Source organism: Rutilus rutilus (genome assembly GCF_951802725.1).
Source record: "Rutilus rutilus genome assembly, chromosome: 13".
In the NCBI taxonomy this organism is placed as follows: domain Eukaryota; kingdom Metazoa; phylum Chordata; class Actinopteri; order Cypriniformes; family Leuciscidae; genus Rutilus; species Rutilus rutilus.
The window spans coordinates 9,652,211-9,724,299 of NC_140218.1; the positions used below are offsets into that span (position 1 = coordinate 9,652,211).

At 37.0% G+C, this 72,089-nt stretch overlaps 2 protein-coding genes across 3 annotated transcripts; both read right to left on the reverse strand.

Moving 5' to 3' along the window:
* Positions 1-7,265: 7,265 nt before the first annotated feature.
* On the reverse strand, positions 7,266-16,122 carry tgm2a (transglutaminase 2, C polypeptide A). 2 transcript variants are annotated; one of them, XR_014629508.1, is made up of 14 exons: positions 16,049-16,122; positions 15,220-15,399; positions 14,040-14,267; positions 13,159-13,277; positions 12,887-13,015; positions 12,451-12,628; positions 11,922-12,051; positions 11,441-11,544; positions 11,113-11,355; positions 9,701-9,976; positions 9,449-9,609; positions 8,694-8,830; positions 7,435-8,078; positions 7,296-7,348 (listed from the first exon to the last, which is right to left on the reverse strand). XR_014629508.1 is itself a non-coding variant. In XM_084427125.1 (13 exons), exons 1-13 carry the CDS (start codon positions 16,056-16,058, stop codon positions 7,931-7,933), a joined length of 2,043 nt encoding a protein of 680 aa, XP_084283251.1. In that variant the 5' UTR covers positions 16,059-16,122; the 3' UTR covers positions 7,266-7,930. The 2 variants fall into 2 exon arrangements, 1 of the variants encoding a protein (XP_084283251.1); XM_084427125.1 differs by having other exon boundaries at positions 7,266-8,078.
* A 1,070-nt stretch (positions 16,123-17,192) lies between these two features.
* On the reverse strand, positions 17,193-44,688 carry quoa (quattro a). Its single transcript, XM_084428195.1, has 25 exons — positions 44,613-44,688; positions 41,109-41,306; positions 38,076-39,207; positions 37,727-37,894; positions 36,948-37,071; positions 34,845-34,938; positions 34,669-34,755; positions 34,441-34,557; positions 33,542-33,640; positions 33,233-33,384; positions 32,061-32,199; positions 31,081-31,203; positions 29,684-29,875; positions 27,258-27,549; positions 25,934-26,402; positions 24,544-24,793; positions 24,376-24,459; positions 23,511-23,735; positions 21,919-22,089; positions 21,139-21,316; positions 20,912-21,028; positions 19,950-20,126; positions 19,636-19,835; positions 18,098-18,156; positions 17,193-17,883 (listed from the first exon to the last, which is right to left on the reverse strand). Exons 1-24 carry the CDS (start codon positions 44,613-44,615, stop codon positions 18,109-18,111), a joined length of 4,839 nt encoding a protein of 1,612 aa, XP_084284321.1. The 5' UTR covers positions 44,616-44,688; the 3' UTR covers positions 17,193-17,883; positions 18,098-18,108.
* Between the last annotated feature and the right edge of the window lie 27,401 nt (positions 44,689-72,089).

Genomic DNA, 72,089 nt, shown 5'->3' on the forward strand with positions numbered 1-72,089 from the left:
CTGTATCATGATTAGTCAGGTCCATGCAATGCGACGGCCTTCTCTGACTGCGAAAGTCGAGGTGCACGCACCCGAGTGAATTCTCAATATTATACTTAATTAACGATTAATAAAATATAGTATTTGTTAGATACAGGGGCCCCCTCTGGCAAGGCGGGGCCCTAGGCGACCGCCTATGTCGCCTAATGGACGGGCCGGCTCTGCATGATGGACATTGATTTGTCTTGAACTCTATATACATTTTTGTGTGTTGTGGTTTGGGGCGAATAATTTAAATGTAAGGTTGAACTGAATTGATGTGCTATGCTTTATTTTTCTAAATATAGACTACTGAGATTTTGCATTAAATTAAAGTCTTTGGTTTGTGTTTATGCTTGGTTTTGGGTTTAGTTCAATCTAAAACAGTTATAAGGCAATAAAAGCGAAAAAGGCGACAGTGGCAAGGAACTAAAATTCCCATCAGGTGGCAGAATGCAGAAAAAAACCTTGGGAGAAACCAGGCTCAGTAAAGGGGGCAGTTCTCCTCTGGCCAACGAACGAACAGTGTATGATTATGATCCAGGCAGCATTATAGGTCAGAAGTCAGATTGAATTGGAACAATAAGAATATTTCCAGTTCCATCTGGTTGAAGATCGGAGACATCACACTGGTATAGAGACGGGTTTGTTGAGGATCAGTGCCGATGGCTGTCATGTCGATGAGGCCTTCACAGGGGAGAGTCTAGTTGACACAATCTCTGATGACACTTCAGGGATGCGTTGTGGTTGTGTCTAGGTGCAGGTCCTCAATCTAATACGGCCCGGATCCGGCTGACTACATCATCCGTTGTGGTCATGCCTAGGCGCAGGTCCACCATCTGATCTGGATACGGCCTGGATCCAGCTGATTACATTAAACTTCGGAATAAGCAGAAAGACTAACATTAGCGTAGATGCCATTCTTCTTGTGATATAATGAGTACATCGGGTGTTATAGGAAGTGTTCCCCGTTCCGGCTGACCTAATTTATGCAGCCTAATAATCATTTAACTGATTTGAATTATAGTAATGTATAATTTTCTACGTGTATGCCAGGTTAACCCTCTGGGGTCGACCAACGCGCCCGCGCGTTTTGCTGGATTTTCTTCACATTGTAGCAAACTTAAATTACTCCGTCATTTATGGTCATAAAGAAAAAAGAAATATAAAAAATAATCTGTGATATTTCTACTTTTGTATGTGTCCACTTACAATCAAATCAAAACATTGTGCTTTTGTAAAATAAAGAAAATAAACAGGGTGTGCTTTCTGCCTCTCTGTCGCGGTGAACTTTTTTTTCTTGAGCACGTCTATAAACTCATTTCATTTCATTTCATAACACTTTATTTGTCCCCAAGGGGCAATTATTGAGGCCATGTAGAGTACGTAAACGATATACATAAAAAACATCACACATTAAATAAATAATAACAGTGTGCACTGTGCACAGAGTACATATTAATAAAAATCCACTTCAAGTGGATACCTAAAAACACAACTAGTCCATACCATATATAAGAATAAATAAATATGTAAATATATATACGGAGTACAAAAATATATATATATATAATAATAATAATAAATAAATAAATAAATAAATAAATAAAAATTCACAAAAATCACAACTTGGTAACCCAAGGGGTTGTTGAGATGGTTGAGAATTTAAAAGCTGCACTGATTTTGGAACAAAGGTTGCCTTCCTCCTTTGAGTCCTACAACATGGACAACGAAGCCGTCGCCCTGAAGGAAGCCACTCAAAAACAGAGAACATGACATGTGAAGTGTCTTGTAAAATGCTTCCAGCCAATCTCAATGTTTGCTGATCACTTATAGTAGAAAGAGCCCTAATAGGGAGTCCAATTATTTTTGAGCAGACTTTAACCGTGCGCTCCAGACTATTTCTATTATGAAGGCTAATAGAATGAAACCAGCAGACAATGGAAAATGTAGTGACACTTTCAATGTAGGAGTTGTAGAACATGATAAGAATGTTCTTACTAACTCCAAAGGAATTGAGCTTCCTTAAAAGGTACTGCCGCTGCTGGTATTTCCATGAATTGAAGTTCATGTACAGAGTGTTAAACTGAAACAAAACTCAGCGAATACTTGTCACACATTTATGAGCCATATACCTTTATAAACATTTAAGTGTGTACTTTTAAATGATCGGATTCAAACTGAAAACAAATATTCTCTGTTTAAGTAATTTGTATAAAACCAACAAGATGTCCAGCTTCTCACTCGCTTGCTAATTATTTTTAATTTGACCACGCCCACGCGCGCAAAAGAGATTCACATGCAAATCTCCACATGGAACGCGAACGCGCTCATTAGCCTACCTCAAAAACAAAGCACCAAAAAACTTCACAAGTCTCTGCTTTTCGTCGAGTTTGAAAGATGTGCTGTGAGCTTACATTGGCTTTACCTCAGAAGAAGAAGAACGCGATTTGAAGACAAGAAAGATGTAAGGTAAGAAATTCTTATTTATTAGTTTATGTTATTGTTGCATAAACTTCACATTGCAGTCGAACTGTTGCTAGATATATGGTGAATATTATAATATTTAGACCCTTGTTTAATGTTACTGTGTTTGTGGATATCTGCTCAAACGTAGATATGTATAATATGGTAACCATAATGTTTCATATTTTGGAGCGCATCGTGCGTTTGAATGTATCATATTTTGGATCGCGTTTGAAAAGCAAAACGCACCAAACATTAGGCTTCATGTTTTTACTATTATCTCATTTCATATCATCATAATGAATGGAAACATTTGAAGTAACATATGATAATCAATATATTTTTCTCGTAGTTGTTACTGAAATCTTTTGGAAGATTTATAGGCTGCTATAGGTTATTGTTATTATTATTTTATGCAGCACTGCGCATAGCCTCTATGCCTACAAGGCACAACAAACCTGGTGTTCATTATATTATATATTGTTGGAAACATTTGTGTGTGTGTGTGTGTGTGTGTGTTCTGTGAATTTTAAAAAGCAAATTTAACTAGAAAATACTGATATCAGTATGTTCACTTTTTTTTTTTTCAGGGCCCAGATGCTGCACTGAGTCCTGCTGACTTCAACATTCACACAAGTCTCTGTACATGGACATGGTAAAGTGAAAATCAAACACCTTGGAAATTAAAGGTGTGTACAATGTTTTTAGGAATGGCACAAAGGTCTCTGTCTTTGGATTATTGTTTTCAATAATGTGCTTTTTTGTCATTTGTTGTGTTGTAAATAAATCCAAACAGTCAAAAAGCCATTCTTTTTTTAATCTCCTCATTCTTTGTGCAAGGTTGCTCAGAATGACAGGGCCTGATCACTCCTAATAGGGCCATTAGGGAGGGTCTTTGTCTTTCTCAGGTGTGAAAAGCCTTACATATTAATGAGGTGATCCACCCCTTCGCATAAAGCTTTCTCACAGAAAACACGTCTTAAAGTTTTTAAATCAATATATTGTCTTCTCTGAATGAGCAGTCAGGGTGATTTTCACATAGTTTTGGAGCAAATATTCTAGGCTACGTGATACAATTTTCAAAAGTCTTGTGATGAAATAATCAGTATGGGTTTCATGGCCTTATTTCAGTGACACTTGTTTTTTGTATTTTCACAAACCACGCATAAACGTCATTATCTCAAAACTACAAACTTTTACACACATGCTGCTGACATATTATAGCAGAGTTTGTGCTTAATACAGTGTAATTAGACTTTAGCCATGGAAATGTCACAAGTAACAGAAATAAGCACAAATGTCAGAGCATGTCAGAACACCTGCAGGCCCAGAAAACAGCTCAGACGCCAGAGGGTTAAAGAGATGTTTTTAGTCTAGATTTAAACTGACAGAGTGTGTCTACTTCCTGGACAATGTTAGGGAGACTGTTCCAGAATTTAGGTGCTAAATAGGAAAAGGATCTACCGCCAACAGTCGATTTTGATATTCTAGGTATTATCAACTGGCCAGAATTTTGAGATCGCAATACACGTGAAGGACTATAATGCGTTGAGAGCTCTCTCAAGTACTGGGGAGCTAAACCATTTAATACTTTGAAAGTAATCAGCATTATTTAAAAATGTATACAATGTTTAATAGGGAGCCAATGCAGTGTTGACAGAACTGGGCTAATATGGTCATACTTCCTGGTTCTAGTAAGAACTCGAGCTGCTGCGTTTTGGACCAGCTGTAGTTTGTAGTTGTATTATGCGTGCAGGGCAACCCATTAGAGCATTACAATAATCTAGCCTTGAGGTCATGAACTAACTTTTCCACATTTTTCATTGAAAGGATATGTCGTAATTTAGGTATATTTTTAAGATGAAAGAATGTGGTTTTACAGATGCTAGAATTGGTATCAAAGAGCACACCCAGGTTCCTAACCAACGACGAAGACTTGACAGAGCAGCCATCAAGTGTTAGACAGTATACTCTAAGTATAAGTATGTTAGACAGTATAAGTGTTAGACAGTTCTCCCTAATATTATCAATCTTGTAAGTAAAGAAGTTCATAAAAAAAAAGCTTATCAACTAAACAGTTTATTATAGGCTATTATATTTCTCTGCATATATATATTTTTTTAAGTAATTTAACTCGCCGTTTCACTATTAACCTAATAGAGAGATGCTGCACATAGGTAATTCACACATCCACGATCACTGCCTGTGAGATGAATGGGAGGGTTTTGCTTATTTGCTTATTTATTTACTCATTCATTATTATTTATCCAAAGTCTGTGGTGCCCGCATGCTGTATGCCTGAAGCATGTCATGTTTATACAAGAATATTTGTTTACACACTGATTGATTTAAACAACAATAATTGCATAACGTTAAAAGTATACATGAAGAGTGTAGCTTAAATTATTAAATAAATAAACAGGAAGTCATTACAGGGGGAATAGGGGAAATTACAGATTAATAGACACCACTAAAAAAAATATCACCAGAATTCGAGAAATATTGGGGTTGAATTGCTTGATATTGTTCCAAACAAAACCACCATTGTACATCTTTGAGCAACAACAGTGTTTTGATTTTGAATGAATCAGTGGTTTGGAACAGATCATTTGAATGAATCTATGATGACTTCTTCATTAAGGCTATTGGTGGTTTTAGTTTCATATTTCAGTATCAATTAATTTCTCACGGTCACAATATCTATAGTTGGTAGCCTATTGAGTTTCCTCCTTCTGTGTGTGTCTTCAGAACATGGGCAGAGAAAGGTCTTGGTATAATAAATAATGTATTAAAGAGAACAGAACAATCATTTTCACAACTCCAAGAACAATTTAAGATTCCTTCTAAAGATAGATATTTTAACCTCAAATTAGACATTTTATCATTAACCCATAAAGAAAAATCGCAAGAATCAAATAAATTGAATACTTTATTAATGTCTCTGAAAATGTTATAAAAGAAATAGACAAGATTGGTTGATGTGCTTTTTGGCAGAAGTACCCAAAGACATGTATAATGAAGTTTAGATAATGTCATGGATAGCTAAGAAAACGAACTGCGCATTGAATAAGGAAAAAACAACCATATTGCACTCTAAATAGATATCTCATGTAGGTTCAGATATCTCAAGGTTCATGTAGTAGCGGTTTTATTTAAAACCTGAAATGGTTCTTTGTGTTTGGGTTTAGGGTTCTTTATTCCCACCTTTTTGTTTTTTTAAATCTGTAACTGCCAAAGCCTCATTATTCATTTACTGGAGCACAACCATCAACTGCACAGACTGTCAACAGGTAAATGATTTCTTTCTTAAAATGTCTATACATTTCACTTTCAAATTGCAACTGGTTTCCTAATGATGTCATTTTCTCTTTTTAGTTGATCAGATCCAGCTCTGTTCAGTTGAGGATACTTCTCTACGTTTCTCTACTCAGTAACAAATATTTTAAATTGAATCCATATTCTTAGATATTTTTTTTAAACATTAAAAAAATGAATAATTATTATATTTTAACATAGCCTAATTACTTTTACATAAACAAATGGAAGAGACACATTGTAACTCTAAACTCAAATGTCTATTTCAGATGCTGTTATCTGGCAGAATCTCATCATCTGCAGAGAGAAACTGACACTCAATTACACCAAAATATATACAATGATGGACTTAAATGCATCATATAGGATTGTGAAGATATTTCACTGTTTCTTTTTTTTTTATTTTTTTTATTGAATTGCAAGATGACAGATATATTTACAAATAATGTCAAGAGGGATTGATAGACACATCACAATTATAAAGCTATACCGGCTTGAGCCATAGTGAAAAAGGCATCATTTGTCAGCAGTTTTTTTTTTTAAATGTATGGAATTAAGCCTATTAGTATATAGTTTTGATTAACAGAAATTAGATAAAATACCACAAAATAACTATATAATGATAGCCTATATATCGTTATCGTGAAATAAGAATTTGTTCATATCACCCACCCCTATGTGAATTGCCTCTAGCAAAATGGCAGTTTTCCAACTCTTTTGAGATAGAGGAAAGGCTGCACAAACCCTGACATGATCCCAATGCATGAGGCCCCAGACCAGGACAAAAGAAACGTCTTTAAATCCATAATGTAATAAAACACAAGAGAGATAATCATCGGACCATACATAAGCACTGCAGACGCCAGCACGATCCGAATGATGCGAAAAGCCTTGTGTTTGTCTTGATTCCCTCCATCTTTCCTCTTGAAGTCGTCACTAGGTCCAGGATGCTTAAGAGCCTTCAGGACCATCAAGCAGCTGAACGCTTTGATACTGAAAAAAACAAGGAGCTCTGGCAAGACTAAGCTATGAAGTTCAATGATGTTCACTGAAACTATTGAGCTTGAGCTAATGATCAGAATCCATCCAATGACAGATATGGCAATCCTGTACTTCATGGGTTTGAGCTTCAGGAAGGTCACAGGATGGAGAACCCCTATGTAACGCTCCACACAGATGCAACTCTGAAACAGAGGACGGCCGACCAACAACACCAGTGTAGGAAGGTATACGCCAAACTTACAATCAGCACAATTAAAGAAATACTGCTTTATGACAAAAACATAGGAAGAGCAGAAGAAAACCTCAACAAGTGCTGTATTAAAGACAAAGATTTCCGTGGACTGTCCTTGAATCATCTCCTTCACGCTCAGCCATAGTATGTAACAGTTTGCTGGAAGACCAAGAACCAGGTTGATGCTGAGAGAGACAGCGATAAAATAGGAGGCTGTAAAGAAGCACGAGCTGGAGTTCCCTGAGAACAACGATTGTATGCATGTTGAAGTGTTGGTTGCATCCCAAGTCACCATTTTTGTATTTTCTTTGTAATCTATAAGAAAGCAAAGGAAAAAGTGGAGAGATAAATTGAAAACAATATGTAAGCATTTAGAAAAAGTATAAATAATGTTTCCTCACAAGAAGCTCTTGATACGGTAGATGTTAGTTTGACTCCAGACGATTGAAGGTGGGACTGAGTGTGGTTTGTTTTAAATGCTGAAGAACTGGATTACAGTGACTTATTGGAAAGTTTGAGACTTTTTTTTGAGCAGGTTTGCATTGATGCAATATTCAAATAATTTTTTTCTAACATGAGAAATGCACATCAGACATGCAAACGAGAGGCAATTTATTCCAACCACACATCTATTTGTAAAGTGGAATATTTTTTTCTGTGTTCACAGTAATTATAATAAATCAACAGTATAGTTGCGACAGTGCAAAATATTCAGAAGCAATTTGTGCACTAAAAGTGGCATTTGGGAAGTTCAAGTCATGTTTCTGAAAATTCAAAAGTGCCAGTGTCAAAATTATGTCTGGCCCTAAACATGGCCTCTGCACACCGGCCCAAGTTAAAAAAGCTAGATACCATTAACAGAATAAGATATCACAAGTGTAAGTAAAAACAGCTCATTTATTCATAGATGACTAGATTCTCGTATGTCTCAATGTTGTGAAGTTTATCACTGGTAAAATCTATCAGTATTTTTCTTTGTCCTGGCAGCTTTGGTGTGAACTCCACTTTGGCGGTTGCAAACTCTTTAGCACCAACTGTTCCAACCCTGCGGGAAAAAATAACAACTGTTACAATAATGCGTTTATTTTATTTTATATTTTGTATTAAAAACAGTGACAAATATCTTGAGAGTCTCGCACATCGTGAAAAACGGCTGTAGTCAGAAAACAGTGTGACTATTTAAGATGTTTAGGGTTTTAATGAGCAACTCAAATTCATTTATATCTTTAATATATTAAACATCAAAAATAAGTCAACTGAAAATTAAAAACCTACAACAGGACTAAATGTAGCGATGATGCCGTTTATTTTTTTATTAGGATGGGTCTATGTGATTGCTATGATGTTCTAAATGGTTGCTAGATGGACGGATAGATAGATATACAGATAGATATAGATGTAGGACAATTTAATTTCAACATTCCTGGTTGGTCATGCATAGTTTCATAACTGTAACTATTTACAATACAATTTCAAAGTAACTTTCCCAACACTGTGTTCCTTATATTTATATGTTGTACTAATGCATTACCACTGAAGAAATGCTGCATTTGTCTCCCAAACTGGTCAAGTGATGAGTTAAAATGATACCAGGTATGTCTGCTGGCAGAGCGAGGGAATGTAGTTTCACACCCCAGTCCTAAGTGATCAGATGACTTACTCATGAGTGATGGGTTTCCCGTCAGTCAGGTTGGCACCATGTATAGTGAACACACAGTTCTCCAGAGGCTCCGGCAGTGGATTCTGCAGCGCTAAATCTGCCACCAGGATCTGGCCCACTTTCGGCACGCCCAGAATCTACGGGAGAACCAATCACACCTTATTAAATCTGTGAGTCATGCATACGTTATTCAGATTAAATATGTACTGGCTGTCTCAATTCAGCGAGCAACTTGAGACTCTCCTGATTCAGTCCAGCTCTAATTAGGCCAAATCATTTAAATGAGCATAATCTAATTAGCCCCTGAATGTTTGTGAAGTCCAAAATGTGAACCAAAAGTCATTTCACACTGTGCTTTTTCATAAAAGATTGAGGGTTTTTGCTTTAACCACTGAGACATTAACATTATTTTGTAGTTGTTTAATTAACTTAATAGAAAAAGTTGTTAGATGGACATTTCAATTCAGATTTGGGGATGTTTGATCCACTATGCAAGTCCATAAATCTAATAAAAATAAAAAAAGATTTTGAAAGTGGGATTAAAACAGGCAGTAGGTCTGTGTCATGTTTGGTGGATCTTGCTTGAGTTGAATACTGTACAGCATTTTGGTGTTTATTTGGGATTTTGATAATTGATAATTGAAAAAAAAAAGAAGAAAACCTTCTGCCCAATAATATGCTAATTTTGTAAACCCCACATACTGTAAATGTAAATTGTTAAGATCGGTATAATGAAACCAAAAGATTAGATTTACATTGACAATTATTTCAGGGCTGTCCAGCATGATGGTCTTCTTTGCTCTGTAGAAATCCCGTGTCTCTGCGTCGATGAGTAAAGCCATCAGTTTGATCATCCTGTCATGAGTAATGGCTTTACTGTACTCCGCGTACTCCAGTCGAAGAGTTACCTTGCCCCCTGAAACATAAAACAAGGTGAGACGCGATTACCTTTTTGAATACATATGAATACACAAAGTACAAGTTACAACTTAATGAACCAGTCTTACCCTCAGTAGAAGCTAAATTCATCTCTGTAAACTCGCCCAGTCCACAGGTTTCTCCAAGTTTGCCGTTGTAGGACACCGCCTGGGCGTAAAACATGACCCGACAGCACTTTGTGACCATAGTGTTGTTTTTGAGCTCTGCGTAAACGTCAAAGTCAGAGCCGATCTGCATATCTGGGGTCACTCTGATCTTGATGTGTAAACCTGGTTCCTCTCCGGCCTGTGCCAGTCTGTTGTGATGATTCGCTTTCTCAAAAACCTTTCTCTCCTCTTCAGAACCTGAACAGAATACAGTCTTTATCATGACGAGGGCAAGGAAAATTTGTTAACGTCACAATTTATTGGTACCAGACAATGCTCAGACTTACTGCTCAGCAAATTCAGTTTGTATGCTGGTGTCTCTACCAGGCTTTTAACCTAGCCTCACCAAAGCCGATTTTTCCCTGGAACCCTTTCCCCCTCAAACCTGTTGCTGTCTGTGTTTCGATCGCGGTCTAAAGTACTGTGAAAATTATGCAAATTAGTCCCGTGATTGTGCGCGACTTCCCAGTTCCAGCTGGATTTCGTTCTCTGTATATAAGCTTAATAAAGCCTAAACCTCGTCGTCGGTCCACCAGCTGTCCTATTTTTTTAAACTCCATTGTTGATTCGAATAGCAAACAACTCACTGCAAACACCGCAACAGACCTTTAAAAATAGTGGTTGAAATAAAATGCTGTGTGAACTCAACCAATCAGCATGTTCAGTGCCCAAGTCCCACCCCCGAAAGTACTACCTCGCGAGCAGGGACTTTCTGAGGGAAATTTTTTTACCCGGAACTTCATTTAGATCCTGGTCCCTGTGGTTGAAACACACCGAGTACCACCCCAAAGTCTCTAGTTCCTGGGGAAAGTTCCTGCGGTGGAAACGTGGCTCAAGTCTACCATTCCTAACACACCAGCTAGACCAGTGCCAAACTACAACCAACTAACATACAGTAGCTTGGACCAGCATTGAAACTCAATTGAAGCTGTTATTTACTTTATTAGAATTCAATTCACAAGCTTTTGATTAGATTCTATTCAGTTCTGTTTCAATTAGACTCTGATCAGTAGTTACAATGCCTGTTTTGTTTGCATACTTCTGAGCTACTGCTGTAAAGGTTTAATAACATTTTTTAAATAAGAAAAGGATTCGTCAGACTGATTCAAATGCAATCAAAAGATGTTTTTTTGGGGGATTTATTTTTTTGCATTCAGCCCTGTTTTTTCCCCCCAGCAGAACAGATGCACCCATTCTAACCAAGTGGCTTTTTCAATGGTACAATGCTGATAGTTTATGGATTCCCTTTTGGAAATTGAACCTGTTGAATCCTGTTGCTTACCAATCTAAATCCTTAACAATGAATGAATGAAGAACCCAGAATGTCTCCCTACCCTCTGGATACTTGTAGTTGTGTGTAATGTCCTCTCTCTCATCTCTGCCCACTGCTTTAGTGCTGATGGATTTCCCAACCTCCGAAGTAGATCCTCCTATCTTAAAGACTCTTCCATCTCTCAGTTTGATGTACTCCACCACGTCTGCGTTTACCTCAGCGTACAAGAACGGGGTGTCGTATTGGAAAGTGAGCTCGCCCTCTTTGATTGCTCTGACGGAGGACGGACCACAACAGGGGACGCCTGACAGAAAGAGGACAAAAGAATTGAAGTCCTTCTTCATTGAGACTGCTTTTTCTCTTCTATCAGTCATTGATTATTGGCTCACCATCACTCATATGCTGGGGTGTTGGGTCGCTCGCTTGCCAACCTTCATACCCGAGTGCCAGGTCTGAACGTGTCATCCAGTTCTCCACCCAAACGTGGAAGTTCCTGAGCAAGGACAAGGTACCTTTTTCAGATTTGTTTACACTCTTTAAAATAAAGGTCCCAAAATGGGGTTTTCACAGTGATACCATAAAATAAAAAGTTTTGGTTCTTAAAAGAACATTTTAATATTCTAAAGAACCATTTTCTACTACCTTTTGTGCAATGGAAAGTTTCCATTAATGTTAAAGGTTCTATATGAAACCATACTAATAAAGAACCTTTATTTTTTTAAGAGTGATACTCAAGTTTAATATCTAAAGAACCTTTTGTGGAATGCTATGGATGTTAAATGGAACAATAGATGGCAATAAAGAACCTTTATTTTTTAAGAATGTACCACTTAACTTTATCTGGATTCATTTTGACTTCACTATACATACCATATGGAGTCGTCAGAAATGTTCTCGTCAAATTCGTTGTAGAAACGCTCCATTATTAGGTCACCATTGCTGTCATGTGCTGATCCAAAGTTAGTGACGACTCTGCATGGGATTCCCAGAGCTCTGGACACTGGGACACAAATAAAGCATAAAACGAGGATCAGAATCTGTCATAACTGAGATTTTTAATAATTGTTGGTACCTAACAGGTAGGAACAGTTTGAATAATTGGGACAGGCATAGGCCTTTAAAAAGTACACATGATTACTGAAAAGTGGAGGTTATGAACCAGGATTATTAAAAACATTTGAATGGTGCAAACATAACACTTATGAATCTAGAAATGCCCCCAACCATAATTATAATTATTCCTTGTGTTACATATTCAGTACTACACATACAAATTAAATGAACACAAACCTCCGCCATCTACTGTTGAAAAATACAGTACAATGATGCATCTGCTTGCTATTTGGTTAAATGATTGTTAATAGACTTGTGATAATTTTTGCAGAAGTTAATGAAGCACCTGTGCAGGCAACAGCTGCGAACACCCAGCACTGTCCGTAACGCACCGCTTCGCAGCCGTTGTTACTCCACTGCCGGAGGATGGAGCAACTGTCCTTCCAGACGGTGGGCTTTACCCCATCCTCATAGTCACCTGACCAGTTACCCACCAGAACTCCTTTATCTCCTCGACTGTTGATCTGAACAATACAAGACACCTTTAACATTTTCTTCAATGCTTGCAAGAATAAAATTATTATACACTACTAGACTAGATTATGTTGTTTAAGTCTTAAAGGAAGCAGAATTTGAATGTTTTGCTTAATGGAAATTTAGATTAGAATCTAAACGTCAAGTTTTAGATTGTAACTGAATAGCGGTTAAGCTGGTGATAATCAAGCAGAACACCTTTATAGTTATTATAGTAACGTCAGTAATGTTTGAGGGCCGAAACTAACCATGGCACTGAGGACTCGAGTCACGTACACAGGGTTCCTTCTCTCAGAACAATCCAGAGCTGCATCACTAATGTATTTTGGACTTTCATTCAAAACCTGCAGACAGATGTCCAGTATGCCAGACTCGAACTGTAGAAACAGAAGCCAAACATGTCAGTGAACTGTAAATGCTTTGTGCACTAATACCATCTCAGTGCTTTATTGGCTGCTTCTGCCACTAAAAATGATTGTATTAAAGGAAGTTGTCATAGAGATATTGAGAAAAGCAGAACCTGTCCAAAAAACCACGGTAGGGCTGTGATACGCTTGGGTATCCCACGGTAGATCAGCCCGTCCTGAGAGAGGACGTATTCCTCCCTCTCTGCTTCACTCGCCAGATACACTGAGTCCTCTGAAACGGCCAACACAGATTGAGAATATTAATCTGAACTTGTTTATTGTCAGATTTTATCCAAAGTGACTTACAACTAATGTAAAAGTGTCTTGACATTTGCGATTTGACTCAAAAAAAATAATAATTTGGATTTGCCTAATTTAAGGAACACTGTAAAAAATTTGTAACACTCCCCAATCAAAAATTTCAATTGACCGATAACATCTAAATTTTTCAATTGGCCCAAGTGAAAATCTGTACATTTAATTTTAGAATTTACAGAATTTCACCTGGGCCAATTGAAAAATTTAGATGTTATCGGTCAATTGAAATTTTTGATTGGGCAGTGTTACAAATTTTTGAAAATATAATTGAAAGATAATTGAAAATATCAATTAATTATTTACATCAAGTACGTTTTTTTTTTTTTTTTTTTACAAAATAAGAATGGAGATTTTTTAAATTATATATATGTATTCGCTTTAATACACGTATCAAAATAAAAGCAGTCAAATGTCAAAAGTTATTTACCTTATAATCTGTAAAACAGTAGAAAAAAGAGGAAATCAGGATTTGCCATAAAATAATGTCTTCATGATCATTCATAAATGTGAAAATGGGCTGAGAATTGAACAAATAGCTGTAATCCGGCTCACAGGAAGAAAGGAATCATGTCTTTATAGCAGTTTTCTGACCTCTTCACCTCATTTTCATTGTGTGCCCCTGCTTAATTACTGTATGTGCTCATCAGTATTGATCACTCATTATAAAACAGCTTACTTTTGCACCAGGGGTTAAAGAGCAGGACAAAATCTCCCAGGCCAACTCCTTCTCCCTGATCCAGGATCAGCTTATAGACTCCAACAGGGGCGTTTGGGTGTGAGCACACGGTCAGAGAGACTGTGCTGTCGGACGCTGTCTCTGCAGTGGCACTCCAGCATGATCTGGAGAAGAATTTACCGAGGCTGAATTTGGCTTTGGTTTGTGCTTCCACTGAAGGTATCGGACCTGAAATCAAACAGAAAGACATGAATGGATAAACACAAGAACTCTTTAAATGTGACATGCATGTTTTGAAGCCTTACATCATGTTTCTAATTATATACTAGCGTATGATCTGATGACTGTGTGTGCAGCATAACTGCCATGCCTTTCAGCACTGTAAATCCTCTAAATACAGGAGTAAACTTCACTGTCATGGGACGCCCTGTAATAAAACCAGCCCTGATTTATTGTAAAGTGTTTTAAAGTCATTAGCATAAAAAGTGAACATGCGCTTTCCTGTTTTAATTGTAAATGATTTATAAGTGCGTGTTATTGTATGGGCGGAACAATAAATTTTTTTGATATCATTCAAATCCGATGTCTCCAAGCTAGCCCTCACAGGTGGATGCCTATTGTGATGATCTATCTAGGAGTGATTTTCTTTTCTTTTCTTTTTTTTTGACAGCATTTTAATTGTGTTTGGTCACCAAGTAATTGTTGCTAGTAGTTGTTAGACTATGAATGGATCAAAGTTTGCTCTTAGATGTCTTTTTTTTTTTTCATTGATAGCCTTTCAAAAATATGTGAATTTTGAATTATGTGAGCGTCATTTAAAATAAAATATATATATTTATATGTGTATATGTGGGTATATATACATGTATGTGTACGTATGTTATATTGTGTGTGTGTGTGTGTGTGTGTGTGTTTATATATTTAATTACAGCATCTGCCAATTAAATTCTGACCCTTGTTAACTGCAGTTTCCAGGCTTCACTTTCACTTGAGCTTCACTTTCTGCACTGCCATTGTTTGCTGCTGCACTCAAATTTAAAGTCTGCTCAACTTTGTTGCATTGGCAGTGGTTGGTTTCACTCATATCACCAACTCATGATGTTAGGTTGCTTTGGTGCCTAATGGTTCAGGTATGTATGTTTGTTGTAAAGTCTGAATAGGATGGAAGTGATCGAGGAACCTGTTTTGGCGATGAAATTGATATCGGCCCCATTCTGAAAGTGAGTTCCCGGTGTCAGGTGTAGAGTAATGGTGAACGGCTGTCCTCTCCTCACGATCAGTCTCTCCACACCGTTCAGAAGCGTGTGGTGATCCGTGTTGTTCTCCTCACACGCCAGATCAATGCGTTCAATCTCCACGACTGTGAAGGGAAGAAATAGAAAATATGCAGTCATTGAATCTTTAAAAAATGCCTTTGTGCATTGTGCAAATATGAATAATATTCATTTGCACTTGTCATTTTCAGTGACGAAGCACATGCACAACATGCTGCCATTTAAGCATTTCTATTTTTAGCACATGACCCATAGATTCTTGACTAACATTTGAGGAATCAGAATAAATGGGTTTGCATGTTTTGCAATGGACAGGAACGTCATGCACAGCTAGAAACTGATGCAAAAGCATCGTGATGCTTTAGCACTCTGACCCATGAAGATATGTAGGTATTTTAAACAGATAAACACCTCAGTCATGAGTGAAATCACAAGGTCACTAATACTGACTGTTGTAGAAGAAAAGTGTTGAGGATTAAGTATTTCAACCTGAGACAAACGTTTTTTAAGGTATTGCAATGCAATTATCTGTTTGATTGAAGTGAAGTGAATAAATCTTCAGGTAATAGCTGTGAATGATCTTTACATCACAACCACATGCACATTGACCATGCTTTCGCAGTTCCCGTAAAGACACCGTGGCAAATTATTTCTCATGCATTTTCCCAATAAGTATCCAAATTTACCACAAAAACGTGCTATTTGCTCCAAATGCTACCATGAAGTTGATCCTACCTTTGTCCATGGTCCCAGCGGTAATGCTTGGCCTGCGTGCGGCGTGTGACTCCGTGTTGGGTGACTTCAGCTGGTGTTGGGGTCACTGGAGAGATATTTCGGGCGTTGTGTCCTAATGTTACGGTGGTGTCAGAAGACGTAGACATTGAACCCCGGCTCTTATTTATGACAGTTCCTGTCTTCTACAAAATACTGATGCCATTAAATCACATTACAGCATGTCATGTTACATGAGTCTATTTCTGACGAACAGTCTCTGTGGGGTCATAGAAGCACATTAATTATGATCTATATATGTGCACCCCTAGACATGTCTGCTTACAACTGTAAAGCTGTAAATCAGAGAGTCACTTTCATTCATTTGAGGATGTAGTCTGTTTTAGCTCTGACAGAAGTTTCCCTCAAGGTGTTTCTTGCTATGTTGTGTCTGTTATAGTAGGTGTATTAAAGAGGACGTATTATGCCCTTTTACAAAGTCTTGTTGTTTTTGGGCTCTACTAGAACAGGTTTTCCTGCTTGAATGTTGATTATTTTCTCCATATTCTCCATTGTTGCAGCTCCTCTCTTCCCAGTCTGTCAGTAACGCTCTGTTTAGTTCCGGTCTTTATGAAGCCCCTCCTTCTGAAAAGCGCACACTGTGCTCTGATTGGTCGGCTGGACCGGTGTGTTGTGATTGGTCAAGCACTTCGGGCATGTTTGGGAAATGTCCCGCCCCTTACCATAACCGCCAGTTTAACACACTACTAACTAACTCAACCAGGCCCCGCCCCTTTATTCTTTATATTAATTATTTAAATGAGGAATATTGTGACGTGTTTGTTCAGGCAGTAAAAATCTGCATCAGATCTGCATTAGGTTGATTATAGTTCATATTATTTGTCTTACAATTATTTTCATTATGTAAGAGGCTGCTTGGATAAGTGGATGTTTACTAAAACTTTATTTAAATATATTAATTTATTCATTCACTAGATTGTGTTTAAAGCAAACCGTTTAGTGCTGGAAGTCACTGGAAATAACATTTTATGGCTTCTGTCTGTTTATCTGACTGTCTATCGAAAGCAAGACACAATACAGCAAATTATAATTACCTTCTTTTATTTATTATAAATCTTTTAAATAATAAAATACAGTTTTCTCTCTCCAGTGAGGTACTGACATCCTGCATATTACAGTATACACAAAATGAACATAAAACCCTTAGACAGTCCAAATGAATTTTCAAGCAATTGTTTTCATTATGTATGTATTTTCAAAATTCCCTGAACCCCACAAACTATACTGGGGTTTTTGAGCTGGTTAAATGTACAAAGCACAGCATTTCAGTGGTATAGCAGGACGTTTGATAATCATGACACATAAAATATTTGACTATTAATTCAAATTCTGGTTAATGTAATATTAAACATTGCATTTTCTTGTGTAATATGATTTTTAAATACATTTTTATTTACAGTTCATCAAGAAATTGTCTCATGCAAAACAGTGGCCAAGCTTAAACAGAATGTTTCTGTTCTTTTTCCAGAACTGCAATGGGAAAATGTCCATGTAGTTCCTCAAATGTGCCTTTTCTGATGATGATGATGATGATGATGATGATGATGATGATGATGATGATGATGATGATGATGATGATGAAGTAAACAACTGGTCCACCAAAAAGGTCTGGTCACTCTCATCTTGCTTTTTCTTCTTTCTTATTGCAATTCTTTCAAAATATGAACTGATATCTTTCTGGTCTGTTCTGCATCAGGAGTTTCCAAACTGTAACATCTGACTTGTTGACTTCACTGGTTAGAGGTCACATGACCTGATCTGACATCAGTGAACTGCCTCTGAAGAGATACAAGCAGAAATTTTGCATCATTAGTGTGTGTATATATATGTGTGTGTGTGTGTGTATGTGTATGTATGTATGTATGTCACATTAAACAGATTAGAGCTGTGCGATAATATAGTTTACATTTTGCAATGATACAAGATTTGAAATTTGAAATATATCGCTTTATCCAAGTACGTTTTATTATTTGTACCTGTATTAAAACTTACCTCTATCACAGCTAAACTTCTGTTGATGCTTTGGATCGAATCGGCTCTTGAAACTGACACTGAGGTAAGCACAGAATAACATCATTAACATAAAATAAGAACTTATTTTCCTCTTGAAATATCAGTGTTAAACTCTACCAAATCCTAGTTTTTGCTGTATATGATCTAATCACCACCCTAATCAAAATAAAACCATGTGACTCTCTACAAAGGCAGCAAATGAGCGCTCACAATTAATTGTAACATTTACATTTATGCATTTGGCTGACACTTTTATCCAAAGGTACTTACATTGCATTAAAGGTACGCATTTTATTGCTTCATGCACTCTCTGGGAATCAAACCCTTGACTTTGGTGTTGCAAGCACTATGCAGTACTGTTTCAGCCATAGCAAAGTCATAACTACTTCATTCATAGAGATTTTTTTAACCTACTTTTTATTCCTATTTAATGCACAATCTAAGTAGCTGACCAGGTTTACATTTCACTGCAAGCTGTACTGTATGTAACTGTGAATGTGCCAAAAGAAAATATTTAATACTTGAAAATTGGAAATTGATTAATTAAATATATAATTTGGGTGAAAAGTTTCACAGAAAATCTTTCACATTCACAATGGAAGAGATGCTTCCTTAGATTCTGGTCGTTCTACACTGTAAGGAAATAATATCTGTTGAAAAATAGAAAAGGTACTTGTAATTTTACAGATATTTCTTTTAACTCTAAAACGCAATGCAATGGGTAAATACAGGGAAAACACCTGTAAAAAAACAATACGGAAATTTAGGCATTAGAAATTTCATATTGAGGCAAGGGTAAAAAAACAATATGCAAAAATATATCACCATACTTCCCCAGTTGATTAATTACACTAAGAATTGCACAAAAAAAACAAAATTGCATTACAAGTTTTCTGATATGTTATGTTTAAACATGCAAATGAGGCATTATATATTTAAATATACACTAATTTGCATACAATTCCAGAACAGAAATCTGAAAAAAAAAAAAAACAATTATTAGTCGTATAAGAGTAATTTATATTAGAGTCAGAGGGGAGTAATTTACTGAGGGGATTTTGGATATCCCTTTTTTCACTCCATAAATCAGAAAATACTGTCAATAGCCAGGAAAAAAAACTATGTTTTTAGAAATAACGTTGTATAAAATTAGCCGAATGATATATGAACAAACCCCTCAGTAATAACCTTCAAAATATAGATTGGAAGAAAACTGTAAAGTTTGATGTATATAAGTGCTGCTGAAGTGCAGTTAAAAAAGTTAAACTTTTACTTATATGTACACTGTAATTTAAATCTACAGACGCAAATAGATGTAGTGTAAGAAATAAACGTTTACATTTTTATTTTGGATGTTTTCTTTCCATTTGTCATGTGCATGAAAAAAAAAAACTAGTAGTATCTTTGTTTTTTACAATGTAGGATCTTTAGGACAGGTCAGCATCATTTTGCCTAATAATGTCGTCTAGGTAGACAGCTCACTGAGTTTTGGAAAAGAGGTGATTTGCATTTACTACCTTGAGAGGGCCGTGAGCATCTGTGAGTGGACTGATCTTCTTTCTGGACAGGGTAGGTGAGCTGTAGTGAAGACCATGAGCAGGAGACGACTGAGGAGCTGAAGGTCTGGACTGAACCAGTGACGACACAGATGCTCTCCTTCCTGTGGGGCAATTAGGATCCGCACAGCTAAATAAACCTGTGTTCTCCGCAGATGAGTCTATGAAGAATGGATGGAGAGAGAGATTTTCATATTACTAAGCCCTTTCCCTTAATATACAGACACTTGTATTTATTTTCCTGTAATAGTAAGTAGATGTTTTTGCTCTGATACCGTATTTTCCTTGGAAAACGCTTGGGGACATGGAGCCCCGCCCAGACGAGGATGATGAGTGGCTGCCGGCGGTTGACGTGCTGCTGCCAGAGCCAATCGAATCAGGCCGTGGCAGAGACACGCCCCTTTGAAGGCTGGACACCAAGGGATTGGGAGTTTTCAGAATTCCTACAACTTCTGTCAAAGCAAAAGTCACAGAAAGTTTAGGTGAATAGGTGTTTTACTTTATTAAGTCAAATAAATACAGTATTTTTTTCAGTGGCATAGCAGCTAATATAGAGAGCTGCAGTGATGTATGTTTGTACTCAGCATCACCCTTGTTCCCTCAACAAAAACTCAAGAGGATTTTTCCATTGGCTTGAGAAGCAAAATTAATAAAGATATCAAGTCTTATTTTCTGAATTTTTTTTCAAAATGAAGTGAGTTCATGCTTAAAACAATTTAAAAAAAATCTGCCAGTGGGATCAGAAAAATAAACTTAATTTAAAGGGAATACAAGTTTATTTTTCTTTCCACACTGGCAGAAATTTTTTCTCTTTTTAAGCATAGAGTCACTATGCTCACTATGATATATTTATAATATCTTAAGTCATTATTCTTCTCAAGTAAATTTATCTTGATTTAAAAAGGTTTAGATATTTGTACAGGAATTAGTTAGGGTGAACATCACATTGTAATGATCAGGTGCAGCTTGGGTCATGAATATTAGAGTTTGTGCGCTGACTAAACTAAATAAAACTGAGGAAAGACAAATTTTGATAAAACTGTTTGTTCATAGCTGTTGCAGTAGTGTTTTAATCCTGCTTGTGGTATTTTAATGATAAATATACTAGAATAACTAATTTCAGGATAGTTTTGTCCAACCTCTTTTTCAAACCGTTACTATGCCCTTGAGTTTATTACTATGAGTGTTATGCATCAAAGAGAATTCAATCGTCAGCTTGTGATTGGCTGATAAATACCTCTTCCTGTAACATCACCGTTCACGGCGTGATTGTTAACGGTTGCATTTCTGGGCTGAAAGTTTATAAAAGGTTTCCAACTCATTCCCATGAACAACCTCTCTTGTCGTCTCAGCTCTGAAACAACATGTACAGTAACCTCTAAGTAAACATTTAAAGTTGTTAGACTTTGTCTCTAAATGACTAATTTACATTTTCTACCATAAATTGTTGTGCTATGCTCTGACCTCTGCTCTTCAGCGCTTGTTCCCACAGTATGTGTTCCAGGTCTCTGGTCCAGGCCTCCTTGACGTCCCGTGTCTCTGCCTGTAGGATGTAGGTGTCCTGGGATCGTCTCCTCCTGAACCAGATCTCGAAACTCCGGCCACTCAGACCGCAGGAGTGGGTCATGCCAATCTCACAGGTCTACAGAGAAACATTAAACAAGTTTAAAATTTAATCATAGGAGACACAGATCAAATTGTGCAAATGAAACAAACACTGATTTTATTTACTAATACCTTTTTTTGAAAATAGAAAATGAGTGTTAACTCTTGGCAATGTTTTCTGAGTGGGTTTGATTTCCAGGAAATACACATTCCCTCCTGTATTTATTTAATACAGTAAATATAGTAAAACAATAATATTGTGAAATATTACAATTTAAAATAACTGATTTCTGTTTTAATGATTTCTGCTGTTCTAGAATTTTTCTTTATTAATATCAATTTTGAAAACTGTTTTAATTGCTTAATGTTAAACTTCTTTATATTCACATTTTTATTGATGATTCTTTTATGACTAGAAAGTTCAAAATAACAGCATTTATTTGAAATAAAATCTTTTGTGACATTATAAATGTGTGTTAGTTGCTTTGAATGCATAAATGTAAAGTTTTGTAAGTTTCCTGCTAGAAAAAAACCCTGAATATGACCACAGCAAATAATTGCGTATTGATGCGAAGAGTTCAGTTTGTTTCAATAGGTGAAAACGGACCAGATAAAATATTAATATTACCATACACATACCTTGATAGACAGTTTGTAAACATACACATCATCTCCACGGTCATTTTTTTTGGTCTTGGTGAAGAGAATGACGTCTTGGAAGAGAAACACTCGCCGGAGGGAACGTTTCTTACGGAAAATTACCCAGAACTCATCCTGGCGAATCAGTTGGCCCTGCTCGTTCAGGTTCAGCTGAAGAAATAGAATGACAAAACCATGACTGCAACTTACATATACACGTGTCAGGTGTATTTGGTTGTGTTGTGAGTATTTGCAGCACGTTTGTGTATTTGATTGCTTTGTGAGTATTTGAAGCATGTTTCTGTATTTGGTTGTGTTGTGAGTATTTGAAGCATGTTTCTATATTTGGTTGTGTTGTGAGTATTTGGGCGTTTCTGTATTTGGTTGTGTTGTGAGTATTTGGGCGTTTCTGTATTTGGTTGCGTTGTGAGTATTTGCATTGTTTCTGTATTTGGTTGCGTTGTGAGTATTTGGGCGTTTCTGTATTTGGTTGCGTTGTGAGTATTTGCATTGTTTCTGTATTTGGTTGCGTTGTGAGTATTTGGGCGTTTCTGTATTTGGTTGCGTTGTGAGTATTTGCAGTGTTTCTGTATTTGGTTGAGTTGTGAGTATTTGCATTGTTTCTGTATTTGGTTGAGTTGTGAGTATTTGCAGCATGTGTTGTCAAACTGTTGAAGATGTTTTCCTTATTTGCTGGTGTTCTTTTACATTTCCATGTCTTCAGTTGCAGCATGTTGAGCTCTTTTTTGTTGCTTTGTGAGTATTTGCAGCGTGTTTCTGTATTTGGTTGTATTGTGAGTATTTGAAGCATGTTTCTGTATTTGGTTGCGTTGTGAGTATTTGCAACACGTTTGTGTATTTGGTTGCTTTGTGAGTACTTGAAGCATGTTTCTGTATTTGGTTGTGTTGTGAGTATTTGAAGCATGTTTCTGTATTTGGTTGTGTTGTGAGTATTTGCAGCATGTGTTGTCAAACTGTTTAAGATGTTTTCCTTATTTGCTGGTAATTTTTTACATTTCCATGTCTTCAGTTTCAGCATGTTGAGCTCTTTTTGGTTGCTTTGTGAGTATTTGCAGCGTGTTTCTGTATTTGGTTGTATTGTGAGTATTTGAAGCATGTTTCTGTATTTGGTTGTATTGTGAGTATTTGCAGCTTGTTTCTGAATTTGGTTGTGTTGTGAGTATTTGAAGCTTGTTACTGTATTTGGTTGAGTTGTGAGTATTTGCAACACGTTTGTGTATTTGGTTGCGTTGTGAGTATTTGAAGCATGTTTCTGTATTTGGTTGTATTGTGAGTATTTGCAGCTTGTTTCTGAATTTGGTTGTGTTGTGAGTATTTGAAGCTTGTTACTGTATTTGGTTGAGTTGTGAGTATTTGCAGCATGTGTTGTCAAACTGTTTAAGATGTTTTCCTTATTTGCTGGTGTTTTTTTACATTTCCATGTCTTCAGTTTCAGCATGTTGAGCTCTCTCGGCCACCGTACATAAATGTGAGTGTATATGGTGACCAAAGTGCAACTTTTGGTGAACTATATCTTGAAAATATTTCTTTTAACAGGTTATTAAAATTCAACTTTAAATTTCACCACTAACATCGCAGTCCCGGATGGCGTCCATGGTGAGCAGGTCGTTCCCGTGCCGCAGCTGGAACCGCACCACTTCTAGAGCCGCCCGGATCTCCTCTTGTTCTCCGCTCTGATCCGGCTCACATTCGTCCAGGATCTCCTGCAGCAGAAGGCTGTATTTACTGATCCTCTGGACGGGCTTCAGCAGGTATGAGGAGAGATCCATGCTGTCACCCAACTCCATCTGCTTACGCTGGACAGGAACGGAAGAAGTTTGATATCAGTATCAGGATATTTTTTGTAAAGAAATTGATACTTTTATTCAGCAAGGATGCATTAAATTGATCAAATGTGATAGTAAAAACATTTATAATGTTACAAAAAATTTCTGTTTCAAATAAATGCTGTTATTTTGAACTTTCTATTCATCAAAGAATCCTGAAAAATAAAATGTATCACTGTTTCCTCAAAAATATGAAGCAGCACAAATGTTTTCAACATTGATAATAATCATAAATGTTTCTGAAGCAGCAAATCAGCATATTAGAATGATTTCTGAAGGATCATGTGACATTGAAGACTGGAGTAATGATGCTGAAAATTCAGCTTTGATCACAGGAATAAATAAAATTTTACAATAAATTCACATAAAACTGTTATATTAAATTGTAATAATATTTCACAATGCTACGTTTTTAACTAGTTTTTTTCTAATGAACAAATTAGAAATTTGCTCATCAAATTTCTTGATGAGCAAAAAAAAAAAAAAAGGTTCTTAAATAAATATATTTAAAAAAATCTTTCTTTTGAAAAATAGTGATATATATATATATATATATATATATATATATATATTAGTTGAATTTATGTATAACCAATTGTAGGTTCCTCACCTTGAAGTATCTATGATGTTGAATGAGCGCATCAGACTGGGGTTTGTTCTTGCTGTAAAGTGCGTAAAGTCCAAAACTCTCTCTCTGTTTTAATAGATTTTCGTACAAGGTCAGAATGATATTCTGTAAGTTTTAAGAAGTGAAAGCAGCATGACACTGTTGTCTTACGTGATTTAGGAAGCAGCGTCCGACTCTCAGTGGTTCTGCCTGACAGGACTCCAGTTCCTGCTGGAAGTGCTGGCAGTGAAAGTCGTACAGTTTCTCCAGGTTTCCGAAGATTCGTCCGCGCTGACCGCGCAGGTCCTGCGGGACGTCGGGTCTGGCCAACAGGGGGAAGTAATGAGTCAAGATGTATCCCAGAGAGCGGACGTACTCCACCTCCGTCAGCAGGAGCTCCTCCATAACACGGTGAAGCTTCCTGACGGGAAATAAAGATAACGACAGATTTCTAAAATAATACAAATCCAAAGTATCATTATATTACCATGTATTTTTGCACATGGCACCATGGTAATACCATAGCTATTTTGGATGTTCAAAATAGCTGGTCATGATCACAATGATACTATATTAAAATCTTCACTATTTACATTTGGTATGTAAATAATGGTAAAGTCTTGTTTACCATTAGAATAACAATTATGGTTTCCAGTAGTACAATCTGAAACAACACGGTGTTGTCACTTTTATAATCCTATATTTGTTCTTATTACCGAAACATTACCTTTCTGACATCAGTGAAAGCTTTTGGACAGAGAAAGAAATAGCAAATGAAAAATATTGAGAATTGTATCCCCCTGTTATACTGTTATAAAAGTTTGGAGAAAAAGAAAAGTTGTTTCAAAGGCAGAGAAAATTATTACATTCTAATTATAGGATATAAAAAAACCCAACTCACACTAATGATTTTTTTTTACAATTAGACCGGAAACATTTATTAAAGTAAACGGTAACACTTTGCAATAAAGTTCATTAGTTAACATTAGTTAAAGCATTAACTAACATGAACTAACCATGAGCAATATATTATTTACTGTGTTTGTTAATCTTTGTTAATGTTATTTAATAAAAATACAGCTGTTCATTGTTTGTTAATGTTAGTTCACAGTGCATTAACTAATGTTAACAAGATTTGGTAACACTTTATTTTACAGTGTCCTTGTTACATATGTTACACGTACTTACCGTAGTAATAACAGTAAATCATGCATAATTACATGCAACTAACCCTCAACCAAATCCTAATCCTACCCTAACCCTATAGTAAGTACATGTAGTTGCTTAATATTACTCAGTACTTAAATATATAATTACACTAACAATGACACCTTAAAATAATTTATAACCCAAGATTTTGATAAAATATTAGTAAATGTTGAAATTAACATTAACAAAGATTAATAAATGCTGTTCATTCTTAGTTCATGCTAACTAATGTAGTTAACTAATGTTAACTAATGAACCTTATTGTAAAGTGTTACCAAGTAAACAGTATCGATATTAATTCCATGTTGTCTTTAAGCGTCTGGAATGGGCACAAGAACACAATGTAACTCACATGGTTCTGTTTGGGCTTTCTGGGCTGGATGCAGCGTTTTCTCCATCAGTTCTCCAGTCGGTCTCGGATCCACGGGCCGTCTGAGAGCAGAAGCTGCCGCGACGAGGGTTCCCGTACTCCTGGTCCTGTGAGAGGATGGGCTCAGTGATGTGGAGCTCAGATCTCTTGATGTTTCTGTTCGCCGCTTGCCAAGGGAACCACTGACAGCCCACCGTACCCGAGCCTGCGACCGGCTTCTGGTCCTGGGAAGCTCTTCTGCTAACGTTTCTGCCTCTCTGCCCGCAGTCTGCCGGATTTTCCTTGGCAGTCTGTGGGGTTTTGGACTCTCTCCGGGTTTTGTGGTTGGATCTGAAGTTGAAGCAGGTGACGGTGGTGTGCATGCTGTCTCTCGATCGACTCACCCTGCTCTCTGACGGATCCGGCACAAACTCCTGCTCATCTTGTACTGGGTGGGCGATAGGACCAAAATCTTGGACAAATGAGATGTATCACAATATAGTTATTTTTGTTATTTAAAATAAGAACAAAAAAGCAACTTAGGACAAATACAATAGAACAAATATGGAAGCTTATTTGGAATAATAATAAAAAAAAGTCAGAATTGTGACATAAATAGTCGAAATTAACTTTTTATTTTTATTCTGAATAAATAACGCAGAATAAAAAAAAAAGTGAGAATTGTGAGAATGTAAACACAACAGAATTGTGTGATGTAAACTCCATAATTCTGAGAAAAAAGTCAGAATCAAAATAAATATATCGCAAGATATAAACTCACAACTGGGAGAGAAAAAAAAGCCTGAGTTGTGAGAGAGTGCAATAAAAAACAAAACATAACAAAAAACAATAAAAAACAAAGAATAGCGAAATTTAAACTCAGAATTCTGAGAAAAAAAAAGAGATACGATTTTGAGATAAAAAGTCGCAATTATCCTTTTTCTTATTTTGTGGCAGAAACAACAAAAAACAGAATTGCGAGAAGAAAAAAAGTCAAAATTGCAAGATGTGAAAAATTTTGAGGGGAAAAAAGCCTGAATTGTGAGAAGTAGCAATTGTATTTTTAATTTTTTTTTATTCTGTGGCAGAAATAACAACCACAAAAAATAATTATACGGTTGCATAAAAAAACACAAACAGAATTGTAATATGTCAACTCAATGCAAACTCGCAATTTTGAGTTTCTAACTTAGGACTGTGAGGGGAGGAAAGCCTGAATTGTGAGATAAAAGTCGCAATTATTTATATATTTTTTTATTCCGGGGCATAATCAAGCATCCATATCATTTCGCCCCACCCTATCTTACAGACGCTCCTGAATCCTCACCTGGAATCTTCTCCGGCCAATCAGAGCCTCGTCCAGCGGGTGTTTGAGCTCCTGCCAGTCTCTCCTCCAGCCGGCGCCGGACGTCCTGGCAGTGGATCCAGGCGGCGTCCCACACCCGCAGAGCCCTGGAGCTGGAGCACGCCTGCGCTCTCACGTCCTGGAAGTGTTCGGGAGAAAACTCGTCTAATCTCTGCAGGTGAGCATGAAGACGGGTCCAGCTCTCTTCGTCTGGGGAACAGCTATATTGATCCTGATCCAAAAATCGCCTGCAGTCGCTGGCCACGGCTGAAGCCTGAGAGAGAAGATCGATTCGTTCATGATTTTTGGGGGGATTTTTGGCATTATATGGATTAAAAAAAGTCCAAACTCCAAAAGAAATACTGTGTTGATATCAATAGGAAATTTCGCTTACACTTTACTTTAAGGTGTCATTGTTACAGTGTAATTATATATTTAAGTACTGAGTAATATTAAGCAACAACATGTACTTACTATATGGTTAGGGTAGGATTAGGATTTGGTTGAGGGTTAGTTACATGTAATTATGCATGATTTATTGTTATTACTAAGTACATGTATCAAATGCACTGTAAAATAGTGTTACCGAAATTTCTTTGTTGAACTAACCAGATGTATTTTTTTGATAGGCAAGTTTATATTTGATGACTAGTTATAACATAAAACACAAGATGGCAGCATGATCTCATGATTTGAATTTTCACTAAATTGGCAGGACTGATTCAACCTGGAAGAGAATATGCATTTTGGAGCCATACATTATACAATTTTTTTTTTTTTTTTTTTTTGTAAGACATTAATACTTTTTATTCAGAAAGGACACATTCAATTTATCAAAAGTGTCACTAAAAAGACATTTATAACGTTACAAATTATTTCTATTTCAGTAAATGCTGTTACCATGACTTAAATAAGCTTTAATGTTTATACAACAAAAATGACAAACCTCAAACATGAATTTTAAAGCCACTGTGTTTCTAACAAGGCCCTAAATGTGGTCTACAACTACTACAAGGATGTGAGTTTACATGCTTGAATGAGACAACTATTGTATTTAACTAGTTAACTTATGAGTTCACTGATAACTTAACTTAAAAAGTTAGTCTTCTCATTTTATTTATTTTTTCTTCGACTGGTCCTAACATTTTAAAGTCAGTTACATCAAAAGGTAAACTCGTCTAATTTGAATAGGAAAGGTAAGACTCATTAACTCTTATCTAACTGCTGCTAGTTGGTCAAACTAGTTCTTAAAGGGATAGTTCACCCAATAATGAAAATTGTCATCATTGTCATCAACTCAAAAGAAGATATTTTTAAGAATATGGGTAACCAAACAGTTAATGTGCTTCACTGACTGTATGAAAAAAAAAAAGAAAAAAAAACCTACTACCGGTATATAAGTTATTGGGGTCCATTAACTGTTTGGTTACCAACATTCTTCAAAATACCTTCTTTTGTGTTCAGGTTTGGAACAACTTGAGGCAAACGACAGAATTTTCATTTTTGGGTGAACTATCCCTTTCATATAGAGTCTTAAAGGGGTCATCGGATGCAAAATTCACTTTTATATGTTTGCGTGTGTCTTTGCGGTGTGTGGACACACCCACCATACAATGAAAAAAATCCATTCACTCCTTTTTTTTTTAATCCTCAAAAAGTCTAAACACTCTCAATAATCAGGCCATTTGGATTTTCTGAGCACTGTGATGTCATAATGCTCATGCTCCGCCCACGACCACTGACGGACTGTCCCGTATTAGCATATTTCTGCCCTCAGCCATTCGACATGCCCCATGGAAGAGAGGGGTGGGGTGAGCAGTTGTTCATTATCATTTAAAGAGACATGCACCGAAACTGGTCGCTGTGAACAGCTGTTTTTGAGGAAGTAAAAAGGGGGTTGTTTTACACAACCATTGAGGAATTTTAGCCAAAGTATATTACAAACTTTACATGAACACCCTAAAGAATCATACCAACTAGTGGAAAATGGGCATCCGATGACCCCTTTAACATTTATAGAGATGTTTTGTTCTATGATTTAAATTAGAACGTCAGGGGCCAGTTGACACTATGTGAAGTACAGATTAATTTGCTCATAAATTGAAAACATTTTATTCTAAAAAGGGGGAAACTTAAAGTGAATTAGTTTCGAGGGGTGTGGTGTTTCCATCACTGGACCCAAAGACAATTTGAAATCCGACTTGAGCAGCCAGAGCATCCAGACTGAGTTGGTATGATCTGTAAAAATCACATTTCAAACCAAATCTGGACATGCAAAAATGCTGAATGTGGCCTTAAAGAATAATGACGCAAGCTAACTGGAATTGATTGTAATAAGCCATATGAATGTTTTGGTTTTAGTTTATATATAAAGTATGTGAAGAAATAAATGAAAGTGTCAGACGTACCCTCTCGCAGAAGTGGCAGACGTACACCATCATCCGCATCTCTTCACAGCAGCGCTCGGCCCGCGACACAAACTCAGCCAGGCTGGATTTAAACGTGGACACCATCCTGTGAAACACCTCGGTCTCGGGATAGGTCGGCCCCTGCACTCTCTCCGCGTCGGACACCAGCATCATCGCCTGGTGCTTTCTCTCCTGGTATTTCAACAAATACATACCCGGTTAAACAGCTTCCCACACTCTTAGAAGAAAAGGAATCTAAAAGTGTGTCTGAAAACACAAACTTGTGAAAACGGGTTTCAAAGTGCAAGTTTTTGAAAACGGTCGCTGTGTAAACAACAAAAACGCAATTCTCTGAAGACGATTACGTCATGCACATGCGTATTACGTGTTCAGTCTATAGTTTTTCATCAACATCTAATGACCTGGCAGCAGAATACAGCGTTTTGGTGTCGTCTGTACGCGGAAAACTCTAAGGAAAAACTTCTCCATTTTAAGCATATCGTTGTCGTGTAAATGTACCCTAATAATGATCAGGAACAGGGAAAACAGAACTTCAGCTAACGTTCTGGCAAAGTTATGAACAAACATTCTTCCAGTAACGTTAATAGAACATTCCTTCAGAGTTATCTGGTATTTGATAATGTTCTCAAAACTGTTATTTATACATCGTTCTTGAATTATTATTTTTTTTCTTAAATGTTTTAGTTGGACGGTTGTCTAATGTTTTTTTTTGGTGGTGTTGTTTCAGAATGTTCAGAGAACATTCAAAAGAAACATTCCCATAAATGTTTGTTAAATGATAAAATGGAATGTTCCCTTAAAGTCAATAATTTTATCCCTTAAAACTCATCTTTGATCACCAAAATGACATATTAAAATGTTTTTAAATGTATTATAAAAGCCTTAAAAAGGTTTAAGCCTTCATGCCTTAAAATATCCTGAATGTAACTCTACACCCTTAGTACATTCACCACATTTAGTATATGCGGTTCTATGAATATGCAAATGAGCCCCGCCTCCACTCACTCTCTCAGCTCAGAGATCCACTTGTTGACGATCACACGTTGATCTGATTGGTTACAAGGTAGTTTGTGTCGTCAGAAACACCAGCAATTTCAAACCGCGTTTTTGAGACTGTCTTTTGTTCACCGCAGGTGGACTTTAATGTTCGCATAATCCCCCCCCCCCCCCCCCCCAAAAAAAGTAACGTTTTGAATGTTCAGAGAACGTTCAGAAATAACGTTTTCATAACCTAATGGGAACGTTCTTAAAACATATATTCGTTAGGTGGGTTAATGATTTTAAAACATGCATAACACGAGAAAAGATTTAGTTGAATCCCTAAATGAAGTCACTTCTGCAGCAGCGCAGCATTACGTTTCTTGACTCTCACTTACGTTTGCTTCGGAGAGAAAAGCTTGGAAACTCTGCAGTGTGTGTTGGATTCGTTCACTGGAGTCGTCCACAGATTCGGCTTGCAGGAGCTGCGTTTCTCCTTCTGTGTCCAACCATTCCTTCATCTACACACAGACACGCTTACTGAACTACACGCTACAGATCTACTCCAGATGCAGAAGATGAATGTACACTATTGTTCAAAAGTTGTTGTTTTTTTACTTTTATTAACATCTTTATTCAGCAGGAATGCAGTAAAGACATAATGTTACAAAAGATTTCTGTTAAACAAACTCTGTTCTTTTGAACTTTCTATTAATCAAAGAATCCAGAAAATCACGGTTTTCACAAAAATATTCAGCAGCACAACTATTTTCAACATTGATAATAATCAGAATTGTTTCTTGAGCATTAAATCATCATATTAGAATGATTTCTGAAGGATCATGTGACACTGAAGACTGGAGTAATGATGCTAAAATGATCACAGGAATAAATTACATTTTACAGTATATTCACAAAGAAAACAGATATTTTAAAGATTTACAATAATACTGTTATTACTGTATAATCTTACTGTAAAATTACTGTATTTAATCAAAGAATGAATGCTTTAGTGAGCATCAGAGACTTATTTCAAAAACATAAAAAAATTGTACCGACTTTCTCTTCTATTCTATTATTTAAAAAAATAAATAATAATAATTACATGCATGTACTGCGTTAGATTTAAACTGAGAAGGCTCATAGCACTTGCATTTTGTTGTCCTACAGTTAGTTTAACTGCTTCCATTGTTCTCATTTGTAAGTCGCTTTGGATAAAAGCGTCTGCTAAGTGAATAAATGTAAATGTAATGTAAACGTATGACTCCAAACTTTTGAACGGTAGTGTACTGTATATTGTGGCCTTACCGTAGTACTAAAACCTATGATTTTTCAAAACCTTTCCGTTAGTGTTTTGTGTTTGGATCTATGATTGTACCTTTGCAAACCTGGACTCCATCTCTCTGAGCTGTAACAGGAAGTCCAGATGCTGCAGGGACACATTGGACTTCCTGGCCAGAACATGCACCTGCTCCTCCATGGCGTTGTACAGGTGTGTGACTGTGTCAATCACCTCACTGCGGCAAAACAGGTGATTTACTCCATCAGGGATCTTCAATATTAAATGTATGATATATAGAATGTGTTTTTCCACCGAATAAAACTTTCATTACTGGAAATTCCATCACATCACATGTACTTTGAAGTGATATTGGAATACACTGTATTGTAGTTTAATTGCTTAGTCATTTATCTAGCTCAAGTTTGTATGGAAGCGTTTTTCCGCCACAGAATATACAATTTTAAAAGATAATTGTGACATCTTTTCTCAGAATTGTAAGATGTAAACTTGCAATTGCGAGTTATAAAGTCCAATTATATTGCAATTCTGACTTTATCACATGCAATTGCAACTTTATATCATGCAATTCTGAATTTATAACTCGCAATTGCGTGTTATAAAGTCAGAATTGCGAGATATAATCATCCGTAATCATAATAATCATAATCATAATCATCATATAATCATAATATCATCCGTCCTTCGGATGAGACGTTAAACCGAGGTCCTGACTCTCTGTGGTCATTAAAAATCCCATGGCATTTCTCGTAAAGAGTAGGGGTGTAACCCCGGTGTCATGGCCACACACCATTGGCCCTTACCAATCATGGCCTCCTAATAATCCCCTTACATTGAATTGGCTCTATCACTCTCTCTCCTCTCTCCACCGATAGCTGGTGTGTGGTGAGCGCACTGGCGCCGTTGTACTGTGGCTGCCGTCGCATCATCCAAGTGGATGCTGCACACTGGTGGTGGTTGAGGAGAGATCCCCTGATATGATTGTAAAGCGCTTTGGGTGTACAGTAGTACATATGAAAGCGCTATATAAATGCCCGATTCTATTCTATTCTTCTCTATATAAATATGCAATTCCGAGAAAAAAACCCCAGAATTTCAAAGTTAATTGAGACTTTATATCAGGCAATTCTGGGATAAAAGTCAGAATTATGAAATATAAAGTCGCAATTTCCTTTTTTATTTTTCATTCTGTGGCGGAAACAAGCTTCCATAAGTTTGAGAGTGAAGTGTGTTGAAATGTGTGTTTTTACCAGCTCTGTTCACAGTGTGGCGACCTCACATCAGTTTCCAGCCTCAGCCTGGCCAGCATGGCTCCGCCTCCCCTCTGCAAGCCGACCAATCGCGCGTCTTCCATCACTTCCTTCATTAGAGCTGCCTGCTCCTCAATGCACTGATGCACATCCTGATTTCCACACAAGAATTTCTGCCATTTTACATATTCACAGAGGTCTGTGCATCATCTTTAAGTAAGAACAGCACACTTTTATTTGTGGATGAATTTAGTTTGGAGGCAGTCAGTTTATGACAGGACGAGGGCAGATAAAAATGTATTACTTTACCTGCACTGTGTCGATTTTATGAACACCTTCCAGTTTCTTTATAGCTCCTGATAGCAGAGCGGACGCCTCTCGCAGGTCTGACACAAATGGATACAGTTTCTGTAACATAAAAAGTGCTGCATGTTTGTACAGATATGCAAGGTTAGAGAAACTTTAAAGTAAAATAGATCATTTATTCAAAAATTATAATAATAATAATAATAATAATAATGTCTTAATATTTACAAAATAATAAATATATAATCATAAATATTATAATAATTGTATAATTGATTTACTATACAATATAATAAATATAATATTACATAATAATTCATACATAGTAATAGCAATAAATAATAGGCTACATATTACAATATTATAAAAAAAAGTAATTTAATATAATAATGTTATATATAATAATAATAATGAATATAAATATATAACATTAGTAGTATATATATATATATATATAAAATAATATAATAATGTATAATGCATATTACAATATAATTTTACATATCATTTTATATAATATTATGAATTGTAATATTATTTTAAATATTATAATATTATAATTGATATAATAAAACATTTATAAAATACTAATTAAATATAAAAATAAATGTATAATTTAATAATCAAAATATTATATAATAAATATTAAAATATTATTTAATTTAAAATAATACAATATAATTTAAATTACAATATATTAAAAATATTATTATACAATTATAACTGATAATGTAAATATAATGTAATAGAATTATATTTAAATATAATTTCATATTAATATTATATTAAATATTTTATATTATCTATTATAATATTATATGTATAAAATACTAATTATAATAATAATAATAATAATAATACATTAATATTTTATTAATAATGCTGGCTACACAATAATGTACCTGATGTATTTGTATCCAGTCACAGTGATTGTACGGTAAGGACCCGTGTAGAGCTGCAGTTATCTGACCGACGTCCACTGTTTTATGTAGAGCCTTAAATGACGTCACTGTTTCCATCTGCAGAGCGTTGAGAAGATCAAAGTCTGTTACTTGCACAACTATAACATAAAAAGAACGACAGAAGCCAGGTGTGTGTGATTATAGGGGAAAAACAACAACTCTTCTGACCGTAACGCCGGGCCTTTTCTCATGACTGTGGAGATTGTCCTTATTCACCAGCAGCAGAATCGGGTGCACTGCACGAGGATCCTGTTCCTGTGGACAACGCTCAAGATTTAGTGCTCAAATATTTATTTAGAAATGTTCTCAAGCTACAGTTTTAACCCAAAAAAACACACAGCCACCTGGACCATCAGGAGAGCTTTGGCAAACTCTGGATGCGGCGGCTTCTTCCGTGCATCAAACACCACCATCATGCCTACATCTTTCATCTCTTTCCTACAAAACACACGGTTAACATTAAAATTGCTGATATAATGCATGCATGTAATTTAAATGTAGCAAATTATATTTCCACGTTTGCTGAAAACCTTTATTTTACTTAAAATGTAAAGCTTAAAGTCCCACTCCGATCATATTTTAAGCTATTTTTAAACATTCTCAGTGGTCTTTAAATGATGATTATGCCGTTTTTAGCCAAAATCACAAAACCTGTGCCGTTTTCTGGGACTTCGCTTCAGCAGAGCGGCAGTAGCTCATTAGCAATTCGCCTCTGCGTTGTGGGCGGAGCCGTTGGCACGGAGACGACCCTCCCCCTCCTCTCCTCTGTACGTTCACACCCGCCGGCGCCGACTTGAGCTTCCGAGAAAACGGAGGAGAAGCTGATCATCGCCGTTGCTGGGTTTCCTATCATTATCGGATTAATTGCAGTTTAACCATCACAGAGTGAAAGCTTATCATTATGTGTTTTTAAGTCCTTGCCAGTTTAACAGGGCGCGCTTGACAGGGCATATAAGAACGAGGGGAGAGAGAGAGAGAGAGAGAGAGCCCCGGCCGCGCGCGCGCACTCACTAATAATAATAAATAATAATGTGACCAAAACGGTTATACAAATGTTGTCATTATAAAAGGTTTCTAGTGTCAATGTATTGCTTGTTTATTCTGTTTACTTTTCATGGTGTGGCACTTCTCTTCTCCCATGATCGAACATAGAATGCTGCTACTTCAGAGCGGCCAAAGCGTCAACAAGCTTCCTCGTACTTTTTGACAAGCGTCCTTGACAGGGCGGCCAGAGCTTCTTTGCTGCTCAAGTCGGCGGCGGTGTGAACGTACAGTTAGTATTGCAACCCGCTACCGCACATAGGTGTTGATCCGCCATCGTCTTCTCTACGCCTCAGAACCTGAGCGGGCGGGGGCGGAGGGGAGTATGAGCTTGTGGCCCCACCCAGTGGAGTTACTACGTCACAACTCCAGTCTATTTTAGCTGGCATTTTAGCGCCTGCTACTGATTCACAGACATTTGAATGCAGAAATACTCAGAAATACAACTTTGAGCTTATTTTTCTCAATATATGTCCTCTAACATCAGAAAAATGCCACAAGAACATGTTAACACCTAGAAAAACATGATTTTCATCGGAGTGGGTCTTTAAAGGGGTGGTAAAATGGCCTTTTCACAAGATGTAAAATATATCTATGATGTCCCCAGAGTGTGTGTGTGAAGTTTTAGTGCAAAATACCCCACAGATATTTTTATATAGCAAGTTAAAGTTGTCACTTTTTGAGGGTTTGCAAAAACGCACCATTTTGTGCCTGGCCCTTTAAATGCAAATGAGCTGCTGCAGAGGGCGGGGTTTCAAGAGCTTGTGTGTGTTAGCAGCTGTGATTACCTCACGCAGACACACTAAAATGACAAACTGTTCTGCCTTTAATGTTAAAACGGAGTCAGACAAAGATGGAGAGACTCAAGAAGAAGTGACAACATGTAGAATGTAACAGGACGTCTCTGAATGGTTAGTTGATGAATTTATGTTGCTGATGTGGAGTTAACTATCTTCAATTAGGATATTCTGTCATGATAAATCTATAAATTGCTCATATATGAACTGTTGTGAGATGCACACAGAGTGACTTTCTATTGCATGTGAAAAGATGGATGCTAAAGTTTGAGCTGACTCACAAATGTACAACAATACATATCTTATACAACAACTTTTCTTCTTCTCAACATGGACTGCGTGTTCCCGGGGGCGGGGTTTATGTAAATTCCAGGGTTAGTGATGTCACTAACCCGTGTAGTCCCAACGAGCCGTTTGTTGTAGTCCTTTTCTTTAAAAGCAAATATCTCCCTTTGCTTTGAACTTTGAGTATTGTAACTTTTGCAGATGTTGTTTATGCTCAAACAGCAACATTACACACTAACTACAGTTAGAAAAGTGAAATCATAATCAACCACCCCTTTAAAATTACAATGCTATTGATCTGTATTAGTGTGAGTGCTGTTGTACCTGGTGATGGTGTGGAAGTACAGCAGAAGTTTGCAGATCTCCTGGCTTGAGATGTTTGCAGAAGTCCAGACCTGATGATCTCCATAAATCTCCAGAACTGCTCGACCTGAACGGTCCTGTCCACCTGGAGGAGGCAGATGAGGTTAGATGGACGTTGGACCGTGACACAGCGCTGGCCTGACAGTGGGTAATGCTTTCATGACTGCAGTCTACTCTGAGATCATCTGCTTTCATTTGCCTTGCGGAGTGTATAAAACATTCAGTTCCAATAGAAATCACAACCTGATTTATTGGTTTTATTGGTTTTAAATTATTCATTTTTAATATTTGTACACTTAAATATAAATTTACATTTATTTATTTTAATTTCAAATGTAATTAATTTTTAGATTTATTATTTGAAACATATTATTCACAAAATATTATTTATTATACATTTGTTTATACATAAAAAAAAAATCAAATGTTTTCTTTACAAAGATGATTTATAATAATAGTTGGAAAATAATGGCATTTAATGCAAAGCATTACTGATTGGTTAATTATTTTTAACTAATTTTTAATGATGCTACCACCAAGACTGACACAAATCATTCGACTTATCTACAGTATATCAGACAGCCAGATCATTCAACCATTCAAAATGGTTTCACATCTATTTAAATTTGCAAGGCATAAAATGCATTTACGTGATCAAAAAAAATGTGTAAGACAAAGGTCTGACTCAACTGACCAAATTACATTAATTTGGCATGATAAATGTTTGTGTATTTTTTTACCTGTTAGACACACGATTCCTGAGTGAAGAAGGCCATCAGCTTTAAGTGAAGTAGGAGTTGATGATCTGGATGGTGGTCTCTCTGTTTCAGCTTGCGCTGAGGCGTCTGAATGATTTATCCGCGGTCCAGTAACAGGAGGGGACAGAGTTTTTGGGTCCTGAGAGAGATCTTCAAAGGAATAAGTCAACATGCATTAAAAACATGTTCAAAGAGATTGTTTTGCTTCTAATATGATGATCATAAGGACTGTAATATCATGTCTTTAAATAAAACATTGAAAATATTTGATCTTTTCCTCCTTTTTTCTTAGATTAGCATCTTGCCTAGAAGAAACCGATATAATCCAAACCTTGAGTCACAACGAATCGTCTTCTGTTTAACTTCGGAGACACGAGCCCAAAAGTGGTGGTTTTCTTCCCTGGAACCACATGCAGCCTTGGGATCATTTCTAAGTAGCTGCTTCTGTCCACCTCACTTGTCTGTCCTTGGACAACAATGTGGCATTTCTCAGACGTCCCAACCACAGGCGGAGTAAAACAGTCCTGGGAATTGTTCTGGGTTTGTTCCTCACGCCCTCCGCTGGAGTAATTTCCTAACCAATCTGTTTTTGAAGAGCTGCACTGATCTGGAGTTTCCTGAGCATGTTCGTTTAGACGCTCAGATCTTCCTTTGGGTTTAATGGGTTCTTCCGTGAACCGACATTTTTGGGCTTTGGTCCCGTGTTTCCTCTGCATGCACGGCGTACAGGGTTCCTCTGCGAACCTCACGGTGCGCACACAAGCAGTTCGGTCCCGAGTCGCACCGCTGGACCTCAGCAGAGGAGTCTGTGAATATCCTTGGGTTTCTTTGGTAAGGTCCATTAGAGCATTGCAATTGCTTACCAAACTGCTCTTACTTCTGCTGTCCCATGTGTTTGGAGACACCCATCCCACCGGCCGCATCCCAGACGGATCCATTTCAGCGTGTCTGGAACTACTACTGCTGTCTATCAAACGCAAGGACACTGCTATACCATCCCGTGCAGGACAGATCCTCGTCTCTACGGAGAAATTAGAAGGGGGAGGTGTGTGTGGACGGCACGAACTCAAAGACTCCTGTTGGTTTGACGGAGACGAGGAGGCCATACTCCGATTGTCCTTGAATTCAGGGTTGGCCACCTCTTCCCAGGGAACTTTGACTATGCCCTGCTCGGTTTTGAGGACGCAGCGAGCCAGAGGCGTTCCATGTCTCCCGTCGTTGAGCTCCCGAAGCCAGGCTTCAGTGAAGATGCTGGGGTAAGAGGTCTCGGGTATTGGGGTTTCCACCTCTAAAAGGCTCTGGACCACGATGCGGGCAGCCTGGTTCACACACGGCACAACTTGCAGGTAAAAGTCTCCCGGTCTGAGCAGCAAAGGGTTAACGGGAGCAAGCTGGATCACGATGCGATCCTTTAAACACAAAGGCCACCCGGCACAGCTGAACACCCTCTGAGAGTACGGAGCCTGGTCAGGACACACAGAGAATTCCAATTGGAATTTTAACATTTAAATTTGAAATCAGGCGGCAAACATATTCAAATTACAATTACAATTACAATTCAAATTGGAATGCTGCATCCAAAGGAAGCAGTTAAAAGGAATTTAAAATATTAATAAAAAAAATCATAAAACTTTTTTTAAATAAAAACCTTGTCACTGTACTTAATTTACTTAATTTAACTTAACTCTTACTAACTACTTAAAGTTACATTAAACTGATATTGTATGTGAACTTATTTTGATGAGTTAAAGCAATGTAAAAACATGTTATAACTTATTGATCATATAATTTTTTACAGTCTTAAACAGTTTTGAAAAGCCTTGGGTGGATGGATGGATGGATGGATGGATGGATGGATGGATGGATGGATGGACAGAACGATAGAAAGAATGATAAACAATAAAATGAACGATAGAACAAATAATAGAATAATAGATAGATAGATAAAAATAATTCACTCCCAAAGTAAATATTACCTTTAGCACCAATGAAACGTGTGCATATTCATGCATTTTGAAAACAGCATTTGATTTGTTAATAATGAAGCAATAAGACTTCCTCAACATGTCACATGCAAGTGCTTTAATCATTTTAAAGCCTTTTTAAGAGTTCACATTCCAATGTTAAATGCTGACAGCCAAGAATTAAGTTACAACAGCCAATTAAATTAAGATCATTCTTCTTTTACTAATATAGATAGTGATTATGAATTGAAGATTATGCAGTGCAGCCCATGGCACTGGCTTCAGATGAATATCTGTGGAAGCAGACTGAAGAAGGGCTTTAAAGGACAGTGCATTATGTGAACAGCATGGAGTGATGCTCTTGATATCAAAGACATGTCCTATAATCACTGCTGGAGAACATCTGTGCAGACGGACATCACAGTCACTCATTGACTGACCTCAGATACTGCGACGGTCTGAAACACTTCTCAATAAGATATCGGAATGATGATCTGTCTGAGAGCCTCTCATATTAGCTGAACTCAGACTGATGCGGCTGAATATCATCAGATAATGAGCTTCTAACAATTATCAGACCTTAATGTCAGTTTGAAAATATTGTGTTTTTAGTCATCAGAAAGCATTTACAGTATAAGAGAATAAGAGTAGTCAATGTACTGTTTCCATAGACGTTTTCCATCAACATAATATGCATGTATAAGAGAAAGTGTAAGGGTGTTTCTTCAACTTTGGGCATTTTATGTCTTAAATAATAAAATATATAATTATGTTCATATTTATTGATGGTCACATTTAATGCCCTATTATGCCCTTTTACAAAGTATTAATGTTGTTTTTGGGCTCTACTAGAACAGGTTTTCCTGCTTGAATGTTGATTATTTCTCCATATTCTCCATTGTTGAAGCTCCTCTCTTCGCAGTCTGTCAGTAACGCTCTGTTTAGTTCCTGTCTCTATGAAGCCCCTCCTTCTGAAAAGCACACTGTGCTCTGATTGGTTGGCTGGATCAGTGTGTGTTGTGATTGGTCAAGCACTTCGAGTGTGTTTTGGGAAATGTCCTGCCCCTTACCGTAAACACAGTTTCAACACACTACTAACTAACTCAATCAGGCCCCGCCTCTTTATTCTGCATATGAATTATTTAAATGAGGAATATTGTGACGTGTTTGTTCCCAGGAAGAAAACTCAAGACTACAATGGAGGCGTTTCGGGGAGTTACACAAAAAAAAAAAAAAAAAAAAGAAGCACAATAGGACTTCACAAGATTTTATTTTATAAGTTTCTACAGTGCCCATACTTGAAGAAACATCTGTACGTCCTGTAACTAGCAGCCATTTTTTTGTATGTTACTAGTTCGACTGTAATTTCTTGTATATACAAATTTTCCCCCCACACTCACACAGGCCGACTGCTGCACTCTCTCCAGAAGATGCCTGGCAGGGATGAGGAAGTCGGTCAGACACTGGAGGGCGTCTCCGTGGTAACGAGCATCGATGACCTGGAAGAGTTGGCTGAGGACAGTGGAGGCCGTGACCTCAAACGGTGGGTAGAGGACAGACAGACAGCTCTGGATGGACGAGTCCAGGGACTCTGGGTTCTGCGGGACACACAGACATGCAGTCCATGAAAATAATAAATAGCACATTTACATTTTCTTTGAAGAAAGTGCACAGTATTTTATGCAGCTAAAAGGCCAGAAAGATATTTCATTTAATTTCTCAAATTTAAATGCAGCCAATAACAATCAGAAGTATTTCATAGTCTGAATTACAGGCTGAATATCCATGTTTAAATACAAAAAGAATCATAGCTTGCAAACACACATTTTAGTTGTGATAATAGGAAAAAGAGAAAATGGGTAAATCCTTATTGAGCTCAGTTTCCTCCGCTTTATAAATATATTGTGGACCCATAATCTATCCGAGCTGTAGAATCTTTATGTTGACCCATACTCTACGTGCTGGCTCAGCAAGCGAGAGATCCGAGCTAGTTCAGACTCAACAGGGGCGGAGCTAAAACTTCCTATAGTGTGTGTGTTTTTCTACACATAGGGAAAGTTTTAATGAACGAAACTGTCAGCCCACACTGACGTGCGTATGCACCGCCCCCAAACAAACACTTTAACCGCGTGTATACCCGCTCATAATGTAGTGAGGGCAGGGAGGGACACGATTCAAAAGGCTGTTAGCTTTACATGAAGTGGCGAGTCTGTTTCGATAACTACAACATTCAGCTCCTCAGAACTGGATAATTGCAGTACCGGTGCCTCATTCGGGGTGGAAGTAACCGCGAAGCGTGCTTCCGACCCCGAGATGAGACACTGGACCTGCAGGTTCAGGCAGAGAAAGGGCGAAGCTGGTCTCTAACCCCTCTGCCAGATTCATTTGCGAACCCCACGACTCGAGCCGCCGCTCTGCCTGAGAAATTGTCTCTCCTGAATATTCAGCTCGACTTACAACCAAAAAACACAAGACTTCAATCAAGTGAGCATCACCGACAGACAGACAGGTGTGTGAGACAGTCTGTAGGGAGTTTTCAGTTTCAGTTTCAGATTGAGTTCTCTGACCCTCAGGCCCAAATCCTCCCCTTTAGTCTCCGGATCTGGATTTAGCCGCTCTGCTGGTTCAGCGGGGTTAATGGACATTCCTAGTGTCCAGTGGGCTCAAGCATGTGCACGCATATACGCACACCATAGGGGTGTACATTTAAGGGCAAGGGCCCAAAGATGTTAGAGAAACCAGAGACGGGGACCGCTCAACTGTTATAGATCACACAGGATTTACTGTCCAGATCAATTATTAGATGAATTATTACTGTATATACAATCCAAAAGGAGAAATAAAAAGAAATACAATTTTAAATGTAATATTTTTTACTTGTCCCTATTATACTATTTTTAAAGTTCATAATTTTGTTTTGGAGTCTCCTATAATTGGTTTACATGCATCCAATGTAACACTTTAATTTTCTCATAATATCCATTGCAGCATCATCTGTCTGAAACGATAAGCTTCTGTAAGCTTCCTCTGCTCTGATTGGTCAGATTGCCCAGTCTGTTGTGATTGGTCGACCGGTAACGATGACCGGTAACAGTCAGTTTTACTGTATCTATCTCATCCTTTGGAAGTGCATCAAAGTGGATTTTCTCTCACAACAGAAAAACAGCGTCTTCTCGACATGAACAACACAAACCAAACTCTTCCAGTCTCAGCAACAACTACAGTGTTTGAGGGTCAAAGTAGACGTAGTTCACCAGCAGCCAATGAAGACCATAGGCTGGCATTATGCAAATTTGTTCAAAACCTACGTAGGTTTGAGCAGGAAGTGAGACTGGAATTACTGACGGTTCATTTCAGGCAGTTCAGAGTCGATTCTTTCTTTTAGGAGACGATAACTCTATTCATCTGCATTTTTATCTTTGAAGCTTTGCAGACCTTTTACATTCACAAACAGCTGTATTACACTGCATGAAAGGTAATATTTGAAAAGGTATAATAGCGGGCTGTTTAATGGCCATTCACACCATTCATAACTATAATTATAAAATATCATTCTAATTTTATGAGAATAGCAAAGTTCAAATAGCAACTGTAAAGATAACATAGCCAATCAGAATACTTCTGACTCTAAACTGCTTAGAATAGACAGAATGTCCATTAAAAAAGAAAATTCTTCAAAATAATGCACTTTTAACTTTCATAAAAAATAAATCAACTTTCCATTTCTGCTGAGATTGCAGATTACAGTTGCTTTTGAGTGACTTTACAGGTACGATAATTTCAAACAAAAATGAGAAATCTTTGAGAATAGATTACCTTCATTATTATTATTATATTATTATTAATATACTATTGCTCCTTGCTCCTATACGATTGAATCCAGCTCGGATCATTTCTCGAGTTTTATCTTGTGTGGGTTAGTAAGTGTCTGATGTGAGAATGGACACGTATGTGATACTGGATCTGTCCTTCCCGATATATTTCTGACTGATCCGCATTTATGTCGAGCGAGAAACCGACGCCACGTTTGAGGACTTGCTGAAATATTCTCGCAGCGACCTCGAATCTCCTCTGACCTCAGCGGCCATCCATCAAATCACATGACTGATGTTCGGTGTGTGTGTGTGTGTGTGTGTGTTGGGATGTAGGAGTGATTCTTGAACACAAGTGTCCAGTTTCTCTCTCATACGCAGAGACACTCAAATATAAACAATATCCTATAGCACTGTAAAAAAAAAAAAAAAAAAAAAAAAAAAAAAAAAAAAAATTTAGAGTACGTTTGATAAGAAAATACTATTTCAAACTTCACATTTAGTTTGTGTTACTTGCTGTTTTAGCAATTTCTGAGTGAAAATGGTTATTACACCAATTTTATTTGTGTCAGTGAGTGCATAATACATCTAGTCACTTCAGTGACAGACTAAAACAAGAACAGATTTCCATTTTAACTTCGCACTGACTTTCAGGGTTTATATACGTTTCAAAGTAAAACCTACACCAAATGTTTTTTCATAGATTTTGTTGATAAAATTATTAATTGAGAATTAGATAACAAAAAGTAACTCTGTTATGTTCCTTAATCACGTGTTGGAGCAAATGTTTGCATGTTTATCCAGACCAGTCAGGCAATAAAAGAGCATTCAAGCATCTGATGCATGAGGAACGAGACACTTGACTTTCCTCAGAGGAATGTCATGCGTTATGATTCACTGTTGACTTACAACACCGTCTAAAACTTCCATACATGCCATGAAGTGATTCTATAAAATGCCACAAAGTGTCATATTGGTTTTCAGAATGAAACGGCAGTTTATAAATTATGTCTTTGCATTATCATTCATAGTTCATGACATGAAGTCACAGGTGCAGAAGGTTTGAATACAGAACAAAAAAAGTTACCGTACCATTCTGACCAGACGACAGCGCCTCTCCAGTTAAACCTCCATGTCAACTATCTCTGAAGTCCCTCTGAAGCAAGTAAGTGATTTATGTTGTTAAGCGGATCCATCCATTCTGTCTGTGTCTGTCTAAACTGAACACTGCAGGACTCTGATTCCTCTGTCTGTCTGCTATGTCTTTGAAAAGGGGCTGTCCACAGTTCAGAGAGAGAGAGAGAGAGAGAGAGAGAGAGAGAGAGAGAGAGAGAGTCCCTGTTATCAGGGATTTCCTTGTACTATTAAAAGTAACGTGCCACAATAATGACAGTTACAACAGTTAATTTCCGTTTTGTCACTGTGAGGCTTCTTTGAAACAGTCTGTATGGTTTAAAGCGATGTATAAAAACAAAGTTCTGTCATGAAACTCTAGATGGTGGCGGCTGATAGGTTTTTAACTCAATCTGCTTGCAATCACATCATTCTCTTTAGGGCACAGTAGCCAATGAGTTCACTGCTCAACCTTCAAATACTTGGTCAGCATTTGCTGTTTGCTTTCAGAAACCCTCCATCTTCCCTAGCTCCACCTGTATAGATCTGCTACGGGTAATTCATGTATGTTATATTGTACAGCAGCAGCATGCCTTACTTGCTCACAGCAGCGTGTCATTTGTGTACTGGCAATAGCAAGTCCCGTACTTGCTCTACAGCAGCAATAATCATCAGCAGCAGCAGCAGCAGCAATAACAGCAGTAGCAATAGCAGCAGCAGCAATAACAGCAGTAGCAATAGCAATAACAGCAGCAGCAGCAGCAGCAGCAGCAGCAATGTAGCAGATCTATTTCACCAAGACCAAACATATCAACATTGTCATATCCATTACCATGCCAAACACTCCAGAGTTGTCATGACAGAAATAAAGGACTAAAGTCGTCATGAAATGACATTTGATGAATATTAATGAATATTCAGTGCATATAAAAATGTAGATTTAGTACAACAGTGTAACATGATTTTCCCCATCAGGATTTTATAGAACTTTGAAAAGTGATAACATTAATAACTTACAAAAAATTATAAATTATATATATATATATATATATATATATATATATATATATATACAGTGAGGAAAATAAGTATTTGAACACCCTGCTATTTTGCAAGTTCTCCCACTTGGAAATCATGGAGGGGTCTGAAATTGTCATTGTAGGTGCATGTCCACTGTGAGAGACATAATCAAAAAAAAAATAATAAAAATAAATCCAGAAATCACAATATATGATTTTTTAACTATTTATTTGTATGATACAGCTGCAAATAAGTATTTGAACACCTGTCTATCAGCTAGAATTCTGACCCTCAAAGACCTGTTAGTCTGCCTTTAAAATGTCCACCTCCACTCCATTTATTATCCTAAATTAGATGCACCTGTTTGAGGTCGTTAGCTGCATAAAGACACCTGTCCACCCCATACAATCAGTAAGAATCCAACTACTAACATGGCCAAGACCAAAGAGCTGTCCAAAGACACTAGAGACAAAATTGTACACCTCCACAAGGCTGGAAAGGGCTACGGGGAAATTGCCAAGCAGCTTGGTGAAAAAAGGTCCACTGTTGGAGCAATCATTAGAAAATGGAAGAAGCTAAACATGACTGTCAATCTCCCTCGGACTGGGGCTCCATGCAAGATCTCACCTCGTGGGGTCTCAATGATCCTAAGAAAGGTGAGAAATCAGCCCAGAACTACACGGGAGGAGCTGGTCAATGACCTGAAAAGAGCTGGGACCACCGTTTCCAAGGTTACTGTTGGTAATACACTAAGACGTCATGGTTTGAAATCATGCATGGCACGGAAGGTTCCCCTGCTTAAACCAGCACATGTCAAGGCCCGTCTTAAGTTTGCCAATGACCATTTGGATGATCCAGAGGAGTCATGGGAGAAAGTCATGTGGTCAGATGAGACCAAAATAGAACTTTTTGGTCATAATTCCACTAAACGTGTTTGGAGGAAGAAGAATGATGAGTACCATCCCAAGAACACCATCCCTACTGTGAAGCATGGGGGTGGTAGCATCATGCTTTGGGGGTGTTTTTCTGCACATGGGACAGGGCGACTGCACTGTATTAAGGAGAGGATGACCGGGGCCATGTATTGCGAGATTTTGGGGAACAACCTCCTTCCCTCAGTTAGAGCATTGAAGATGGGTCGAGGCTGGGTCTTTCAACATGATAATGACCTGAAGCACACAGCCAGGATAACCAAGGAGTGGCTCTGTAAGAAGCATATCAAGGTTCTGGCGTGGCCTAGCCAGTCTCCAGACCTAAACCCAATAGAGAATCTTTGGAGGGAGCTCAAACTCTGTGTTTCTCAGCGACAGCCCAGAAACCTGACTGATCTAGAGAAGATCTGTGTGGAGGAGTGGGCCAAAATCCCTCCTGCAGTGTGTGCAAACCTGGTGAAAAACTACAGGAAACGTTTGACCTCTGTAATTGCAAACAAAGGCTACTGTACCAAATATTAACATTGATTTTCTCAGGTGGTCAAATACTTATTTGCAGCTGTATCATACAAATAAATAGTTAAAAAATCATATATTGTGATTTGTGGATTTATTTTTTTAGATTATGTCTCTCACAGTGGACATGCACCTACGATGACAATTTCAGACCCCTCCATGATTTCTAAGTGGGAGAACTTGCAAAATAGCAGGGTGTTCAAATACTTATTTTCCTCACTGTATATATAAACCTTGCATTACATTTTGATAAAAGATTACAAAAACTTTGCAGCAATGATTTGCAATAAGATCAAGAAAAATAAGGTTTATTTTGACTTCATGTTGATTGGAATATTTCTTTATTCATTCAAAACTAAGTCAGTCGTAATCGTATTTACCATGTTGTATCAGCTGCTAGTTTCAGTGCTTTCAGCTGCTTTTCTGAATCCAGTTTCAAATTTGAAACAAACGAAGGTTCAAATGAAAAAACATAAAAGGTTTTCAAGAGAACGTTTGATTCTACAAACTTTTGATTTGAACTCCGCAGGGAACTTTTGATTCTTTAGAAAACCATCGTATTACTTGTGTTTTAAAGAACCTAGAAACCAGTGTGCTGATCAGATATGAAATATCAATATGTATAATTAAACATTTAAATCTTTTTTAAAATTTCCAATGGACCATATAAAGCCAAAATGTTCTTGATGAAAAGGGAGTTCTTTACTGCCAATAAATAACCAATTAACAGACCTTTATTTTTGTAAAAGTTGATAGTTAACAGATTACCGTTAATATAAATACTGTAAAAGTTTTAATACAGTAAAACTTAAAGTTGTTACCATATGTAAATCCGTGACTCAAGGCGAGACATAGGACCTCGTAAAAGTAGCCGAACGGTTAACAAGTGCAAATCAACGATGATCCCTCAGATAACAGCTGACCACAGTCACAGACCTCATGAGAAGAACACACAGACACATTCCCCAGAACCAGCGTTACGTAACTCACAGTTACTCATGCAGCCAAGACAAATCCTTTGCTTACTTGCTAAATGCAATCAGCAAAAGACATGCAAACACAATTTGTCATTTAAGAAACAAAAATCTGCCATATGAGCCACATACACACAGAAATGCAAATGTTAGTCGGAGAGAGAGAGAGAGAGAGAGAGAGAGAGAGAGAGAGAGAGACGTACTGTAGACGCTCAGCTCGTAATTTCTCTTCATGCTGAGTGAGAAATTGCTGTTCTCTAGAGATCCATTAGATAAATAGCAGTTAAAGATAGCAGCCATTAAACCGGCCCGACCCACTCAATGAGAGAGACAGATGCGCGCGTGTGTGTGTGTGTGTGTGTGTGTTTAACTGATACGGAGAGTTTAGACACTAGCAGGAAACTATTATTGAAGGGTCTTGACATCAGATAGTGTTTAATGTCTATACTATGTGTACAATATGAATGAAAGTGCCCCTATTATGTTATTTTAAAGACTCCTAATTTTGTTTTGGTGTCTCTTACAACAGGTTTCCCAGCATCCAAGGTCAAAAAACACTCTTAATATACATTGCAGCATCAGCCCTTTTCTCACAGTGTCTGAAACAGTTCGATAAAGGATTCAGTCTCTCTAAACCCCTTCTTTCCAGCTATATTACAGACTACATGAAGGCGATATCCGAAAAAGCATAATAGGGAGACATTAATTATTTTGAATAAAACATTGGAATAATCATATTGATCCATAATTCATAATCATTAGGCTGTAATATATGATCATTGTAAATGTCAAATATGGCAGTGTGGTAAAGTATCTACAGCAGTATTTTGACCTCAAAGTAAACAATGAAATCTGATATTTGAACCTATTAGAAGTTGTCAAATAGCTTTCTATGAGATAAAACACAGACATTGTGAGGCGTTTAGTTCATGTCTTTTAGCTAGGCTAAGATATGTATAAAAATTCAAACCTTTAGCATATGTAGCTTTAAAATATGTACAGTCTTTGTCTTTCTGGTAAGCCGACAAAAAAACTGATGTCGTCATCTTGCACTGACAAGCATATCCAAATTTACCCCCATCTGAATTAAACATCATGTACAATATTGTTCAATTTATTTATTCCTGTTATCAAAGCTGAATTTTCAGCATCATTACTCCAGTCTTCAGTGTCACATGATCCTTCAGAAATCATTCCAATATGCTGATTTGCTACTTCAAATTTGAGTGGAAACTGTGATAAAGTTTCTTAGATGAATAGAAAGTTCAAAAGAACAGTATATATATATACTGACCCCAATTTTTTAACAGTACAGTGTACTTTAATAGCAAGTAGCAAGTTTGTCTTTTTTTTTTTTTTTTTTTTTTTTAAGGAATGAGCTCTTTCAGCCATTTCAAGGGGTGTTTTTACTAAATTTGCTTATCTAGTAAATGTATGTTTTTATTGCAACTTGAAGTGAATACTATGAAATGTTGATGCAATTTAATTTAAACTAATTTTATAGAATCAGTTGGTAGAAAACAGTGTTTTCCTCTAGCCTGGAAATCCAGACCCAAATCTGAAAGATTAAGGGTCTGGCATTGAGTAATGAAAATCACCCAACTCGAGGGGCGGCACCAAGCATGCATTTGAAAATCTCACTGCACGCAATTGGATAACACTACGACCAATCACTGTCGTCATCTGTTTAGCTCGCCTCTATATCAGATACAGATACACTGATGTGATTGGTGCAGATCGGCTACAAGGGCATAGTTAATGAGCATCATTACTCGACACCAGAGTCACTCGCTGAGCAAATTCAACTTGTGCTCTCGCGAGAACTCTGGATTTCCAGGGTAGTTTTCCTCAGTCTTTGGTTCCATCACCTCAGGCAACAAGAGTTCTTTTAAGGGATTTTTTATGGCTTTTACACTAACACACACACACACATGCACACACACACACACACACACACACACACACACAAAAAAAGATTGTGATGCTTTCGTGTTGTTGACAGCAGAGGAATCGGCTCTGTTCACCCTACAGCAGCACATTAAAGCTGATCACTGGTCCCACACGTCTGAGAACATCTAAACAGTCGTAACGTTAACAGAGGAAACACTGACTGAGGCTCTTTCCTCTCTCTCCAGCACGGACTCCTCCGGGGAACCGGGAATGCCACAGCGCATCTCTGAAACCCGATCCGCACGGGCGAGAGCGAGAGTTATGCGGCCCGAGGCGGCTGGTCGTGCTGGTTTGACTGTCCTTGGCCTCGTGACAAATTCACATTACATAAGAATGTAAACTGAAGTGAATTGACAACAGCGCTAAAGTTAGTTCGTCTGTAACCGGGGAGTCCAGACGAATCATCCGTTAAAGAAACAGCGAGAAACTCAATCGTTACTACGATGAAGTTTAGTTCTTTCACATTTGACAATGATTACGTAAATGGCGTGTATCATAGAATAGACTTTAGATAGCCTAACTATTTTTTGTTGTTGTTGTTATATTTAGCATTCTCAAGGAAAAGTAAACAGGGCCGTTCAGAATTCATCATGGTTGTGTAAGTGTTAGTATGTTTTGCAAAGAGGTCATCAGAGACTGTATAGATGTCTTTAAAGGGTTAGTTCACCCAAAAAGGAAAATTCTGTCAGTAATCACTCACCCTCATGTTGTTCCAAACCCATAAGACTTACGTACATCTTCATAACACAAATTAAGATATTTCTGATGAAATCTGAGAGCTGTCTCACTCCTCCATAGGCTTCTAGGTAATTGCATCTGCCGGTCCAGAAAGTTAGTAAAGACATCGTTAAAATAGTCCAAGTGACTGCAGTTGCTCAAACTTAAGTTTATCAAGTGACGAGAATACTTTTTGTGCACAAAAATAACGACTTTATTCAACTATTGATTTTCTTCTGTGTGGGTTTGAGTGAGTTCACGAGAGCGCTACGACACATGCGCGAGAACTGAGGAGATGACGCTCACGATCATTTGATGGGAAAGTGTGAAAGGTAAGCCATTCATTTTGCAGCATTGGTAAGGCACTTTTATGTTTTCTCGTTGGTTTCTCACGATTCAGACATCCAGGAAATGCACACTTTAGAACCATTTTAAGGCGAGACACTACAGGTGAATAGGGTAAAAATTTTAGCTAGCAGATATCACCATGAAACTTTCCCAGTTGATTACCTACATTAAGATGAGAAAAAATGTATTACAAGTTTTCTGTAATTTAATGTTTAAATATGCGCTAATTTGCATATATTTTAAAAAACTACATCTGAGTATTGGATAAAGCCAGGTTAAAAAATATTTTTTCATTGTGTTCACATATTAGATGGGGAAAAAAATTACAGAGGGATTTATGGATATCTACTTTTGTTATCCTGTAAATCAGAAAAAACTGTCAATAGCCTTAAAAAAAAGATTTTTGCCATGTTTTTTGGAATAAAATGATATATAAATCAGGCTAGGAATAATATATTTACAAATCCCTCTGTAAATGTCTTCTTAATATAACTAGGCACAAGACTGGAAAGTTTGGTGTATATATGTGCTACTGAAGTGGAGATTTCGGACTTGGAGTATCAGAGAAAAGTCATTTTGAGAAAACGGGCTTTCAGCCCTTTTACTTTCTCGATTGGTTGCTGATAAAAAGGAAATGACCATATTTGGATCCGACAGGATTGAACAGGAGAGAGAGAGCGCTTCCTAACGGCTGATGACAGGCTGCCGGTGTTGTACCGAAATCCGACTCCCCGGACAAATCGCACTCCCCTTCGCGTGCACGCGCAAGCGAGTTTAAATCAGTCTATGGTTTAAATGCACTTCCTTTGCCATATATCCGTCTATCGATCGATTTTTCACACAGCAAGCACCTAGATCATGCATGGAAGCTTTGTATACACTTAAATAAATTAACAGAAAGTGAACTAGTGTGGATAAAAGATGCAAAAAAAAAAAAAAAAACCATGGCAGATCGATTCAAACTATATAAACTTCGACGAAGGAATAACGCTGCAGCTATCAAAACAAAACTGTTAATTTCACTTAATTTAACCGAACTTATCGTTTGTGTTAAACACGCTGTGGTTCATAGGAAAATATTCTCCCCATTGCACATGAATGTCATTAAAAATAATAATATTTAACCTTTTTTTTCCACGAAGATAGGCTTTAAGAGTTCATCAGATACATACTGAATATATATGATCTTTTTGTTTGTTTGTTTTTTGCTTAACTGCGTCTTAAAAATAGAAATAAAACAAATTATTAGTGATAATCGACACTTAAAGCTAAGAATGTAAAAAAAAAAAACTTAGGCATTTTTTAAAATAAATTAATAGTTATTTTCCAGCACATTAGGGCCCCAAAAAGCATTATTTATTTCATTCATTCTTTCACTTTTACATCTTATGGATATAGCCTACAATTAAAATAGCTGGAGTAGCACACTACTGCCCCTGTCACATCTTGGTTTACTGATTGTGTGGTGACAAAAGCATTTGATTATAACTTCATTAAGATGGGTTTTCCAGGGGGAGTCGGATTTTCACAGCATTAAAATACGGACTGGTGAAATCACACTCCCCTCTCCAGCACAGGTGTATAAGGTCATTTACTCACCACACTACTGCCCCTGTCACATCTTAGTTTACTGATTGTGTGGTGACAAAAGCATTTGATTATAACTTCATTAAGATGGGTTTTCCAGGGGGAGTCGGATTTTCACAGCATTAAAATACGGACTGGTGAAATCACACTCCCCCCTCCAGCACAGGTGTATAAGGTCATTTACTCACCACACTACTGCCCCTGTCACATCTTATTTTACTGATTGTGTGGTGACAAAAGCAGTTAATTGTAACTTCATTAAGATGGGTTTTCCAGGGGGAGTCGGATTTTCACAGCATTAAAATACGGACTGGTGAAATCACACTCCCCCCTCCAGCACAGGTGTATAAGGTCATTTACTCACCACACTACTGCCCCTGTCACATCTTATTTTACTGATTGTGTGGTGACAAAAGCAGTTAATTGTAACTTCATTAAGATGGGTTTTCCAGGGGGAGTCGGATTTTCACAGCATTAAAATACGGACTGGAGAAATCACACTCCCCTCTCCAGCACAGGTGTATAAGGTCATTTACCCACCACACTACTGCCCCTGTCACATCTTGGTTTACTGATTGTGTGGTGACAAAAGCAGTTAATTGTAACTTCATTAAGATGGGTTTTCCAGGGGGAGTCGGATTTTCACAGCATTAAAATACGGACTGGTGAAATCACACTCCCCTCTCCAGCACAGGTGTATAAGGTCATTTACTCACCACACTACTGCCCCTGTCACATCTTAGTTTACTGATTGTGTGGTGACAAAAGCATTTGATTATAACTTCATTAAGATGGGTTTTCCAGGGGGAGTCGGATTTTCACAGCATTAAAATACGGACTGGTGAAATCACACTCCCCTCTCCAGCACAGGTGTATAAGGTCATTTACCCACCACACTACTGCCCCTGTCACATCTTAGTTTACTGATTGTGTGGTGACAAAAGCATTTGATTATAACTTCATTAAGATGGGTTTTCCAGGGGGAGTCGGATTTTCACAGCATTAAAATACGGACTGGTGAAATCACACTCCCCTCTCCAGCACAGGTGTATAAGGTCATTTACCCACCACACTACTGCCCCTGTCACATCTTAGTTTACTGATTGTGTGGTGACAAAAGCAGTTAATTGTAACTTCATTAAGATGGGTTTTCCAGGGGGAGTCGGATTTTCACAGCATTAAAATACGGACTGGTGAAATCACACTCCCCTCTCCAGCACAGGTGTATAAGGTCATTTACTCACCACACTACTGCCCCTGTCACATCTTAGTTTACTGATTGTGTGGTGACAAAAGCATTTGATTATAACTTCATTAAGATGGGTTTTCCAGGGGGAGTCGGATTTTCACAGCATTAAAATACGGACTGGTGAAATCACACTCCCCTCTCCAGCACAGGTGTATAAGGTCATTTACTCACCACACTACTGCCCCTGTCACATCTTGGTTTACTGATTGTGTGGTGACAAAAGCAGTTAATTGTAACTTCATTAAGATGGGTTTTCCAGGGGGAGTCGGATTTTCACAGCATTAAAATACGGACTGGTGAAATCACACTCCCCTCTCCAGCACAGGTGTATAAGGTCATTTACCCACCACACTACTGCCCCTGTCACATCTTAGTTTACTGATTGTGTGGTGACAAAAGCAGTTAATTGTAACTTCATTAAGATGGGTTTTCCAGGGGGAGTCGGATTTTCACAGCATTAAAATACGGACTGGTGAAATCACACTCCCCTCTCCAGCACAGGTGTATAAGGTCATTTACTCACCACACTACTGCCCCTGTCACATCTTAGTTTACTGATTGTGTGGTGACAAAAGCATTTGATTATAACTTCATTAAGATGGGTTTTCCAGGGGGAGTCGGATTTTCACAGCATTAAAATACGGACTGGTGAAATCACACTCCCCCCTCCAGCACAGGTGTATAAGGTCATTTACTCACCACACTACTGCCCCTGTCACATCTTAGTTTACTGATTGTGTGGTGACAAAAGCATTTGATTATAACTTCATTAAGATGGGTTTTCCAGGGGGAGTCGGATTTTCACAGCATTAAAATACGGACTGGTGAAATCACACTCCCCCCTCCAGCACAGGTGTATAAGGTCATTTACTCACCACACTACTGCCCCTGTCACATCTTATTTTACTGATTGTGTGGTGACAAAAGCAGTTAATTGTAACTTCATTAAGATGGGTTTTCCAGGGGGAGTCGGATTTTCACAGCATTAAAATACGGACTGGTGAAATCACACTCCCCTCTCCAGCACAGGTGTATAAGGTCATTTACTCACCACACTACTGCCCCTGTCACATCTTAGTTTACTGATTGTGTGGTGACAAAAGCATTTGATTATAACTTCATTAAGATGGGTTTTCCAGGGGGAGTCGGATTTTCACAGCATTAAAATACGGACTGGTGAAATCACACTCCCCCCTCCAGCACAGGTGTATAAGGTCATTTACTCACCACACTACTGCCCCTGTCACATCTTATTTTACTGATTGTGTGGTGACAAAAGCAGTTAATTGTAACTTCATTAAGATGGGTTTTCCAGGGGGAGTCGGATTTTCACAGCATTAAAATACGGACTGGTGAAATCACACTCCCCCCTCCAGCACAGGTGTATAAGGTCATTTACTCACCACACTACTGCCCCTGTCACATCTTGGTTAACTGATTGTGTGGTGACAAAAGCAGTTAATTGTAACCTGCATTAAGATGGGTTTTCCCCTCAAAACTTCATTAAATTATGACAATTTTCATTTTTGGGTTACCTATTTAAGAATTTGAACAAAAACAAATTACAGTTGAACAAAAACAAATTACAGTTGAACAAAAACAAATTACAGTTGAACAAAAACAAATTAATCTCTATTTACATTCTATGCACTGAATAACAATAACAAAATTACACTAAACACTTAACTAAAATGAAGTATTTACAGTCTGTTTACAGTTGTCATTTCTATGTGCAGGCCCGGCAGATGAAGCTCTTCACTTTCACTGTTGTGTTTGCACAGTTGCAGTGAAACCACCTTGCGCAGACATCACAGCGTATCTAAACATATTAATATACATATTTAGTAAATACTCTTACAGTAAAACTATAACTGCAATGCAAATATCTTAAAAATCAATTATGTTTTATACACACAAAAAATGTGGTAAACTTACCCAGTAAGTTCCATTGTCCCTCTCCCCACAGATGAAACACAGATCCATCAGGTTTTCTAACAATGATTCCAGAATAGAAAATAAGGTTGAGTGTCTATATTAAACACCACATTTAATTTGAAAACATGCTTACAGTTAATATAGACTCATTGCAAATCCAAAATTCTTACCCGTGTTTTTTAGCAGACAAGTGGCAATTTCCCACCTGATCAATTTAATGGCTTCTGCAGAGGAGGAAAAGTCTACAGTCTCCTCCTTCAAGATGCATTCTGCAAACTAAAAATAACAGACAAGTTCTGAGACAAATAGTTATACAGTGTTACGTTTTATAATCACTATATTAATCACTATATTATTTTTTTTTTTAATTAAAGCTGGAGATAGGTGTGTGAGAGAGAGATATTAGAGAGAGAGAGAGCGAGTGTGTGTGTGTGTGTGTGTGTGTGTGTGTGTGTGTGTGTGTGTGTGTGTGTGTGTGTGTGTGTGTGTGTGTCTATTTCTGCTTTTTCAACATTATATAAACACTGATCCTGTATTAAATGCACTTTGATCGTTTAGTTACTTTTAAGACAAAGGCCCCACAGGAACTGCTGTCTTTTTGCAGTGGGTGTGGTAGTGTGTCACACATCCACCTTGATCTGTGATGCAGACCCCTTTGTCTCATGAATGATCTGTATGAAATGGAAAAGAAAACTGTAAAAGTGGAACAGTGCTCTGCAAGTTTTTACGCTTTCAAGTTTCATGTAAGTTGCTATGAAGGCTGGATTACCTTGTCACATCCCGACATCTGTTTATATTGGTTTTGCTCTCCCCCAAGGGATTCAGGTATAAAGCCCTCCTCTCTTGGGGGATCATGACCTTAATGTGAAATTTTTAGGATATTAAATCTCACAAAAACAAAGACATGGAACAGCTTGACCACAACACAGACAGTATATAAACATAAACAATGTGTAAACAACATGTTTTTTTTTATTGCAAAACAACATAAATGTTTTAGGAACATAACTGCATAAAAAGACAAATGAGGTAATGAGAAAATTATAGTACCGTCAGAGTCCAATGGTTGCAATCATTAATGATCCCAAGGATGTATTTATAGTCCTGGGGATCCAGCTGGAATAATTTAATGTAACATCACATTAATCAAAGGTATTTCTATTTTGGAGAGTTGCCAACAGTTTTTACATTAAGCTTCAAGTGAATCAGACTGGCAAAAATTATTATAATACACCTTAGATGAAGTATATGTATCACATCATTTTTTGTCATAATGGGCAGTTGGACTCATTTAGGCGTAGCCTACCATGTCAAATTATAGTGCTGGTCTCTTTACCTAAGTGTACAAAACATGCCGTTTCTGGTTCAATAACAAAATGTCACACGACAACAAAATCAGCCTAAAGTATTTATTAAGCATCTTACATTTATTTACATAATAAGCATATCAGAACACAAACATCATAACAACATACTACCGTTTTGCTTTGTGGTCATTTAATTTGCATTTTTTCCCAGTTCAGTTCATGTTTACTGCTATTGAGTCCTAATAAATGCAATTTCAACTATTTCTGAAGTGCTTCTTTCATAAAGAACACTGCTTTCTCACATAATGCAGAGAAACAGCCCCTGCACGAGAGAATAATTGATTCTCGAGTCATCGATATCAACCAATTCAGCACCATCGCCACGGACATGGTAACGTTGTACGTAAGAAGGTATAATAGTTGTATTGTATTGTATCTTCTGTTATAAAGGTGAAGATTGACCTTTCGTTGATTAAAGAAATAAACACATAATGTTGTAAATAAGCACATAATTAGCACATAATGTTAGGTGTTATGTGTTTTGACTAGCCTACTTTTTGCATTTTGTATAATAATATCTCTAGGTAATGAATATATATTAACAAAATTGTTTTATATATTATATATTAAATATAAAATACATATATATAAAAAGGGTCTAGTTGATTAATTTTGCCTGGGGCCCTCATTCAACAACGATGTCATTTTTGCCGCGCGCACCTATGGGCTCATGCGGACGCGGCGAGTAGGCAGATAAACCTAGCTTTAAGCAGCTTCCTAAGGTAATTTATGGTTTGGAGAACACACCTAAAAATTATAAACCTTTAGTTAAGTTATTCCCTTAAGTTAAGAGTCTTCGTAGTGCGCTAAGTGACGACGTTATCGGGAAATGCAGCCTTGGTCTTTCTTGAGGGTGCTGAAGCACCTGCTAACGTCGCCACCCATGCTCAAACATATTGTGTGGCATTATGTTTTTTTTTTTTAGTGTGGCCATACCATTATCATTTTATTGTTTTGTGATTTATATGTATTAGGTATTTGAGCTGCATTTTCTAAATACTGGGTGGCAGTTGAGACCTTGTTAATTACCATGACAACTCGCGCATCTTCAGACCAGCTGGAGCGAGCTCTTCCGACAAAAAATGGCTCTGCCTCAGACACCAAAGAGGACAGCAAACCAAGGTTAGTTACTTTAATTTTCGTGAAAACTGCAGTTATTAAATATACTGAATGTTTACTTTATTTCTAATAATTTGGGATTGGTACAAAAATTGCTTGTAAGCAATGTCACTCAATAATTCACTCAGTTAACGTTACTTCAGAAAAACAATTCGATGAATATTGATCAATAATTATAAAAATTAAGAGATTACCTTGACAAATAGGCTATATGCTATGTAAGACCTATATTTTTACCTTATGTCTTTTTATGCATCTAATATAAGCAAGTTTGAATAAATACGTCATGGAAATGCCTAACGTTAACGTAGGCCTACTTGTAAACTTTGCCGCCTGTTGAACGTTAATGGTTTGGCATTTTGCTTAAACTGTAATAGATTGAAATTCTTGTATTGAAGCTTTTTGTACTCTACCAATAATACAATTGCTAGGTTTTTTTTTTTTTTTTTTTTTTTTTGAGGTAACGTTATGGGGGCCTTTGAGCTTCTTTATGAAAACATTTTATAACTACTTGTGATCTAGTTTTGAAATTGTGTAGCCTATAACATTACATTGAAAGTAGTATTTTAGGTGTGGGTGTGGCATGTTGAGTTTTGATATTTAGGGTCACTGGGTTTTGTTTATATGAAAACCACTATCAGAGTGTTAAAAAAGTAACACTGAAGCAGAGTTTAAAACGACTTTAAAATGCAAGAAGGGGATTGCAATGGTCAAAGAAACAGGCATCAAAGGCTATGGCAAGCCGTTTTAACATTTAATTACTACAAAGTTAGTACTTATTTTTTAGATACTAGTATCTTTTCATTAGCTACTAGTGCTTATCCTTTAGGTACTAGTTTATGGCAAGCCGTTTTAACATTTAATCATTTCAACCGACTAGTATCTATTTTCATGCTACTAGTACTTATTTTTTAGTTACTAGTATCTATTCCATTAAGTACTAGTACTTATTCATTAGGTACTAGTGCTTATTCTTTAGGCACTAGTGCCTATTCTTTTGATACTAGTGCTTATTCTTTAGGTACTAGTACCCTTTTAAAGATACTACTTATTCATTAGATACTAGTTCTTATTTATTAGATCCTAGTACTTATTCATTAGTTACTAGTACTTATTATTAGATACTAGTACTTATTCATTAGATACTAGTACTTATTATATAGATACTAGTACTTATTCATTAGATACTAGTACGTATTCCAATAGTGACTAGTACTTATTCATTAGATACTAGTAACAATTTTTTTTTTTGCCATTTACTTCTATGGGGATCTGTCATCAGATATCAACTATTCAGTTCTGACTAGTATGTATTACAATTGTGACTAGAATATATATATTAGATACTAGTAGTTATTAATTAGGTACTAGTACTTATTTTTTAGATACTAGTACCTATTACTAGATACTAGTATGTATTCAATAAATACTAGTACTAAGTCATTAGATACTAGTACCTATTAAATAGATACTAGTACTTACTTATTATTATTTATTAGCTACTAGTAGTTATTCAATAGATACTAGTACTTATTCATTAGATACTAGTACTTATTCATTAGATACTAGTGCATATTAATACTAGTACTTATTCAATAGATACTAGTACCTATTTATTTGATACTAGTATTTATTCCAAATGTTACTAGTAAGATTTTTTATTTTACTAGTAAGATTTGTAATTGAACTCTCCAGTGGCCGTTCTGACTAGTCATAACATAAGACGAGTAAAAAAGCAGTTGTTACTAGTAAAATAAAAAAATCTTACTAGTAACATTCGGAATAAATACTGGAGATGACTATGCTATGCCGAGGAGCTTTTATTGAGGAACAATGGCTCCTTAGTTTCGAAATGGTTTGGGTACGAGGTGATCGCGTTGAAAATAAAGGCGTTTGTCTAGCGTTAGAAGCTCATTTGAAACATTGCCGCGGTTGTAATAAAATGACAGCTCCGAAGAGACACCGCTTTAGTTTGAGGTAACGTTAGTGCTAACAATAATAAAGAAAGATGATGATCATCATCACCTTACATCATAGATGATGTGCTACTACTGTATTTAAGCACTGCATCACACAAGTTGCAACTTACATCTGTGTCATTCCTTTTGGTGAAATGGTCCCACACACTACTTTTCTTTCCACGCTTCATCCTTTCGTCTGCCCTGGCTCTAACCTGGAGTGTTTTAGCCTGTAGCCTTTACTTTTCACAAACCTTGTGAGCGCGTGAACCCAAACACTGTGACCTCGCGCTAAATGTTTTTATTGGTTTATTAAGTACACTTCATACAAAAAGATCTTGGAATGAGATGGCTAACTGTAGTAGCATTTAGTCCACTGTCTATAATAGCCTAATTTAGAGATCACTTTTTTTTTTTTTTACCGACTACCGAAAACTTTGATCGGTTAACGTTGATACGGTCAACCATCGGTTAAACGGTCATCGGTTAACATCCCTACCGCGCGCCAAATGTTTTTATTGGTTTATTAAGTACAAACAGGCGAGTGACAAAACATTGAGTGTGAGGGATAATTTGTTCAATTCACACGAAAAGATCTTGGAATTAGATGGCTAACTGTAGTAGCGTTTAGTCCACTGTCTATAATAGCCTAATTTAGAGATCACTTTTTTTTTTTTTTTTTTTTTTACCTACTACTGACAACTTTGATCGGTTAACGTTGATACGGTCAACCACTGGTCAAACGGTCATCGGTTAACATCCCTATTAGATACTAGTACATAGTGTTGTCACGGTACCAAAATTTCAGTATTCGGTACCGATACCAGTGAAAATCCACGGTTCCAATTTCGGTACCAAAGCTTAATTTAGATTAAATTTACATAATTATATTAAAATGTATATCACAGTTACAAAGATGGAAACTGTAGTATTAAAAACACTTTACAATAAGATTCCATTTGTTAGATAACATTAGATAAAATGACCTAACAAAAAAACAATAGTTATATACTGTGCTTTCGCAATTATTCTCCTTTAGGGGTTAATTTAAAAATAAATTTTTAAAATCAAAAGTTAACATTAATTCTGTTAACATTATTTAATGCACAATGAATGAAGTGAACAAACATGACCAATCAAGTGTTTGTATTAAATAACATTCACAAACATTAATTAATGTTGTAAAAATATATTGTTCACTCAATTTGTTATGTTAGATAATGTATTAAGTGATGTTAATGAATGACTTATTGTAGCATTACCAAACTATACAGGAGATAAAATGTTTTATTTGACTTGACTATACTTTTATTTAATCCAAAACTGCATTCATATTTAACTTTAAAAGGGCTTTTTAAACCTGCTAAGAGTTATCCAGCCAAGAATAAGACTAGAACTGCTTTTCTGACGGACTGATATTAATGACGGCTTTTTATTTCTCATCTCCATAAATATACCTAGTAGTAAAGCTAATGCAAGGGCTAGAAAGAAATTAATAGGCCTATGTCACACTTCCTCGTCGTCATGGAGAGCGCAGTTCGCACAAGCGTTTGTACTCCCGTGGCATCTGTCGTTGCTATGCATCCATGAACGCGCATGGATCAAACGAGCGCGCTGCTTCTATTATGAGCGCGCTTGCCGCGAGCCATTTGAAATAACGTATCTGCACGCGCAAAAACATCAGCACCACACCAGCAGCAGCACCGCCGATCGCCATCAGCGCTTTTATGAAGAGGACGCAACTGCACGCGCTTCGGGCATGCACGCGCATCAAGTACCGGATTTGAGAAAACCTGGTACCGTGACGTTTAAAAAAAAATTAGTACCGACTTGGTACCGAAGTACCGGGTCTTTTGACAACACTACTAGTACATATTCAATAGATACTAGTAGTTATTCATTAGATACTAGTACTTATTCCAATAGTGATTAGTAACTATTATTTTGTTACTAGTAACAAATAAATTTTTTTGCCATTGACTTCTATGGGGATCTGTCATTCAGATATCAACTATTCAGTTCTGACTAGTATGTATTACAATTGTGACTAGTACTTATTTATTAGATACTAGTAGTTATTTATTAGATACTAGTAGGCTACTTATTTTTTAGATACTAGTACCTATTACTAGATACTAGTATGTATTCAATAAATACTAGTACTTATTCATTAGCTACTAGTACTTATTCAATAGATACTAGTACTTATTCATTAGATACTAGTATAAATAAGAACTAGTATCTAATGAATAAGTACTAGTATCTAATAAATTAGCACTAGTCACTATTGGAATAAGTACTAGTATCTAATAAATAAGAACTAGTATCTAATGAATAAGTACTAGTATCTTTAAAAGGGTACTAGTACTTAAAGAATAAGCACTAGTACCTAATGAATAAGTACTAGTACTTAATGGAATAGATACTAGTCGGTTGAAATGATTAAATGTTAAAACGGCTTGCCATAGATACTAGTACCTATTACTAGATACTAGTATTTATTCAATAAATAATAGTACTAAGTCATTAGATACGAGTACCTATTAAATAGATACTAGTAATTATTAGATAGAATCTAGTACTTATTAATTAGCTACTAGTACTTATTCAATAGATACTAGTACTTATTCATTAGATACTAGTACCTATTCATTAGATACTAGTACTTATTCAATAGATACTAGTACCTATTTATTAGATACTAGTAGAGGTGGGCGATATATCGTTTAGACGATAATATCCAAATTGTTGTCTGGACGATATGCAAAATTGGGATATCGAATATTTCATAACTTGTACAATCCAACCCCCCAAACATGAACAGAGCTGAAAGAAGTTAAAGAGAAATCGGTAACACTTTAAAATAATGGTACATTAGTTAACATTAGATAACATATTAACTAACATGAACTAACAATGAGCAATACATTTGTAGCAGTATTTATTAATCTTTGTTAATGTTAGTTAATAGAAATACAGCTGTTCATTGTTTGTTCATGTTATTTCACAGTGCATTAACTAATGCTAACACACACAACCTTTGATTTTAATAGTCCGTATTTTAATGCTGTGAAAATCCGACTCCCCCTGGAAAACCCATCTTAATGAAGTTACAATTAACTGCTTTTGTCACCACACAATCAGTAAACCAAGATGTGACAGGGGCAGTAGTGTGGTGGGTAAATGACCTTATACACCTGTGCTGGAGAGGGGAGTGTGATTTCTCCAGTCCGTATTTTAATGCTGTGAAAATCCGACTCCCCCTGGAAAACCCATCTTAATGAAGTTACAATTAACTGCTTTTGTCACCACACAATCAGTAAACCAAGATGTGACAGGGGCAGTAGTGTGGTGAGTAAATGACCTTATACACCTGTGCTGGAGGGGGGAGTGTGATTTCTCCAGTCCGTATTTTAATGCTGTGAAAATCCGACTCCCCCTGGAAAACCCATCTTAATGAAGTTACAATTAACTGCTTTTGTCACCACACAATCAGTAAACCAAGATGTGACAGGGGCAGTAGTGTGGTGGGTAAATGACCTTATACACCTGTGCTGGAGAGGGGAGTGTGATTTCTCCAGTCCGTATTTTAATGCTGTGAAAATCCGACTCCCCCTGGAAAACCCATCTTAATGAAGTTACAATTAACTGCTTTTGTCACCACACAATCAGTAAACCAAGATGTGACAGGGGCAGTAGTGTGGTGGGTAAATGACCTTATACACCTGTGCTGGAGAGGGGAGTGTGATTTCTCCAGTCCGTATTTTAATGCTGTGAAAATCCGACTCCCCCTGGAAAACCCATCTTAATGAAGTTACAATTAACTGCTTTTGTCACCACACAATCAGTAAACCAAGATGTGACAGGGGCAGTAGTGTGGTGAGTAAATGACCTTATACACCTGTGCTGGAGGGGGGAGTGTGATTTCACCAGTCCGTATTTTAATGCTGTGAAAATCCGACTCCCCCTGGAAAACCCATCTTAATGAAGTTACAATTAACTGCTTTTGTCACCACACAATCAGTAAAATAAGATGTGACAGGGGCAGTAGTGTGGTGAGTAAATGACCTTATACACCTGTGCTGGAGAGGGGAGTGTGATTTCTCCAGTCCGTATTTTAATGCTGTGAAAATCCGACTCCCCCTGGAAAACCCATCTTAATGAAGTTATAATCAAATGCTTTTGTCACCACACAATCAGTAAACCAAGATGTGACAGGGGCAGTAGTGTGCTACTCCAGCTATTTTAATTGTAGGCTATATCCATAAGATGTAAAAGTGAAAGAATGAATGAAATAAATAATGCTTTTTGGGGCCCTAATGTGCTGGAAAATAACTATTAATTTATTTTAAAAAATGCCTAAGTTTTTTTTTTTTACATTCTTAGCTTTAAGTGTCGATTATCACTAATAATTTGTTTTATTTCTATTTTTAAGACGCAGTTAAGCAAAAAACAAACAAACAAAAAGATCATATATATTCAGTATGTATCTGATGAACTCTTAAAGCCTATCTTCGTGGAAAAAAAAGGTTAAATATTATTATTTTTAATGACATTCATGTGCAATGGGGAGAATATTTTCCTATGAACCACAGCGTGTTTAACACAAACGATAAGTTCGGTTAAATTAAGTGAAATTAACAGTTTTGTTTTGATAGCTGCAGCGTTATTCCTTCGTCGAAGTTTATATAGTTTGAATCGATCTGCCATGGTTTTTTTTTTTTTTTTTGCATCTTTTATCCACACTAGTTCACTTTCTGTTAATTTATTTAAGTGTATACAAAGCTTCCATGCATGATCTAGGTGCTTGCTGTGTGAAAAATCGATCGATAGACGGATATATGGCAAAGGAAGTGCATTTAAACCATAGACTGATTTAAACTCGCTTGCGCGTGCACGCGAAGGGGAGTGCGATTTGTCCGGGGAGTCGGATTTCGGTACAACACCGGCAGCGATCGCGGAGCAGCACGCTGATTAAGAACGCCAACTTTTGCTGAATTTATGAGAAATCTACAGACGCAAACAGACAAAGTGTAATAAAATAAAGACCTAAATGTGTATTTCGGACTTTTTTTCACCACAAGCCTAAAAGAAGACATGTTATTGAAGACAAATATCCCAAAATCTCAAAATTGACCAGTAAAAAAAAAAAAAAACGATGTTTTTGCCTGCCGTGTCTCGCCTTAAACACGACATCGAGACCCATCTGCGCCATCTTCTCAGTTCTCACGCATGTGTCGTGTCGCTCTCGTGAACTCACTCAGGCCCACACAGAAGAAAATGAAGAGTTGAATAAAGTCGTTATTTTGGGGGGTTTTGCGCACAAAAAGTATTCTCGTCGCTTGATAAACTTAAGGTTGAGCCACTGTAGTCACTTGGACTATTTTAGAGATGTCTTTACTAACTTTCTGGACTGGCAGATGCAATTACAGAGAAGCCTATGGAGGAGTGAGACAGCTCTCATATTTCATAAAAAATATGTTTGTGTTTTTGCAAACACAAATAATGATTTATTCATGTTAGTTCCTCACAAACAGCATTGTGAATATAATGCACAAGTCAAATGGTGCATTTAAGGTAAGTTCTTGTTTTCTTTTTCCTATTCACTTTTACTGTATGAAAAAGAGAAGCTTGAACATTCTGCTTAATATCTTCTTTTGTGTTCCACAGAAAAAAGAAAGGTTTGGAATGGTATGTAAATGGTGAGTAAATGATGCCAATTTTCATTTTTGGGTGAACTAACTCCCCAAATCATAATAATTTTTCTTGTTTAGAAACATAATGACTCATTAACCCGTTTCTGAGAGGGTCACCCAATGCTGCAGCAGGTGCAGTGTGACGTTCGCCGCGAGTGTTTGGATGAGAAACAGTGTGACTGGTCTAATCAGAGATCCGACTGTAGTTCCTGACTGTTGATGAGTGCACAGATCTGAAGTCATAATCCTCTGGGATGTTAATTTTACATGCAGTAATGCAACAGACGACGGGAATGTTGCAGTTATGCATCTGCCTGCTCTTGCCCGGACAATCGTTTGCGCTCGTTAAATTTACCCACCGAGAGACGTGTGCTATTTTCAGTCATGGTGAGCAGAAGCACTCGTCTATCAGAGATTACTTGAGCTGTTTAGCATGGCCAGTTTTCACGTAATGATATCCTTCACAACATCCACATGCGGTTGTGTGGCATTCTGGGATTTGGTGTCTTCTGAGGTTTAGTTTTGAGATTTTCCCTGAGCAAAATCTGATTATTATTACTTTATCACGCAATTCTTCATTTTATTTAGCAAAATATCTCACCATTCACTTATATGTTCAGGTCGCACTCAGTCACCATATATGTTTGGTCTAAAACGCGACTGCTTTCATGTTTTACTGCAGGACAGCAGATGTAAGTACATTTTCTGTCATCTTTGCAGGACTGTGATATGAAGTGTGTGCAAAGTAACATATTTTAGCAACTCTGTAAAAAGTGAATAGCACATAACATGCACAATACTGGTATAAACATGAATATCTATGGGTTCAATATGCGCCAGATGACTAAACTTACGTCATCATTTTCAAATCGTTTGACAGTCCTCACTACAACGCGAAAACAGCATTTTCAAATGTATCCAGTTTGCAGAGTGTTTTCTAAAAGCTCTCGTTGCTAAAAACAAAAACAACTCAGTGTGGACGGAAGGCCAAAACGGAGAGAAAAAGATGCAGAAGTGTTGACAAGACCTTGGTCAAACCAACATTCATAGTCTGCCTTTTCTTATTAAAAATGACAGTTACATGAATTGATTTGAATTCCAATTTATTTCAAATCTCCTACTTCACATTCTAATTCAGAATGCAACTTTGCGTCGCGTTTGCCGCCTCAATTCAAAATCGAGTAACTGAACTGGAATTTATAAGGCATTCTAATTATTTCATAGTCCAGTTTTTTGGAGGGAAATGACAACAAAAAACGGAATGTTTCGTTACTGCTCAGTTTTTCTGTGTCCTTTATATTTACAGTTAGTCTTATATTTGCTTCCACACTTAAACACTGCTGTCCTTCTCCTTCAGAATGACTTGTAGATGCTATCATGAGATGTCATCTTCCGCTTCCGTGTATCTGAAGGCAAATGTTATGAATTCCTTCCTGAGAGCCTCGCCAAAAAAAACGCTTTAGTTCAGTCATTGAACTTACAGCAGCTTCTGCAGTAAATTTACTGGAATTTCATTGGCTGATAACTTAATTTATGTACAGAATATGTGCTGAACATAACTAAAATATATGATACAAGTCACTCCGCTGCATGTCATGCCCTTTAGCCGTGACTAAACACACAATACAGCACAGCCTCAAGTGTCTTACTGCTTCATTTATAAATTCAGACCATTCCAGAACCGCCTTTGGTCTCATTTCATGTTCTCGGATCATTTTCACTTTTCATTCGCAATCGCATATTAATGCCACGTCTCAATCCCATGATGCTCTCTGCTGGTCCCTGTGACCCCAGACAGTGACGACTGTACAGCTGCGTACACAAACAGAGATGAACAGCTGAGCCGCTCTCAGACGCCACCTTCACTGTTGAACCGCATTCATACCGCAGACATGAAGACAAGAACAGCTGAAGAACTGCTGTCATCTCTTCATAGAGAAATTGATAGATCATTCTGATTTGTGGAGCTGTTTAGTAGATTGTGGCAAACAATTATAATGAAATTTTCCTCATATTCTCCATTCTTGCAGCTCCTCTCTTCGCAGTCTGTCAGTAACGCTCTGTTTACTTCCTGTCTCTATGAAGCCCCTCCTTCTGAAAAGCACAATGTGCTCTGATTGGTCGGCTGGATCGGTGTGTTGTGATTGGAAAAGCGCTTCGAGCGTGTTTAGGAAAAGTCCCACTCCTAATTACCATAACCGCCAGTTTCAACACACTACTAACTTCCTCAACCAGGCCCCGCCCCTTTATTCTACAAATGAATTATTAAAATGAGGAATATTGTGACGTGTTTGTTCCCGGAAGAAAACTCAAGACTACAATGAAGGTGTTCAGGGAGTTCAGAAACACTGACACTGATATAGAGATTAACTCCTGCTGGAGGGACTTTTTCATTCTCAAACAGCAACATTACACACTAAAGAAAGATGAACATGTAAAAAAAAAAGCATAATAGGTCCTCTTTACACAACAGACCAATCAAAGCAGCAGACAATTCATACTGTCACAGCAGTTTTGTTGAGTGTGTAAAAAGTTTCCTTAACCATTTCATAATCCAACTTTTTTTCACTTGTTTTCTGACGTTTGGTCATCTATAGCATGTTCTTGCTCAAGAAACTGGCCTTTCATAAAAAATGACTCTCAAACCACCACTGCAGCAGAATATTTCCATAGACACAGGCAAATAACAACGTTAAACCGGTAGGATCATATGGAATAATATATAACAATAAAAATAAAAAAATCCAAGCCCAGCAAAAGCAACATGTGAACAGCTGAACAGAAAGCCGAGTCTAAATAGCGCAGTCTGCCATGATACTTGCTCTCACAACTCAAACTTCAGCCGCACACCGTGTCACGATAAACCTTCGCTTTATCCTGTTATATAATGAAGCCTCACTATCATTTATTTACAGAAGATCTAACAGCCTCCAGGGGAACATTTTATTCTCTTCTCATCTTGTCTTGCATTTTTCTAGTTCGAGATGATACACTATGCTGTCGTTTGGTTTGGTGTTGTGCTGTTTTCTCACTATATATAATTTAGTTACTTTAAGTCAGTTTCAATATTTTCAAATCAATATTTTTGAGGCAACTGTGGCTGATTATCACTGATGTTTTTGTCCCTCTACATTTTCTTCTATTCCAACAGAAGAACCTCTTATTATCAAGAACAGTTTTGTCTGTATATATGTGATGAATTTGATCCGAGACGCTGGGCTCGTAGAAGCGGAACAGAGAATGATTAGATGCATTTTGGCAGTGTGAGGTTCTTGATGTGCTACATTACTGTTGTTTTTTTTCTCATCAATGATGCATTCAATTGATCAAAAGTGTAAAGACATTTATAATGTTACACACACAGTTCTTTTGAACTTTCTCAACATTGATAATAATAATAAATGTTTCTCTGGCAGCTATTACAATGATTTCTGAAGGATCATGTAACACTGAAGACTGGAGTAATGATGCTGAAAATTCAGCTTCGATCACAGGAATAAATTATATTTTAAAATGTATTCACATAGAAAACAGTGATTTTAAATTGTAATAATATTTCACAATTTGACAGAATTTTGTATTAAATAAATGCAGCCTTGCCTTGCTGAGCAGCAGAGACTCTTTCAAAAACATTGAAAAATCATACCCACCCCAAAATCTGGCGATGTAACATTTCTTGACATTCCATATGTTCTTCATTGGTTCTTCAGATTAGTGTTTTAGTTTGGTTTACCCTTGAAACCAGGCTGTAAAGCTGCTGTTTACGCTTTTATTGAAGTCTTTTCATTTGTGTATCATGTCATTTGTATTTGTTTAGCTGCCTCTGTTTTAGTAGATGTACTAGTCCCACACAAACTGCCTCCTGTTTTACTAATGGACTAGGACCAAATCACACATTCTCTTGAGTACATACTTATTTTGGATAAGTAATAACTTTACAAGCGCTAAAAAAAGTATGTTCTATTTAGTATAAGCTGCGTCACTTCACCTCCATTCACGAATCCTCTTCTGTTGGCTCATGGAATAGTGTCCATTATATGCATATTTCAAAAGTAGTAGGTCATCTGGGTCTTATTCCCTACTCTTTTATGAGTACTATGAATTTGGACATGGTTCTTTTGTCACATACTGTTTTTCGCCTACTATATAGGATGCGATTTCAGATGCGGCCTATGTTCAGAAAGGCATACTAAGTATTGCATACAGTAGTGTATGAATACTGTGCATGTTATGTGCAATTTTCTGCATGCATTTTAATATCTCTTATATCTCTTATCTTAATTTGACTAATGGAAGTCAAGACATTTTTATACAAACATAGCTGCATGGACTTCTTACATGATAACTGGATGGCAAACGTATGAAATGACAGCAGATGATGATTTCAGCATACTATTTGAAATGGTTGCATAACGTGTACTCCTACAAATACTCTTTTTAAAAATAGTGTTCAGCATACTGTGCAGTAAGCAGAAGGCTAGTATTCCGTTCCCATCATAGCTGAGAGCAAGAGGGGAAAACGGGAGAGACGTTGCTGACACGGAATAGGTAAAAGAAGCAAACGGCACACAAGAGCGATCAATCGCCATTATCCCCGACAGAAGCGCTCTCTCTGGGAAAAGAGATGAGGTTCTGAAGACACATTAGTGTGTAATGTACCTTCACTGTGTCATAAACAAACAAGCGTATTCACAGACAAACACACGAGGCATTTTCTCGTTTTACTGACTACAGCGAAGCATTGTAATGAAGCTTCAAACTCAGGATCACTGGTGCGTTTGAGAGCCTTGAACGCTTCTCTGTATAATGGAATTCTGTATAAAGAATCAGGCTTCATTCTGGATCATATATTGTAAATAAGCATTGCAATTAGAACTAAAAAGTTGCTGCCTTACATGTATACAATCAATGTATGGATGTTTAAGTAATTTCAACTTAAAAATTTAGTTGAATCTTGTATAACTTAAAAAAAGTTGAAAATTGCTTAACTTATTTTGATGAGTTAAAGCAATGTAATAACATGTTGTCGTAACTTATTGGTCAAATATTTTTTTTTTTACAGTGTATAAAGGGTTTTACAGCTTGATTCAATAAGGGAAACTATTGAGTTCCAAAAAGAACTTTTCAATCTTGTTTCTTATGAAAACTATCGTGCCTCAAAACCAAACCATGGATCTAAATAATTATCCAAATCAGGAGATCTGTATTCTCTAAGAACCAATAACCAACTCAAGCTCCCCAAAAATGGTTCTTGATCAGAAGAGGGTTATTTGAAACTTAAATGCTGCAAAGAACCAATGAGGAACGTTTATGTAAACCTCAAGCATTTTGATACTGAAATACTAGATGATAAGAACGTTTAGGTGGATAATGAGGTTGTTTTTGATAAATTTCTTCTCGTCATGACACATTAACATTATATCATTTCTTTTTAACAATGGACCCTTTTATAAATTTCTGTGGTTCTCAGAAGCAGAAGAACTTCTGTAGTGGAGAATGGGAGACGGCAGCAAATATCAATTTTGCAAAAAGTTAAAATCCATGAAAGTGTTTCCATATATCAAGATATTTATTACATGGGTTAGAAAAGAGAAAAGATGTCAAATTCATCGCCACTTCCTATAAACTACAGCCTTAAAAATAAAGGTTCCTAAAGAGGTTTTCACATTCTTTTTTTATCATTTTTGTTTCCCCTAAAGAACCTTTCAGTGAACAGTAATAAAAATAAAAATAAAGAATTTTTATTAGTGTAAAGAACATTTGAATAATTTAAAAAACTTTTTTCCACAATAAAGAACCTTTTGTGGAATTAAATATAAAAATATAAAAAAGCAGATTGTGTGAATATTATGTTTCTACTGTAAATCTGACAGATACATATAAATGGTTCCCATTTCTGTTAACCAAACATGTTTTAATCTCTCTCTCTCTCTGAATAGCTTTTCAGGAACTTTGTCAGGATGAAGATGCATTTTTGACCCAGAAATAAACCCTGATGCAAACTGACTTAATGTAAACATGATCTTTAATGAACTTCACAAATACACCGTATGCCAGTAAACATTATTTGAGCAGGTAAAGCGTGTGC

What these genes read in the sequence shown, in the direction of transcription:
- tgm2a (XM_084427125.1), bottom strand. An exon ending in CTCGAGTCCTCAGTGCCATG is followed by an intron (nt 12,629 to 12,886) that starts GTTAGTTTCGGC and finishes TGTATTGTTCAG; the next exon opens with ATCAACAGTCGAGGAGATAA. An exon ending in ACCCCAGCATATGAGTGATG is followed by an intron (nt 11,356 to 11,440) that starts GTGAGCCAATAA and finishes TCTTTCTGTCAG; the next exon opens with GCGTCCCCTGTTGTGGTCCG.
- quoa (XM_084428195.1), bottom strand. An exon ending in TGGAGTCCAGGTTTGCAAAG is followed by an intron (nt 31,204 to 32,060) that starts GTACAATCATAG and finishes GTCTGTGTGTAG; the next exon opens with ATGAAGGAATGGTTGGACAC. An exon ending in AACATCATAGATACTTCAAG is followed by an intron (nt 23,736 to 24,375) that starts GTGAGGAACCTA and finishes GTTCCTGTCCAG; the next exon opens with CGTAAGCAGATGGAGTTGGG.